This window comes from Mytilus trossulus, chromosome 11 (genome assembly GCF_036588685.1).
Source record: "Mytilus trossulus isolate FHL-02 chromosome 11, PNRI_Mtr1.1.1.hap1, whole genome shotgun sequence".
In the NCBI taxonomy this organism is placed as follows: Eukaryota; Metazoa; Mollusca; class Bivalvia; order Mytilida; family Mytilidae; genus Mytilus; species Mytilus trossulus.
This window is the reverse complement of record NC_086383.1, coordinates 61,698,766-61,758,709: the sequence shown is the minus strand read 5'-3', so window position 1 is coordinate 61,758,709 and position 59,944 is coordinate 61,698,766. Positions and strand designations below refer to the sequence as shown.

General features: G+C 32.4%; 2 protein-coding genes and 1 long non-coding RNA gene across 3 annotated transcripts; all 3 read left to right on the top strand.

Annotated features, from left to right (window-relative positions):
* Positions 1–6,980: 6,980 nt before the first annotated feature.
* LOC134690529 (uncharacterized) lies at positions 6,981–29,005 on the top strand. Its single transcript, XM_063550495.1, has 6 exons — positions 6,981–7,117; positions 12,977–13,029; positions 13,978–14,014; positions 14,811–14,905; positions 16,646–16,679; positions 28,864–29,005. Exons 1-6 carry the CDS (start codon positions 7,091–7,093, stop codon positions 28,993–28,995), a joined length of 378 nt encoding a protein of 125 aa, XP_063406565.1. The 5' UTR covers positions 6,981–7,090; the 3' UTR covers positions 28,996–29,005.
* A 2,904-nt stretch (positions 29,006–31,909) lies between these two features.
* On the top strand, positions 31,910–35,175 carry LOC134691152 (uncharacterized). Its single transcript, XR_010102101.1, has 3 exons — positions 31,910–31,945; positions 33,917–34,024; positions 35,052–35,175. It is a non-coding gene; the product is annotated as an uncharacterized LOC134691152 (long non-coding RNA).
* An 806-nt stretch (positions 35,176–35,981) lies between these two features.
* Positions 35,982–45,948, top strand: LOC134690528 (uncharacterized). The gene is made up of 6 exons (XM_063550494.1): positions 35,982–36,128; positions 38,363–38,508; positions 41,216–41,348; positions 43,146–43,256; positions 44,411–44,464; positions 45,730–45,948. Exons 1-6 carry the CDS (start codon positions 36,011–36,013, stop codon positions 45,798–45,800), a joined length of 633 nt encoding a protein of 210 aa, XP_063406564.1. The 5' UTR covers positions 35,982–36,010; the 3' UTR covers positions 45,801–45,948.
* Positions 45,949–59,944: the final 13,996 nt, after the last annotated feature.

The window sequence follows — 59,944 nt, the reverse complement described above, 5'->3', positions numbered from 1 at the left end:
CAATATCAGAGACGGACATTAGTACTGACACAAACACTGAAACTGATGGTGAATTGAACTGAAAGGTCATTATTCAGCAGACAACAATGCACCAACAACTGAGTTAGAAATAGAAACAATGGTTATTAAATGAAATGATGCTAACATGGTTAATGAGGAAGCATCAGCATGATATCTACTAGTATACATCCTCGAAAGAGAGCGCCTTCTGGATGTGATATTACTGCTGTCAATACCAGTGAGGGTTTGTCTGAAATTTCAAATGTTGGCATTAAGCGTGCAAGAAAGAGGGCCCTTTCTGGGCAGCAGGTACAAGCTGAGGTCTTGACAAAAAACTAAAAAAAACTAGATTAACTGTTATCTCCCAAGGTCATAACGTTATCATTCCTATTTCAATTACAAACAAATTGTTTCCAAAATGCATGAAAATGAGGTATTTTATGCATAGTGTAAATCATACACCTTTTTTTGCATATTATTATTGTTCTATATTATTTGAAAAATTACAATTTTGAATGTATATTCTGCTTTATTATTTTTAATTTTTGTACAGATTAACACCATTTTTTTAGCAATATTTTGTAATGTTGAAACATGTACGAGGTACTTTTATAACAAGTACAATATTTTTGTACATGTTATAACCTGTACAAAATGACAACTTGTACACGACATATATACATTCTTTCTATAAAAGGGACATACTAATACAAATTTGTAATGTGATACAGCACTAGGTACCCGAGGTACAAAACTATTCTAACTGGTCACACTTTTCAAACTTCAAACTAACAGGTAACTGCTAGAACACCTCTCAATGTGACATTTTCAAAATTCGAAACGGAAATCCAAAATCTAATGGCAAAATCTTAAGCTCAAACACATCAAACGAACGAATAACAACTGTCAGATTCATGACTTTGTACACGGATTTTAGTATGTAGAAAATGGTGGATTGAACATGGTAAAAGCACATACCTATCTTTGATGTATAACAAATATGCAGCCAAAATTAAAGTTAAAATAAAGACTTGAACTATGAACAATGTCAACTTTTGTTTTAAGTTTACATTGATATCATTTAATAAGGTCAGTTATTACAAAAGATGCATTAAATGAAGAATAAAACCACACTTTACCTTAAGTTTAAAATTGAAGATGTGATATGATTGCAAATGAGACCATCCTCCACAAGAGATAAAATGCCATAGACCTAAACAACTATAGGTCACCGTACGGCTGTCAACAATGAGTAATGCCCATACTGCATAATCATGTACAAAAGGCACCGAAATGACAATGTAAAACAATTCAAATGAGAAAAAAATCTTCATGAAAGCGTAACAACAATGCTAAATTTTGAATGCGGATCGTTGTCATCTAAATGCTTACGCTATTTTCACCCTTCTTGATAAAATTTTAATTGGTTATGTTATTGTGATTACAAATCAAAGGAAAACTCATATTGACATGGTACCAACATAAAAAAAACACACTTCTTTTAGTTTAATTGTTATTTATGAAAGCATTACTTCCTACATGAAAATATCATGTATCGGTGTCATTTTAAAAACATTGTATGAACCAATAGTAGAAGTAGATGCTTCAAGTCCTTGATATTTGAAAATCGGGCTTATCAAACTAAAATGGACATAAAGTGCAAAAAAATTTGTACAGTTGAAATCAAACCTTGAGGGAGACACTTTCCTAAATCTAAATTACAATTTTCAACAGCAAGTTTGAGTCAAGCAGTATCTTAATTTAAATGTTAGTATCGATGTTTTGACTATTTGGCTAACTATATCGTTGGAGACTGACAGTCTTCCTGGAGACGTAGTATAAACGTTAACAGCACAAAATACCCGGCTAGTTACTTATGTATTTGCATAGTTCAAGTATCACTCTAATTGCTTAACAACAATGTTAATTTGAAAACGGAGATAGTTTGTTTTCGTCGGCATTGTAGTTTGAATATGTGGATGAACATGATGAAGAGCACTTATTATAAAGTATTGTACATGTATTGAAGAAATTATAATACCCATATACATATATCATCCGGAAGGTAACTTCGCAATCGGAAATGTAAAAACACTGTAATCAAATCAATTGTCAGATAGGTTTAAACTCTTTGGTTTTTACAAATTTCTTTTCAAAATCATTTATCATAAATCATAACATGATTAAGGTTACAGTTGTTTGCCAATGTTCTTATTTGTGATTTGGTTTGATTTTTGATTTAAGAATACATTGACTATTATCAAAGAATACAAGAAGGTTCAAATTCAAAATCTAAAATACATGTAGGAAGAAATATAACTTGATACGATTCAATTCTAAAACAGATAAATGCATAAAAAAGCGCGAGTTGATATACACAAGAAATATTTTGACGTTTATGCTTCTTTCAAGATATGTTTTTTTCAAATTGAATTTATTTTTTCATCTCATTTTTTATAATGATGGAAAAAGGAAGTAATTCACATTAACACAGCTTATCACGTGTCTTCGACTTTTGAAAAATCTATAAAATGTTGATGTCTTGTAATGTTATGGTTGTTTTAACACGAACACTTGGATTTATTTTTATTTCTTTTGTTAATAGACACAAACGTTCAGGTAGAGACATTGTTGATTTTACAAGGGACCAAAGGAAACTAGTGTATCAATAAAATTTGAATATCAATTATTCTTTGATGAAACTCTTCACATTTGTTTGAATGCAGCAACAATTAATAATTGAGTTACGTTTCTTTACACAGTTTTATTTCATAGATACGCATGGGATTGAAATAAGGAAAAAAAAGCACTTGTCGGAAAACAGTCATGTGTGCAAGAAAGCTTAACTCGTTATGTATAAATCATATCAGAAAGAAATCAAGCAATATCCGCGAGTGATGTGTTTTCGTACAATTTTCACTGCTTATGGTTTTCATTGTTAAGTTTTTATTCGCGTGTGAAATCGATTTTTATAAAGAATGTTCAGTACAACATGTACATGGTTTATAGGTATCTACGATTTTTTACTGTTTCCGATTATTTTGCGATTTTTGTATGTGAACAAAAAAACGCCTGTATATGTTTACATATGAAGACAAAACTGTATCAGTTTACGAACAGGAAATGACTATTAAATCCAGAAATAAGTATTGTCTTATGTCGTGGTTCTGGTAATTCTGGTAACGTTTGTGACGCCAAAACAAAGCATGTACAAAATTCATCTGCCGGCGAATTATAATGTACCAGAAAATTTGATGTGGTAAAATTGAACATGCTGTCAATAAGCTTAAATCCAAAGTATGATCAGATGAGAAACACTGTCAACAAACACATCATCTCCCAATTTGAAATCCAGCAACCACAATCATTTGAGGTTATCAATATGACACACACCAACACCGACATTCGTTCTAGGAATAAAATTTAATGTTAGAACAGAAATGAGTGATGAATTGAAATGTTAAGTAGTGATTTGGTCTAGTTAGTAAATAGTTATCAAAGGTAACAGAATAATAATTTAGTAGGCCAGACGCATGTTTCGTCTACATAAGACTCATCAGTGACTAGATCTGAAGCTATCAAATCAAATTATAAACCCCCCTTAACAAATAAATGTCCACATTTTGAGTTAGACCTTGTAGATGGTAGCCATGAGTAGTTCAGCGCATTATACAAATCGTTTTTAGATGGAAAAAAATGAATTTATTGTTTTAAAACAACGAACTACGAAATAACAGTGTTGTCGTTATATTGATTAATTGATTTTTGCTTGAAACATGACAAAATAAAAGACTGAGCAACCCGAACCCCTTCAAAATTCAGGGACTCCAGAATAGTAATTAATCCTTCACCAAAGTTTGTGGTTATGCGAATTGGTACATTTGCGTTGGCATCTGTAAAACAGGTATTGAACCTCACCACTTGGATCCTTATAGTAATCATAAGTGAATATTCGTAAATATATTGAATGGTGAAATAAATAAATGGTAAATGTATCGTCGTCGGAAAAATCTGCTTCTGTGAAATGAAATATGCAAAATAAACCAAATTTAACCTAAATTTTCTAAAAGAATCTAGGTTGAAAAACTGAAGTTGTGGATTAGATCAATCAGAAAAATTTGATATTTATATTGATAAAAAAAACCATGGGGCTAAAATAAACTGACAACCCATGATTAAACAGGAAAAACAGAGATAGACACACAACAGAACACAAAACACAACAAAGAGAACCATAAACTGAGCAACACGAACGCTAACAAGCACTTGTTGAGATCCCAAAAGGAAAGGGTAAGTAGATCATGCAGTCTTTCCTGCTCCAGTGGGGCACTCGTCGTAGTGTTCGTGTAAGCACAAACTAGTTTAAAAATATAATTCAGTAGTCACATACGAAACATTTTCAATCGTTCTGCATTTGCTTTGAAAGCAACAATGAATTATATACTTCAGGGTAGAGACCATTCATTAATAACTTTAACAACTAGGCATTGAGTACCTCGACTTATCAGTGGTGACATTGGAAACCGAATTCAAAACGCACAAGTACACATGCCTCTTTATCTTCGTTTAACTGCATATTACACGTACTGTAAAAGAATACATGGATAACACCTTCATTGTATTCTGTGTGATTGTTTAATTGATTTTTTTCTTTTCTTTTATATGAATGATAATTTAGAACAAAATGAAATGAAAAAAACATAAAAATTGAGAATGGAAATGGAGAAGGGAGACAAGTTTAGTTCTTATACGAAATGAATTGATAATTATTCTGGATTTTCAGAATTGAAAGCAAAATGCATGTTCTTTTATTTTATTTTATCTAACAATGATGCAACGGTGTAAACTTTCACCGGCTTATGAGTTATACTGGTATATGGAATAAAAAAAGTTAAATGACAAAAATACTGAACCATAAAAAAAATCAAAACGGGACATCTTTATACAAAAAATGATAACATTAAACGCTCAAATAATTCAAACGAATAGAAAACAAATATTCATATTTGGCACAGGCATTTACTTTTGTAGACTATTTTCAATTCTCGATGGCAATGCTAAAGATACCGTTAAAATGACAACATTTCAAGATGGAAATTCAGTACAAATAAATGTAGGAACACTGAGTACAGAGCAATTCACCAATATATGATATAAAAGTTAATTACAACATATTATCCAAAGAATAACAAAAACTAAATAAAATTAATCTAGGTTTTACTTTTTAAATTGTTACTTGGATGGAGAGTTGTCTCATTGGCACTCACACCACATCTTCCTATATCTAAGTACACAAGAACAGCTTAATAAAATTACGAATAGTGTGTCTGTCACACGATAGCATCAACTCTACAAAAAGTAAGGTCACATGTACATTATGACAAATTGTATATAAGTCAAGATTATGTTTCTACATTTGTAATTTGATGCATCTAAAAAGAATTACAAGAATATTTATATAGAATAGGGACAGTAAGAGTGCAAAGCCTAACTGTGCAAAACAAATAAAACATATGCACATAGTTGCTTTAAACTTAAACCAACACATGAACTGGGTGATTGATTATCTTTACTTTTACATACGAATAATAAATATGTAAGACAAACATACACAAAATACCATAGCATAATGATACATCAGCAAGCTATATAAAAACCGAATTTTACCGAAAACGCCGCAAAGATTATAAATATACAAAAGCAAATCAACAGAACACCATAACACGAAATAAAGACGATAAAAACTTGATTTTTCAGAATCTATATATTAAGATCATCAGGCATTATTCTTGAAGCTGTTACGGAATTTATATGAACAAGTTCTTTTTATCTGCTAATGCTTTTTTTTTAAAGAAAATTGGATGACAAGTGTTTTTAACATAACCCTGTTTTTCATTAATATTCTGCTTAATCACAGTTAATATTATGAAGTCTGAGTAGCAGCTACAAGCTCTTGAATATCGATGAGTTGAAACATAGAACTTGTCCAGTTTTGTTTAAGATTCTGGCACTGAGATAACCAACTATGTCAAATTCGAGATACCAGTCTAAAAACCAGAACATAACTAATATATCTGAAAGTGAAATCAGTAATATGATAAGATCTTTAAATAGTTTGACTCTGTACAAAATGCAAGCACCGATATAACATATAGCACTATTGTCGCCCAAACACTATTCAAAATTGAATGTTTTTTTTGTCTATCTATTTTTCTACAAAATATCTTCTGAGCGCCGCATGTGACCGATGTTAGTTAAGAAAGCCAATTTAATTGAATCTAACTTTCAACATCAATTTCAATTCATCACAGTCAAACTGTGTCACTAAAGCAAACTTAATTTCATAAAAGCCATGTTAGACGAATGGATTACCACTGTCATATACCTGACGTAATATAGGCATTTTCTTATGACGAAAGTAGTGGCTTAAACCTAATTTCATAGCTATCTGATTAACCAATCAAATTTTGACCATTGTTTTGTTTACAAACTTTACATGCTGAAGTAATGAAGAAACCTCTTTTTTCTATATATTTAATAGAAACATAAAAAATACAACAACAAAAATGAATGGTGCTTTGAAATACTCAATATATATATATATATTTAGGACCTTTAAATGTTTATTCGCCAAAAAATGTATAAATATTTTCCTCATCTGTTAATTCAAGGGAAACGTTTAATCGGGTCCTGTGTGTTTGAAAGCGGGTGTGACGTACTATGAAAGTCGGTTAACAGGAACGAGACGGTGTATAATTATTTGAATCTACAAACGAACAAAAAACTTAAAATTCTAAAAAGATTTTCACATTTCTTTTTATAGCTGTTCGTTTACATGGTTTACAGGAAATCAAATTTAGAGATCCGATTTCAAATAAAATTTTAAATCCTTCAATTTGTTTACCTTGCTTCCTGTCAATAATTTAAACTATTATAATATAAGAAGAAGGTTATCATGTTATCAGCTAGGTGTTGTATTACTTCCGACTTCTAAATGTACACTTGAATTTATATGTATTATCAATGATATTTAAATGCATGTCATAACGCTTATCACTACCACACAATATCACTGACTATTAGGACTATAATGGAAGAAGATCTTCCTCTCAATTATGTAAGTAAAACTTACAAGTTAACTTATTTATTCAGGATACACATGATGTAATCCTGTCAAAAAGATAAAAAGTATACACATGGATACCTGTTTTCATTTCATTTTAAAAATTACACATTAATATGTCTACTGACACATGCATTTTTTCGCACCATTGCTTCTGTATAACATATTACCTTACACATGCATGTTGCAAGTCTAGCTTATTGGAAGAGAAGAGGAAATTCCTAAATTGTATCTTTTAAGAATATAGCAGACCTTCTTATCATGTTGTTTTAATTAAATTGTTTTCATTTCAAACAGTCAGCCATGAAAAAAATTGAGGATACCTTAGTCATCGAAAGGACGACGAGTATATATTTCAATGGATCGAGGGGAAAGTTTTAAACGAAATATTTACTTACTCATGTATATGCAAGTCTTGCTTATAGAGAAAGAAAAGTATATCTCTAAATGTAACATTTTAGAATATCAAAGACCTTTTTATTTTATTTTGAATGACACATGACTATGTGAAACACGTTTTGATGGATATTTAACGATTCTGATATATGATCAAGAATATAAAAATAACACATCATCGTTGGTGTCAGTCAAAAGAAAGTTGACACCACAACTTATTTTAAGCACATGTAGTTCTGATTCTATTGGGTTAAACAAATTAAGACTAACCATTATTACACATGTAATTTAACTATTACACAATACAGATGTTATCAAAATTATTCACTTCAATGAATACGTAACAAAGGATTTCAAAACACCTTTTTTTTTTTATTGATACACGAATAAATTTCACAAAATCATTCGCCTTCATAGGAAAATAAAAATAACATATTACAAGACACAAAATTCAATTGATTGAATTGGATTTTTGTAAATAAATAATGTCTTTTACATCTCATTGAGTGAAAAGATTATTGGAGCAGAATAAACAAACAATGACGTGTGTTTTTTTTATTTTGATGAACTTAATTGAATCTACTTAACCTTGTGGTTCCGATAATGTAAATCGTGTGTTCGTTATGTGGTTTAAGCTAAGCAGTTAAAAAAGTATAAATCCTTCCTAGAATAGATGCAAAATGGTTAACGGAATAACATTAATGTAAGCAGTTCCATATCCAGTTTAGTAGTAAGGTTGTGATTGCTTTAACTACTAACAAGATTTACCATCTTCCAATTATGGTTGTGTGTGTGTAGAGGGAAGGGAAAATACAACCCCTTTCGGTAGAGATAAGTAGCAGTGACATCTGTTTTTTTACCTTTTCCATATATTAAAAATATTTACAGAACAAAGTATATGAGATTTTGACTAAAATATAACTATCATGAAATTCAATATGATTTTTCTTATGGAGATAAATAGATTTAAGAAATATGGATATCTGATAAAAAAATTACAGTTAATCAACAACGAAATTATACGTTTTCATGTGAATTGTTTTCCATGTCCTTACTTTATATTATAAAACTAATAATATTTACAAATGCCAGAAACACCTACATACAACTCATTTCAAGTAAGAACCTCTCTTTCCCATGCCCCCACCCCATGGAACAATGTAAAACCTGGACAACACCATTTCTACAATTATAATTTATCATTGATTGTTAACATATGTCTATATGCAGTTTCCATAGAACTTCACGTGTTTTTATGCCCTATCTATGGGTGTCATGTTTTCTGGTATGTGCGTCCGTTCGTCCCTTTGTTCATTCGTTCGTTCGTCCAATCGTCCGTCCGTTAGTTCATTCGTTCGTTTGTCCGTTCGTCCGTTCGTCCGTTAGTTCATTCGTTTGTTTGTCAGTTTGTCCGTTTGTTCATTCGTTCGTTTGTCCGTTCGTCCGTCCGTCCGTCTGTCTCGATTCAGGTTAAAGTTTATGGTCGAGGTAGTTTTTGAAAATGTTGACGTCAAATCAACTTGAAACTAAGTACACATGTTCCCTATGATATGATCTTTCTAATTTTAATGTTATTGACCATAGCAAATGATAGTGCGGATGCAATTCTGAATATAATTTTTTTCCTCATAGAATGACAATAGCAGTGGTATATGGACCCAATGAGGACAAACCAGTTTTTTTTTATGAAATACTCCAAAGAGATATTGAACATTTTGGTAATACTTTAGTAAAAGTGGGGGATGATTGGAATTTACCACAAAGTTATGATATGGATACTTTAAATTATTTGCATAAAAATAATCCTATAGCTCAAAAAAGGTTAATGCAATGATGTCAGAAATATATCTGGTTGATGTTTAAAGGAAATTATACCCAGAGAAAAAAAGGTTTTCCTGGGGAGGACCAAACAGGAAGCAGGCAAAACTGGACTTCTTCCTTGTCTCATCTGATTTTCAACCACTGATAACCTCGTGTGATATTGGTGTTGCATATAGGTCTGATCACTCACATATATCTCTCTCCATTCAATTTAATACAAATGAAAAAGGCAAAGGGACGTGGAAATTTAACAATGCTTTATCGTACGACAAAAAAATTATTGCTAATACTAAAACTTGTATTGCTGATTGTATGATCAATATCAAATAGTTGATTCTAAAAATAGGGAAGAAATAGAATTTTCCATTTCAGACCAACTGTTTTGGGAAACATTAAAACTGATGATACGAGGAAAAACAATTTCTTATTCATCTTTAAAAAAGAAAGAACGCAGTAGGGAAAAACAAGAACTAGAAAGTCAATTGAACCATTTGAACAATAATGAAAATATCAATGATAAAAGGGAAGAAATTACACGTATTGATCGTCAGTTAAGGTCGTTAAGAGAATCTAGAATAAAAGAGCAATAATGCGATCAAAAGCAAAATGGCAAATTGAAGGGGAGAGAAGTACAAAAAATTTCTGTAATCTAGAGAAAAGAAATTATATTGACAAAGTAATACAAAAATTAACTTTAGATAATGGTGAAACTATCACTGATCAATCAAAAATTCGTGCGGAACAAAAGTTATATTATGAGAATCTATATTCATCCAAGAAAACACTTATAAATAATACACACAGAGCTAATTTCTTTTCTCTGAAAAACCCGTTATCAACATTCTCTCTGATGAACAAAATGTTAATTTAGATGGGGAACTTAAAAGCTCACAAATTCATAATGCATTAAAAAATATGAAAAATGGAAAATCTCCTGGTCTGAATGGATTTAGACCTGATTTTTATAAAAAAAATTTGACATGACATTAATCCTTTCCTACTGCGTTCTTTCAAAGAAGCATTTGAAGAAGGTAAATTATCAATTTCACAAACACAAGGTGTTATCACCTGTCTACCCAAAGATGGTAAACCTAAACATTTTCTAAAAAAATGGCGGCCTATTTCACTACTTAATGTAGACTATAAAATAGTATCAACATGTATTGCAAATAGAATTAAAAAAGTCCTTGATCAGCTGATGGGGCATCCGTGTACTATAGACAAATTCTTATTTAAATGATTAATTTGAGTGATTTCAACATTGATAAACAAAATCTCTTGAAGCAGTTTCCACACATTTCATTTTTGGTGTACATTTCACAAACATAGATTTTTCTTGCATGGATATGTGGCTGAGTCTTGGTGGAATATTGGAAAGATCTCCGAAATGGTTAAGGGGTGTAAAAATATTCTTTTTCTAAAACTTGATCCAAAAAATATTTTCATTACAAAATTTCAGACAAAAGGTTGGGGGTTATTCGTTATCGGCCCTTTAAGCAGTTTATGAGCTTCATAACCATGTTGAAAATAAGTGTTTACCTTCTGACGTAAATATATATATATAGTCATATTTTAAAGAAGAAAGGAAGGATAGACATTGCGCATGTAAAGTTATGAAGTACCACAATTTTAAGTCTCAGATTTTAAATTCTCATATGATTATACTTGAATATGTATACTGTGAATTTTGTTCAGGAGGACACATTTGCTGTCAAAACTGATCCAACAAAAATGTATTTATATATAATATATAAACCATTATCTGTATCTACGTAACTACATATTCATGTAGCTTGCAGATACTATAGATTTCCTACAAAGTTTGTTTTACAACTAAAACATTGCCGTACCTGGATTAACCTTAAATTCCACAAAGTAGTATCATCCCTTCGGATCGGAGTAGGTTCGGTAAGGGCCATGTTTTGTTCCAATTATAAAGTTCAATGTTACAAGACAAATCGACATTTTAATAAGTTGAAAAGAACTATTTGTGTCAACGTTTCACGGATTTGGCTATACCTTTGGGACCTTTTGGATTATAGCTCTTCATCTTTTATATAAGCTTTGGACTTCAAATATGTTGGTCACGAGCATCACTGAAGAGACATGTATTGTCGAAATGCGCATCTGGTGCAAGAAAATTGGTACAGTTAATGTTATTATTCTTAAGCGTTGATGTTTTACATCCTAAATAGATCAAGATTAGAAATGTTGGCGATATTTGAAAAAAAAATGGACGGATTTCAACAAAGTTTAGGACCAGATAACATAGAAAGCATGAAAAATTATCTTAGCAAAAGGCTTATTGGAACAAAAAAATAACCCCAAAGTAACGTGTATTTCGCATATGTATAAACTTTTTTGAATGTTTTAAAGAACAAACAGGCTCATATAATTTGTAAGACATTACTTTTGATATCAATTTACCTTAGGAAATGATCTTTTAACTTAAAAAGGGAGGTGATTATAATTTTTCTGATCTCGAATTTTATGAGAAAAATATATATTGTTAAAGGCAGATGACTAAACAATGTTCTTATTTCTGCTTTCACAATTATGTAAATGATCGTGCTAATTTTGAAAAATATATTTATTTTGATGATATCATGATTATAACTTTTAAAAACTAACTTATGTTCCTATTTCTCGTTTGAAGGTAAATGGTCGGTTAATAAATGTATTTTTGACTTCAATATAAGGACATGAGTAGTATTCCATACAATATCATGAATATTAAAAGTTAAGAAATGCTGGTACCAACGATAACAATTAAATAAAGAATACAGGCTATTTATATACAAATATGCCGCACATCTTAAAGACAATTATACAACTTATATCACCAATTTTGATTGGTAAGCTGTGACACGTGTTTAATCCCGGTCAACACTATTATAGAAAAAAACACCAATAAGCATGAGAAATAAAAAAAAGTCCAAAAGATATTAAGGAAAATATAACAAGACAAAATCTTTATTTTTGTAACATTTCATTCGCCAATGAAATAGGAATTGGTGACCTGACTGTTCGCTCAAAACAAATATCCCGCAACGGTTGTTACCGGGCTGTTTTTCGTTACCTTTGTTTTTTTTCTGACTTTACAACAATATATTTAAAAAAAAATAGAAGGTCGGAAAAAACTGTAAACTTCCTCTTTTTTTTAAAAAAGGAGTTACTTTTGCATTTAGAAGAGGTGCAAACATTGAACAGATTGCTTGAATCGTATTAGCTCCAAAAAGAGCGAAACTGGTTGAGTTTACACATAAGCCGTCCCATCCATTACATGCGTCATTTGTGAATTCACATTCAGTAAAATATCAAAGTTACAGATTTAAAAGAAAAAGAAAATACGGTAATTTGTCGTTTCTAATAAGTGGAATTAGACTTTAACATTTTACTTTCGCTTTATAGAATGCATTTTTATAACACATGCTAAACATCGAGCATCGTACACAGCTAAATTTAAGCTTAATTTTGTTAAAGGTATGACTGTTACAAAGTATGCTTAATTTGGGAGTTGATGTTTCGTTCGAAAACACTCATCTGTCACAAATATATATATATATAGATATATAAATCTTTCTTACATGGAAAACATCCATATTTTTATTAACAAATTAATTTCCATTCTTACAGGGTGAAAACCATAGATCTGATGGAGGCAGACAACTAACTGTTCCTTCTTCAACGTAAGTCGATTGATACTTTATGTCATTTTAGAGGCATCAGGACAGTGAACTATGTTCATGTATGAAGGATGAATAAATGCTTAAGAAGGCAGATACTAGAATTGACACGGGTTTATTCGTGGATTTAGTTGTACTAAATTTTAATGATGTGAACCATTTAATGATCTGATTTTCTAAACTGGTATTTTGTTCGTTTATTTGTGAACTTTCTATTTGTATGTATCAACATTCCAGCAGTGTTGTCGTGACTACAATCTCATCTCCTTTCTTTCGAATATAACTGTCAAATTAGACATAACACCGTGTTTGTACTAACATGAGCAGCATGAGAGATGCGATATGATGACCAGGATCTCCTTACCCTTCAGGAGCATCTGAGATGACCCCAGTGTTGTTAGTTTCTTTCGACTTATATTTTCAATTTTCTCTGCAATCCTCCGTTTGTCTAATTTCATATATTTCAAAAAAAATTATAGTGTTACAAAATATTAAACATCAAATCTGGGAAGACTATACACTAAGTTTTTGTCTGTTTTTCGTTTTTTGTTTTGTCATAAAAAAGGCCAGGATTATTGTTTTTGTGCATTGTTGCACATTTTGTTATGTTGTGTCATTTATACGACAGGGGATTTTAATCATTAACCATTAACTGATAAAAAACAAATTACTCGGATATTCATCTCATTGACAAATGCTTACATTGAACGTCATAAACGCCATTCATGTTAATTTTTTTTTTATCACAGATGCTCAAATTAATACGTTGAAAGGCAAAGATCTCTTAACATTTGAAGAACTTTTAAATCCAAAACTAAACGGTAAATAACCGTCTGAGTCCAACGTATCTAAAGGCTATATTTATTTGAGCATCGCTTCTTATCATTTTTGTATACGTGTTGTGCATATACAAATTCCCATATAGTTATTTTGTTGAAATTTCATTTCCAGCTATTCAGAAGACAGTGAGTATGTTGCTGCTGAGGAAGTAAGTCATCAAATACTAATTCATTTCAGTTAAAGTGGTTGCTTAGCTTTTCAAGATTTTAGAATAGGTCCGGTTATAGAATTGTCAACATTTCTGATTCCTGGTAAAACATCTTATATATTGAACATCGTAGGTTTTTGTATTTAATAAACTCAACATAGATACCAGGACTAAATTTTGCATATACGCCAGACGCGCGTTTCGTCTACAAAAGACTCATCAGTGACGCTCGAATCCCGAAAAGTTTAAAAAGCCAAATAAAGTACAAAGTGAAAGAGCATTGCGATCCAAAATTCCTAAAAGTGTTGCCAAATACTGCTAAGTTAATCTATGCCTGAGGTAGAAAAGCCTTATTATTTCAAAAAAATCACAATTTTGTATACAGCTAATTTACATATTTAACAATATCAATGATAATTCATGTCAGCACAAAAAGGGCTGACTACTGGGTTTGTGATACCCTCGGGGAAATAAATCTCCACCAGCAGTGGCATTAACCCAGTGGTTGAAAATAAACTCATCATAGATACCAGGACTTAGTTTTGTATATACGCCAGACGCGCGTTTCGTCTACAAAAAACTCATCAGTGACGCTTACGTTTGCTTTCTTTTAGATAGTCTTTAAAACTAAAGATTTAAAAAAAAAATAATTGTTTAAAATTTAAGATTGTACCTAACACTATAGAGAGATAACTATGAAAATCAGCTAAACTTTTTAATTACATGATAGAAAAATAGATCAGACATGTAATGCATAATTATTGCAATTAATCAAAATTTAAATATCTGATTACAGCAACTGACGGTATTCATAAGTGGGGAGGAAACGATGTCTGAACTGAAGAAACGTCTTCATATAGAACAGAACCAGACTGTTGTTTTTGTAAACAGGTATATTGAGGACTTTTTATATACACAGGCAAAATTTGCTCACATGAATTTCACATGAATCTCACATGAAAATCACATGACAAATTTCACGTGAGTTTCACCTCAATCGAGCTTATTCATGAATTTCACGTGAAATTTACATAAATATTTTTTGATATTTTTCATGATTTTGATTAAATTTAAAATTAAGATATTATGTTAAATACTCTATTTTGAAAATTCATGTGAATTTCAAATGAAAAACATTAACGTGATTTTCATGTGAAATTCACATGAGTTTCACCTTTTGAGGTGAAATTCATGTGAATGACATCTCATTTCACAGGAATGAGATTTTGGGCTAATCATAAGTCCTTCACGACTTCAATTAACATTACATTGAAGAACATATTGGAAGACTTATCTTGTTTGTATTAGATACCTAACTTTAGCAAAATCCTGGTACCTTTGATAACTATTTACACTGTTTATTTATATAAAAAAAACTAAGTTTAACTTGTTAATTTTCTTATCGATTTTTTTTTAACAAATACCTAATAAATGTGCTGTTAGAATTGATTTTTCAAATAAACCATATCACGGGAAATAACTTTTTAAGTACAAAATTTACACTAGATCTACAGAGAATTTTTCATTCTTTAATTGTAGCAAGAAAACAAGTTCGGTGACACAATTTTTGTCTTTTTATTCTCTTAAGATATATGATAAAACCTATCTTCTCATATTCTACTTACAAATTCTGTCTCAAAGTTTTATATGTATTTTATGTGTATTTTTAATAATAATCTAAGCAAATTTTGGTACTTTTGAACGACTCATACCTTGAACAAAAGCGCTGTGACCCATACTTTTGATATTTTATTTGAAATAAGCATGGTGAATTCTTCATTTTGGCAAAGTATAAGAAAATTCTGTTATTTTATTCTATACCCATGAACTACCTGAAGATTATAAAACAGTTTTGACTGCTGTACCATTTTTTGACACTTTTACCTATTGTGTCTGTTTTGTTTCACATCTTTATAAAATATAATGGAATTTGATTCTACTGTCATGCAAGTGAGAGATTTACCTAGATTTGAAATAAGTTTTTCATAAACCTAGCTAGGAATATGACAGGTGTTATCCATTCGTTTGATATGTTTGAGCTTTTTATTTTTTCATTTGATTTGGGAATTACCGTTTTGAATTTTCCTCGGGGTTCAGTATTTTTGTGTATTAAATTGTTAGATACCTTAAAATGCTGTATACATACCATCTGAAATTTTGCAAGAACGTTTGTATTCACTAGAATATAAGATGATTTTATATTCTAATGACTGCTTACACTTATCAACATATAGTTATCAAATCCAAAGGGTGCTTGGTAGAGATTGTTGATGGCGTATACGGAAGTCACAAGAGACTAGCAATGTTAGACAAAGTATCAAGTACAATAAACTCATCATAGATACTAGGAATAAATTTTATATATACGCCAGACGCGCGTTTCGTCTACAAAAGACTCACCAGTGACGCCCGAATCCAAACAATTAAAAAAAGCCAAATAAAGTACGAAGTTGAAGAGCATTGAGATCCAAAACTCCTAAAAGTGTTGCCAAATACAGCTAAGGTAATTATATATAATATTTAAAGTTTTGACAAAATTGGTGTTGATTGAGTGTTGAAAAGATATTTGATAGGAAAAATTCTCATGCGCTTGTATTTTACCATCCTGATTTCAAATGTTGTTTTTTTCAGCAATGATCTAGAGGAAAATGAAATAGCTAGAGAGGTTCGTTTTTTAGCTCACCTGGCCCAAAGGTCCAAGTGAGCTTTTCGCGTCATTTGGCCTCCGTCGTCCGTCGTCGTTAACTTTTACAAAAATCTTCTCCTTTGAAACTACTAGGCCAAATTTAACCGAACTTGGTCACAATCATTATTAGGGTATCTAGTTTAAAAAATGTGTCCAGTGACCCGGCCAACAAACCAAGATGGCCCCCATGGCTAAAAATAGAACATAGGGGTAAAATGTAGATTTTGGCTTAAATCTCTGAAACCAGCAAATTTTCAGATGAATCGGAGAACCTGTTGTTGGGTTGCTGTGCCTAAATTGGTAATTTTAAGAAAATTTTGCCGTTTTTGTTTGTTATCTTGAATATTATCATAGATAGAGATTAACTGCAAACATTAATAGTGTTCAGAAAAGTTTGATCTACAAATCAGATAACATGACCAAAATGGTCAGTTGACCCCTTAAGGAGTAATTGCTCTTTAAAGCCAATTTTTAACAATTTTTTGTAAATTTTTGTTATCTTCTAAAAAAGTCTTCTCCTCTGAAATTACTAAGACAAATTTATCCAAACTTTTCCACAATCATCATTAGGGTATCTAGTTTATAAAATTTGTCTGATGATTCCGCCTGCGAACCAAGATGGCCGACATGGCTACAAATAGTGCATAGGGTAAAATGCAGTTTTTGGCTTATATCTTGAAACTAAACCAATTAGAGCAAATCTGCTGTGGATAGAATTGTTCCTTAAGTTTGGATTTATCTGCCCTAAAATTTTCTGATCAAGCGGGCAACTTGTTCTTGGATTGCTGCCCCTTATTTGGTAATTTTAAGAAGATTTTGCAGCTTTTGGTTATTATCTTGAATATTGTTATAGATATAGATAAACTGTAAACAGCAATAATGTACAGCAAAGTAAGAGCTACAAATAAGTCAACATAACTAAAGTGGTCAAACGACCCCATAAGGAGTAATTGCCATTTACAGTAATTTTTATACAATTTTCATAAATTTTGTAATTTTTGTAAATTTTTACAAAATATTTTCCATTCACATTCTGGGCCAATTTCATTATTGATAGAGATAATTGTAAGCAGCAAGATTGTTCAATGAAGTAAGATCTACAAACACATCACCAACACTAAAACACAATTTTGTCAGGAATCCATCTGTGTCCTTTGTATAATATGCACATAAACCAAGGTGAGCGACACAGCTTCTTTAGAGCCTCTAGTTTTAAATGTATAAACATGATAAATAAGGTTGCAAAACATCATTGAAATGAAATCAAGAATGATGTCAAAGAGACAGTAACTTGACCAAAGAACAGATTAAAGCCGAATTCAACCAATTGATATTTAGCGCAGAGAAAAAAAATGCGCACCCGGAGGTGGTCCTGAGCATGTCACCTGAATACAACTGTGTACCAGTGCAGTGACAATTGAGATTTGAACAAAACAATTTTATCATGTAATTGTCCGGTTTGTCATTCAAAATGTTTACTTTTAGTGATGAATGTTGACCTGAAATGTAATCGCGTCGTTATATTTGCTCTTTATTAAATTATAAATATTTATATATGGCCTTCCAAATACCGTTTCGATCCCTAACGTCACTGAAGAGACATTATTGTCGAAATCCGGATCTGGTGTACTAAAAAAATATTGACACCGTATGTTTGTGGCATAACATCGTGGCCACAAGTTAAAACATGTTTTTCTGTAAGGGTTAGGGTTAGGGTTAGTATAAAATGTATATTAAGATCCATTTTGTTACATCTTGTGATCAATTTTATTTGGCAATCGCCACTGGCAGTCAGCAGGGTTAAAGAACTTCAGTTGTTCGACCTGTTAGTCAAATGCGTTTTGTTTAAATACACTTTTTCACTTTTTTGGTCTTTTGGAAAATGTTGTTTGTGCTGGTTTTAGACACTCCTACAACGAAATTTGTTTTACATGCACAAGTATAAAATTTGCGGTTTTTATCCAACGCAATCATAGGTTTGAACGTAGTTTTCAATTTAGACTCGTATATATATATATCCGATGGATACATTTGTTGTAGGGTTGTCACTGACTCAGACGTACTTATGAATATAATTATTTTCTGTGACTGTATATTACATTAATTCAGTACGCCGCTAGATTAAAACTGACATGGAAAGGTAACACATGCCCACCGGAAGCTCTTTTATTTGAGAGCCCAGGTGGTCGTGTGGTCTAACGGGACGGCTGTAGTGCAGGCGATTTGGTGTCACAATATCACAGTAGCATGGGTTCGAATCCCGGCGAGGGAAGAACCAAAAATTTGCAAAAGCAAATTTACAGATCTAACATTGTTGGGTTGATGTTTAGACGAGTTGTATATATATATTATATATATACAACTCGTCACGACCACCTGGGCTCTCATAAAAAGAGCTTTCGGTGGGCATGTGTTACTGTAGTACGCCGCTAGATTAAAACTCTACAACAGATGTATCCATCGGATCGCCATCAATGATGGTGATACATGGCTGTGTATATAATGTATATATAAACTCGCATATACATTATGTACACAGCCATGTATCACCATCATTGATGGCGATTCGATGGATACATCTGTTGTAGGGTTGTCACTGACTCAGACGTACTTATGAATATAATTATTTTCTGTGACTGTATCTTACATTAATTTGTAGGATCCTTTACTATAGATAATTTAGCTGATCTGTAACAATAACATCTTCATGCCTTATATATCATGTACTGTAGTACGCCGCTAGATTAAAACTGACGTGGAAAGGTAACATATGGCCACCGAAAGCTCTTTTTTTGAGAGCCCAGGTGGTCGTGTGGTCTAGCGGGACGGCTGCAGTGCAGGCGATTTGGTGTCACGATATCACAGTAGCATGGGTTCGAATCCCGGCGAGGGAAGAACCAAAAATTTGCAAAAGCAAATTTACAGATCTAACATTGTTGGGTTGATGTTTAGACGAGTTGTATATACATTATGTACACAGCCATGTATCACCATCATTGATGGCGATCCGATGGATACATCTGTTGTAGGGTTGTCACTGACTCAGACGTACTTATATATATAGTGGCACAACATCCTGTCCACAAGTTAACAATTTTTTTTTTCTGTGACGTATTAAATTTATATTAGGATCCATTTTGTTACATCTTGTGATCAATTTTATTTGGCAATCGTCAATGGCAGTCAGTAGGGTTAAAGAACATCAGTTGTTCGACCTGTTAGTCAAATGCGTTTTGTTTAAATATACTTTTTCACTCTTTTGGTCTTTTGGAAAATGTTGTTTGTGCTGTTTATAGACCCTTCTACAACGAAATTTGTTTGACATGCACACGTATAAAAATTGCGGTTTTTATCCAACGCAGTCATAGGTTTGAACGTAGTTACAGATCAGCTAAATTATCTATAGTAAAGGATCCTACAAATTAATGTAAGATACAGTCACAGAAAATAATAAACAGATCAGCTAAATTATCTATATATATATATATATATAACTCGTCTAAACATCAACCTAACAATGTTAGATCTGTAAATTTGCTTTCGCAAATTTTTGGTTCTTCCCTCGCCGGGATTCGAACCCATGCTACTGTGATATCGTGACACCAAATCGCCTGCACTGCAGCCGTCCCGCTAGACCACACCACCACCTGGGCTCTCAAAAAAAGAGCTTTCGGTGGCCATATGTTACCTTTCCACGTCAGTTTTAATCTAGCGGCGTACTACAGTACATGATATATTAGGCATGAAGATGTTATTGTTACAGATCAGCTAAATTATCTATAGTAAAGGATCCTACAAATTAATGTAAGATACAGTCACAGAAAATAATTATATTCATAAGTACGTCTGAGTCAGTGACAAAATATATAAAACGTCTGAATAATAGTCAACGATTTTCCCCACGAGGGCGCTGGATCGTTACAAGTAACGATACATGTACACAATAAAATAAATTATATAAACGTCTAAAAAGTGTACATAACAACACCAATAACACAAAAAAAAAACTATAAATGTAATTATTTATAAATATTTCGGATAACAGATATCCTTCATCAGTATATATGATTGTGATGTTGAATGAATCAATTATCAGTCTACTTAGATTAAGCTGTTACAATCTTGAAGTTTATACAATTAAAAAGGTCAAACCGAACATCAGGTAAGACGCTTGCACAGTTCTAAAAATGTGTTAAACACGACATAGGTTATATGACTATTTACATCAGAGAGTTCAAATATATGCTTTAAATAATAAAAAATAATGTGCAATATGAACTAGCACAACTCCAAAGCTTTAACGGTATCTATAATTATAATGTTACACGAAAGATTGCGTCAGTAAGAATTCCAAATAAACAGCACTGAACGGTCTAAATTTGTCAATATTTCAGATTTGACAACGGTAGTATAGTTACATTAGAGTCTGATATGTTTAACACCAACGGCCGTTAAAATATAATAATAAAATTTGACTAAAGTAAACTAGTTGAACGTGGCTTGGTACTTATACATCCCTCAAAAATTTAAGCAATCTAAATTGTTATATTCAACAGATTTATTTTAGAGATGAGAAAGGTAAAGAAATAGAAACAGAGACTGTAATAATAAGTAGTATAACCCAGATGTGAAGCACTGCATGATGTCGAACTACATCTTTTCATTTATCCCATTTTGTGCCAAAGTTGTTAATTTTCTTATCCAGAATCTTTCCCGAGTAAGTCTATCCTCCCTAGACCAAGCAGAGTTGTGGGCAATGATAGTAATGGTCAGTCGATTGAGATCTGCCTTAGTGTGGCCAGGGGATCTCAAATGTCGACTAAGAGGGAGGTCTGGCTTGCATTGGTAGTCGCTACGATGACCGTTGGTTCGTTTGTGAAACGGCTGTTCTGACTCGCCAACATACTGTTTACCACATTTACACTGTAGGAGATACACAACATTTGTAGTCTTGCAATTAACATTGCAAAATATGGTGTATTCTGTACCAGTGGAGTGACTGTTAAAAGTCTGGGTAATCAGTATTTGTTTGCAAGTCAGACATCGTTGGTTTCCACAACCCTTACAAGAGCCCACTGACGAAGAGCCTGCTGGAGAGGATAACTCAGCTCTCACCAGAAAGTCTTTAAGGCTTTTGGGTCTACGGAAAGCCAGTATAGGTGGCTCGGGAAAGATCTTGGATAGTTTAGGATGTTTTTCGATTTCTTTCCAACTTTCGGTAAAAACACAAAAGGCACCCTCCTGTTGACCTTTTTGACTTTATATTGTAAAAGTTCGTCTCGGCTGATGTTGCTAGCACGAGAAAAACCTTTATCAATGTCTTTCCTTTTGTAGCCCCTATGTTTTAGGTGACCGCGAAGTTCTTGTAGTCGTTTTTTGGCAACATCGTTGGTGGAGCAAATTCTTTTTATTCGTATGGCCTGGCTGTAGGGAATGCTCTTAGTGCAATGTTTAGGGTGACAACTTAAAGGATACAGATATTGATGTTTGTCTGTGGGCTTGCAATACAAATCTGTAAATATGTTTCCATCCCTCAATTGCGTTGTAGTGTCAAGAAATGTGATCTTAGAGTCAGAGATTTCATATGTGGATTTTATTGAGGGATGGGCATCGTTGGCATGTTGAATAAACAAATTTAGTTCTTGTTCAGTATTATCCCACTTCATGTCAATATCGTCAATAAATCGGAACCAAGAGAGGGGTTGATAAAGAAAAGAATTGAAAATTTTCTGTTCTAATTTCCCCATAAAAATATTGGCATAAGACGGGGCCATCTTTGTTCCCATTGCTGTTCCATTATCTTGGAGAAAGTGTTCACCATTGAATGTGAAGTTATTGCATTTTAATACCAAAGTGAGGAGCTGGATGAGACATTCAGTTGGTGGATGTAAGGTGTTACGAGAGTTCCAGACTTCCCGACAGGCCTCAATACCATCGTCATGGGGGATGTTAGTATAGAGGGAGGTAACATCAAGCGAGACAAGGATCGTTTCAGGTGGGAGAGGGTTCAAAGATTCCATTTTTTTTAATATAATATGTTGTGTCTTGTATATATGATGGTAAATTTTCTACATGTGGTCTGAGATGAAAGTCAATAAATTCTGATATTTTCTCTGTAGGGTGGTCATTGGCGGAAACAATTGGTCTACCTGGATTATTGACTTTATGTATTTTGGGCAGAAGATAGAAGCGCCCCGGCTTTGATTTTTCAGGTTTTAAATATTTAAATGTGTTTTCATCAATATGTCCCTGTTCACACATGTTTTTCAGGTTTGTGGTGATATCTTTGTTAAATTGAGGGGTGGGGTCAGAGTCTAATTTCTTATAAAATCTCTCATCAGAGAGTTGACGTTCTGCCTCTTGAATGTAGTCACATCTGTCCATGACGACAACAGCGCTCCCTTTATCTGCTGGTTTTATTATAATGTCGTCTCTGTTTTTAAGTAACCGCACAGCTTCGTTTTTTTCCTGAATCTGGGAATTTAAAGTAGCACATTTACTGGGTTTAGGAATCCATGAACTTTTTTTCCTGAATCTGGGAATTCCAGAATCAGGAAAAAAAGTTCATGGATTCCTAAACCCAGTAAATGTGCTACTTTAGAACATATTATTGACAAAATTAAATCCGACGTAACACATCTGTCCACTGCTACTTCCCAAACATTCAACAATTTATCTTCTGAAGAAAACGAAGCTATGCGGTTACTTAAAAACAGAGACGACATTATAATAAAACCAGCAGATAAAGGGAGCGCTGTTGTCGTCATGGACAGATGTGACTACATTCAAGAGGCAGAACGTCAACTCTCTGATGAGAGATTTTATAAGAAATTAGACTCTGACCCCACCCCTCAATTTAACAAAGATATCACCACAAACCTGAAAAACATGTGTGAACAGGGACATATTGATGAAAACACATTTAAATATCTAAAACCTGAAAAATCAAAGCCGGGGCGCTTCTATCTTCTGCCCAAAATACATAAAGTCAATAATCCAGGTAGACCAATTGTTTCCGCCAATGACCACCCTACATAGAAAATATCAGAATTTATTGACTTTCATCTCAGACCACATGTAGAAAATTTACCATCATATATACAAGACAAAACACATTATATTAAAAAAATGGAATCTTTGAACCCTCTCCCACCTGAAACGATCCTTGTCTCGCTTGATGTTACCTCTTCTATACTAACATCCCCCATGACGATGGTATTGAGGCCTGTAGGGAAGTCTGGAACTCTCGTAACACCTTACATCCACCAACTGAATGTCTCATCCAGCTCCTCACTTTGGTATTAAAATGCAATAACTTCACATTCAATGGTGAACACTTTCTCCAAGTTAATGGAACAGCAATGGGAACAAAGATGGCCCCGTCTTATGCCAATATTTTTATGGGGAAATTAGAACAGAAAATTTTCAATTCTTTTCTTTATCAACCACTTTCTTGGTTCCGATTTATTGACGATATTGACATGAAGTGGGATAATACTGAACAAGAACTAAATTTGTTTATTCAACATGCCAACGATGCCCATCCCTCAATAAAATTCACATATGAAATCTCTGACTCTAAGATCACATTTCTTGACACTACAACGCAATTGAGGGATGGAAACATATTTACAGATTTGTATTGCAAGCCCACAGACAAACATCAATATCTGTCTCCTTTAAGTTGTCACCCTAAACATTGCACCAAGAGCATTCCCTACAGCCAGGCCATACGAATAAAAAGAATTTGCTCCACCAACGATGTTGCCAAAAAACGACTACAAGAACTTCGCGGTCACCTAAAACATCGGGGCTACAAAAGGAAAGACATTGATAAAGGTTTTTCTCGTGCTAGCAACATCAGCCGAGACGAACTTTTACAATATAAAGTCAAAAAGGTCAACAGGAGGGTGCCGTTTGTGTTGACTTACCATCCAAAATTTGATAACTTATCTCACCTTATCCGCGAAAGTTGGAAAGATATCAAAAAACATCCTAAACTATCCAAGATCTTTCCCGAGCCACCTGTACTGGCTTTCCGTAGACCCAAAAGCCTTTTATATATATACATCTGTAGAAGGGTTGTCACTGACTCAGACGTACTTATGAATATAATTATTTTCTGTGACTGTATCTTACATTAATTTGTAGGATCCTTTACTATAGATAATTTAGCTGATCTGTAACAATAACATCTTCATGCCTTATATATCATGTACTGTAGTACGCCGCTAGATTAAAACTGACGTGGAAAGGTAACACATGGCCAGCGTAGCTCTTTTTTTTGAGAGCCCAGGTGGTCGTGTGGTCTAGCGGGACGGCCGCAGTGCAGGCGATATTACAGTAGCATGGGTTCGAATCCCGGCGAGGGAAGAACCAAAGCAAATTTACAGATCTAACATTGTTGGGTTGATGTTTAGACGAGTTGTATATATATATATATATACGAGTCTAAATTGAAAACCACGTTCAAACCTATGACTGCGTTGGATAAAAACCGCAGTTTTTATACGTGTGCATGTCAAACAAATTTCGTTGTAGAAGGGTCTAAAAACAGCACAAACAACATTTTCCAAAAGACCAAAAGAGTGAAAAAGTATATTTAAACAAAACGCATTTGACTAACAGGTCGAACAACTGATGTTCTTTAACCCTGCTGACTGCCATAGACGATTGCCAAATAATATTGATCACAAGATGTAACAAAATGGATCCTAATATAAATATATTACGTCACAGAAAAAAAAAATTGTTAACTTGTGGGCAGGATGTTGTGCCACAAACATTCGGTGTCAATATTTCTTTAGTACACCATATCCGGATTTCGACAATAAATGTCTCTTCAGTGATGTTAGGGATCGAAACGGTATTTGGAAGGCCATATAAAAAGTACCCTCATTTTTAGAGAAAGTACCCTCATTTTTAGATTAACTCTTGAATTTTAAGAGTCAATATATAGGATGAACGGATCATATAAACCGGAGGGAAAATATGATACATGCCCAAACAAAAAATATAAACGAGTCTAAATTGAAAACCACGTTCAAACCTATGACTGCGTTGGATAAAAACCGCAGTTTTTATACGTGTGCATGTCAAACAAATTTCGTTGTAGAAGGGTCTAAAAACAGCACAAACAACATTTTCCAAAAGACCAAAAGAGTGAAAAAGTATATTTAAACAAAACGCATTTGACTAACAGGTCGAACAACTGATGTTCTTTAACCCTGCTGACTGCCATTGACGATTGCCAAATAAAATTGATCACAAGATGTAACAAAATGGATCCTAATATAAATTTAATACGTCACAGAAAAAAAATAATTGTTAACTTGTGGACAGGATGTTGTGCCACAAACATTCGGTGTCAATATTTCTTTAGTACACCATATCCGGATTTCGACAATAAATGTCTCTTCAGTGATGTTAGGGATCGAAACGGTATTTGGAAGGCCATATAAAAAGTACCCTCATTTTTAGAGAAAGTACCCTCATTTTTAGATTAACTCTTGAATTTTAAGAGTCAATATATAGGATGAACGGATCATATAAACCGGAGGGAAAATATGATACATGCCCAAACAAAAAATATAAACGAGTCTAAATTGAAAACCACGTTCAAACCTATGACTGCGTTGGATAAAAACCGCAGTTTTTATACGTGTGCATGTCAAACAAATTTCGTTGTAGAAGGGTCTAAAAACAGCACAAACAACATTTTCCAAAAGACCAAAAGAGTGAAAAAGTATATTTAAACAAAACGCATTTGACTAACAGGTCGAACAACTGATGTTCTTTAACCCTGCTGACTGCCATTGAGGATTGCCAAATAAAATTGATCACAAGATGTAACAAAATGGATCCTAATATAAATTTAATACGTCACAGAAAGAAAAAAAATTGTTAACTTGTGGACAGGATGTTGTGCCACAAACATTCGGTGTCAATATTTCTTTAGTACACCATATCCGGATTTCGACAATAAATGTCTCTTCAGTGATGTTAGGGATCGAAACGGTATTTGGAAGGCCATATAAAAAGTACCCTCATTTTTAGAGAAAGTACCCTCATTTTTAGATTAACTCTTGAATTTTAAGAGTCAACATATAGGATGAACGGATCATATAAACCGGAGGGAAAATATGATACATGCCCAAACAAAAAATATAAACGGGTCTAATTTGAAAACCACGTTCAAACCTATGACTGCGTTGGATAAAAACCGCAGTTTTTATACGTGTGCATGTCAAACAAATTTCGTTGTAGAAGGGTCTAAAAACAGCACAAACAACATTTTCCAAAAGACCAAAAGAGTGAAAAAGTATATTTAAACAAAACGCATTTGACTAACAGGTCGAACAACTGATGTTCTTTAACCCTGCTGACTGCCATTGACGATTGCCAAATAAAATTGATCACAAGATGTAACAAAATGGATCCTAATATAAATTTAATACGTCACAGAAAAAAAAAATTGTTAACTTGTGGACAGGATGTTGTGCCACAAACATTCGGTGTCAATATTTCTTTAGTACACCATATCCGGATTTCGACAATAAATGTCTCTTCAGTGATGTTAGGGATCGAAACGGTATTTGGAAGGCCATATAAAAAGTACCCTCATTTTTAGAGAAAGTACCCTCATTTTTAGATTAACTCTTGAATTTTAAGAGTCAATATATAGGATGAACGGATCATATAAACCGGAGGGAAAATATGATACATGCCCAAACAAAAAATATAAACGAGTCTTAATTGAAAACCACGTTCAAACCTATGACTGCGTTGGATAAAAACCGCAGTTTTTATACGTGTGCATGTCAAACAAATTTCGTTGTAGAAGGGTCTAAAAACAGCACAAACAACATTTTCCAAAAGACCAAAAGAGTGAAAAAGTATATTTAAACAAAACGCATTTGACTAACAGGTCGAACAACTGATGTTCTTTAACCCTGCTGACTGCCATTGACGATTGCCAAATAAAATTGATCACAAGATGTAACAAAATGGATCCTAATATAAATTTAATACGTCACAGAAAAAAAAAAATTGTTAACTTGTGGACAGGATGTTGTGCCATAAACATTCGGTGTCAATATTTCTTTGATACACCATATCCGGATTTCGACAATGTCTCTTCAGTGATGTTAGGGATCGAAACGGTATTTGGAAGGCCATATAAAAAGTACCCTCATTTTTAGAGAAAGTACCTTCATTTTTAGATTAACTCTTGAATTTTAAGAGTCAATATATAGGATGAACGGATCATATAAACCGGAGGGAAAATATGATACATGCCCAAACAAAAAATATAAACGAGTCTAAATTGAAAACCACGTTCAAACCTATGACTGCGTTGGATAAAAACCGCAGTTTTTATACGTGTGCATGTCAAACAAATTTCGTTGTAGAAGGGTCTAAAAACAGCACAAACAACATTTTCCAAAAGACCAAAAGAGTGAAAAAGTATATTTAAACAAAACGCATTTGACTAACAGGTCGAACAACTGATGTTCTTTAACCCTGCTGACTGCCATTGACGATTGCCAAATAAAATTTATATTTATATATACAACTCTTCTAAACATCAACCAAATAATGTTAGATCTGTCAAAATTTTTGTTCTTCCCTCGCCGGGATTCGAACCCATGCTACTGAGATATCGTGACACCACATCGCATGCACTTTAACTGTCCCGCTAGACCACACGACCACCTGGGCTTCATAAAAATATAGCTCCCGGTGGCCGGGTGTTTCCTTTCCGCGACAGTTTTAATCTAGCGTCGTACTGCAGTACATGATATATAAGGCATGGATATGTTATTTTTACAGATCAGCTAAATTAACGTTAGTAAAGGATCCTTCAAATTAATGTAAGATACAGTCACAGAAAATAATTATATTTATAAGTACGTCTGAGCCAGTGACACTCTACAGGAGATTTATCCATCGGATCACCAGCAGTGATGGTGATACATAACTGTGTACATTATGTATATACAACTCGTCTAAACATCAATATATTTATATGTATATATATAAACATTATAATGGACATCATGTCAGAAAATTAATGTTTTGCATCGATAAGAAATAACTTTATATATTGCAAACTATTTTCATATGTTTAATTCCAATGTCAAGTAAAAATGGACTTTTTTAGGAAAAAAAGTTTCAAGTAGCATTCACATTTGCAAGAGTTGAATTTAAAGACATGTTAAATCCGGAAGTTACAGTAAAAGGTTATATAGCAGTTCAGTCGGACATCGATATGAAAAGGTACGTACAGTACTAAATTAAATGTATTGACACACACACATTTAAAAGAAAAGGAATGTTAATAAATTTAATTGAACTATGTAAAATTAGAAACTGAAATAAAAAAATACCTTGTTTGATAATGTTTTCAATCTCTACGGAAAACCATTGTTAAAGTTATAAACTTTGCGATATACAATCAGAGAGCATGACTGTATATCACTTATGCATATTGGTTCAATGCAATTTGACTGCGCAAATAGCACAGCTGCAATATATAAATACTTTCTGTTTCTCCTGCACTTTCATTTATCTTCATATGAAATGAGACATTTTTATATTTATTTGAAAAGGAATGTTAACGCATGATTTCCAGAAGACTAGAACCTCATCAAGTACTTTATAATAACCAAGTAAACAAGGACGTCCTAATTTTACTGTTGTAATACTTTGTTTGCCTTGTTTAATAGCTTTTGAATTATTGTTTGATAATGCTTAAAAAGTTTTTTTTATAATGTTTACATTAACATATATCGTTAACATACACTAAACATTTTAATTTAGTGTCATTTGATGATCAACTTTCTAAAACCTCAGAATTTAACCATTGACATATTTAAAAAAAACCTTTGTCTATACGTTTTCGTCATTACTTTTTCAGTTTGCCAATATATAACCATAGTTTGAATATAAACATTTGATATGCTATTGCAAATTTTTATGTTTAAACTATGACCAATTTTTTTCATATTCAAGAGAAAAGTTTGTTTTGTCATTTGTGTTTAGCAAAATAGATGCCGCCGCAACCTGTCGTTCTATCACATAAAGTTGTTCAAATATTGTAGCAATATCAATAACAAATACTAATTTCTGAAGAAAAAAAAAATAAATTTCCCTTTCCGAAGTACAGTTTCTATACTATATACGGTGCAGGAAATGCTTACCTTTCCGGAGCACCAGGTTTCACTCCCGGTTTTTAGTGGAGTTCCTGTTGTTTCTTAATTATTATCTATAACTGTTAATGTAAATGTCCTTTGGTTTTGTGAGTCTTTTTTACTTCTTGGTTTTGATTGTTATTGTCTACTCATATGTATTAAATATAGTGATTTGATATAAAGCACTTTTCTAGAATTTATTAACTTTTGTATTCTTGTCTCGCTTTTGCTAAAATGCTTTTTCTGTATGCCTTTTTGTGTTTCTTGGTTACATATGACGTGGCTCTATACTTATACATCCCGCTATTGTGTTTTAATGTGTCATAATAAATGTGTATTTGTATATCAGTTTGAATTTATAGTGATTAAGATAATAACACAACGTTGACTGTTGTACTCCTATTTTTGACATTCATACCTATTAAGTCTGTTTGTTTTGTTCACGCATCGTTGTCAAAATAATGGAATTTTATACGACTATCATAAAAGTGAGAGTTTGGATAGCTATAAAACAAGGTTTAATTCACCATTTTTCATATTCCACATGAAAAAATGCCTATACAGAAATATGACAGTTTTTGTCCATTCGTATGATGTGTTTGAGTTTTTGATTTTGGCATTTGATCAGTGTCATTCCGTTTCGAATTTTTCCCCGGAGTTCATTTGTTTCGTGATATAACTTTTTGCTAACTGTAGAGATCATTTAAATTATACATGTGTACCCTTCGAACCAAGTTTGCATTTCGTTAATTTTATTGAAATTAAATCTCCGCACTCGCTTATTTTGTTATTCTATTTCCGCAACCACCAAGCATAAAAATGCATTTTCGTATGTTCAAATATAGATTGTATAAGTGGAAAATCTCATTTCCGTGATTTACACTATTAGACATTATCTAAATGGGAAAATGACACCCACACAATTTTACAATAACGTACGTATACGTTTTTCTTTAATTTACAAGTTAAATGGACAAAGGGAAATAGATATGTTAAAAAGTTATAAAAGATACAAGGAGTATAATTTAATACGTTAGACGCGCATTTCGTCTACATGAGATTCATCAGTGACGCTCAAATTAAAAAAGTTATAAGGCCAAACAAGAAGAGCATTAAAGTACGTCTACAAAATAAAGTTTTCAAAACGTGTTTTAAAATCCTACCGCATTTTGATTTCGGAGATTAGTGTGACGTCCATTTTAGATGATATAGTAAATATGTGTGTTTGACGGGCCAGATGACGCCCGACTTCGAATTCGAAATGTTCTCGCTGTATTAAAGACTCATTGCTGGACATAAAAGAGGAACGAAAGATACCAGAGGGACAGTCAAACTCATAAATCGAAAATAAACTGACAACGTCATGGCTAAAAATTAAAAGGACACACAGACAAACAATAGTACACATAACACAACATAGAAAACTAAAGAATAATCAACACGAACCCCACCAAAAACTGGGGCTGATCTCAGATGTTCCGGAAGTGTAAGCAGATGCTGCTCTACATGTGGCAACCGTCGTGTTGCCCATGTTATAACAAATCCGGTTAATAGTCTACTTCGGTAGGCCACATTCATGAAAGGGAAGGGGACTGAAGTTACGACGTCAGGAACATATCCTATATCATATGTGAAACAGTTATTCCATAACGGTCAACCAATTCGTGATGGCTCTTTGGGCTCTTTGAAATCTTTCCCATTTCCATTGTCGATTCTATTCTATTGTGCTATATATAAAGTCTGCGTTACATGAAAATTTAAATTATTTCTTGACAGAAACGTGGAGATAATCTCAAACATGTATGTCCATATTCATAACAATTAAAATAATATGACTTCCTATTAGTATTGCTTTGTATTTCAGAATACATCAATTAAAAATGTACAATTATCTCTCCTTAAAAAGAACTTTGAATAGGTTATATTTGCTATCAAAAAGAACTTTTTCTGATTTTTATTGTACTTAAATTAGATATTGAACTATATAATTGTTTATTAATTCATTTATTTAACTTTAGTGGGGAACTTTTTATTGATAAGAAAGAAACAGAGGTGAGTCAACTTTTTAATTGTATAAATATGTTTCTTTTGTGTTACATTATTTCTACATCAGATGAATACTTGGGGTGATCTAGTTTATATAACCTTAGCCGTATTTGGCACAATTTTGTTTTACAATTTTGGGTCATCAATGCTCTTGTTTGGCTTTCAAAAGATTTTGATCAGAGCTTCACTGAAGAGTCCTATTCGATTTTGATCTGAGCTTCACTGATGAAACGCGCGTCTGGCGTATTAAATTTAAGCCGGGTACCTTTGATAACTAATTATATAGCTCTCAATGTTTGTGATTATTTCTGTAAGAAGGACAATCAATTATTACTAAATCATAAAAAACCTTATTCGAATCTTGACTATGCTCCTGCTCAATAAAACACATCCGATACCCGGACATCAATTATTATTAAACAGATATATAAATTATTATTTTCTTTGATAGACATTGGTAAATTTGCCTTAGCCGTAATTGGCACAACTTTTTGGACCTTTTAGGTCCTCAATGCTCTTCAACTTTGTACTTGTTTAGCTTGATAACCATTTTGATCTGAGCGTCACTGATGAGTTTTATGCGTCTGGTGTATTGAATTATAATCCTGGTACCTTTGATAACTGTTCTATTAGTCGAAAAGGTCAAGTTGTCCCACTTTTACTTTTCTACCTAGATCTAAGAAGATTTGGTTTGTGTGTCAATGAGACAAATCTCCAACTAAGTCACAATGTGTAAAAGTTTGGGCTATTTCACGTTTAGATTCTTTATTGCACTTAATGCTATTTAACCATTTAAAATGTACAATATTCCATCAAGTATAAATGTTAAGTTAACCACTGAATATTCGGGGAGAGTATTCAGTAAGTTTCTATAAATATTAAACATTTGTATACATAAACTATATGAAAAAATGACAGGTTTGACTGCTGCAAAATTTGTATATTAATTGTATTTAAACAAATATCTATCTTACATGGTAACAATAAAAAACCAAGCTTGGAAATGGAACACATTTTGCAGTTGATGGATTTTTAGTCTTTTGTCTATTAAAACAACACCATTTGTATCCTAATGTCTATGATGAGTTTATATAAAATATAAGAAAAAAGATGTGGTATGATTGCCTATGAAACAACTCTTCACAAAAGACCAACATTACATAGAAACTAACAACTATAGGTCACCGTACAGCCTTCAACAATGAGCAAAGCCAATACTGTAGAGTCAACTATGAAAAGCCCCAAAATAACAATGTAAAACAATTCAAACGAGAAAACTAACGGCCTTATTTATGTAAATAAAAAAAATAAAATGTAACACATAAACAAACGACAACCACTGAATGACAGGCTGCGGACTTGGGACAGACACATACATACAGACTATGTCGGGGTTAAACATGTTAGCATTATCATAACCCTTTCCTAACCGTGTATATTTTATAGTTTATATTGTTAATGAGCTGAGCTTGGGGCCTATTAATTGAAACATTGGCAAATCAGGAATATTAAGTCTTTTAGTAGATTTCTTTGTTGATAATAATGGACACTTTTTCGAATTATTCGTTACTGCAATGTTTGATTTCAACATAAAATACAATTAAAAAAGGGGAAACAAGGTCACAAGACAGAGATTAACGCTTAAAAACCCACTAGTGTGTAAATTATCGACCCTTTAATAATAACGAAGCTTGTCGTACAATAAATCTTTTTAAAGTCGTAAACAGTACTTATTCACAAATATATTATAACTAAAATGGTCTATTTTCAATGATTACAATACGTTATTCTAACTATAAAATTATTCAAATTCATATCGTCTTATTTCATCCTTTATCCATCCAATGGGTTGATTCGGGTATAATAATATGGTAAGACCGGCAGTAACATTATTTTTCAAATAATGCCTTGTCATGACTGAAATAATTATAAAGATTATATATATAAAAGCAAGAATGTGAAACATTTTAATTTCAGGTTTCGATTGCAGAGATGGTGTGTACAGAAAAATCTTGGAAAGGATCGAACTCCAAATGTGTTGTGTTCAAACATGACAAAACTGGAAAGAAAATAGCTTGTAAATGTGTACGTAACAAAATCTTGAAATTTCATTATTATCACTCAAAAAGTAATGTTGGCATCGTTTATCTACGTATATCTTAGTTTATATCTTTAATCACAATGAGATCATCCATTTTAACGTGTATTATTGCAAATTTGTAGTTGACAGAGAGTTGAAATTGATGTATATCAATAACAGTATCGGTTTATATATATGTTTGTGAATAAATTTGAATTAGAATGTATGATTAGTCAACTTATATTGCCCAGTCACATATGCTTAATAATAAATTAAAACGTATGTATAGGAGGTGATATTTAAAAAAAACAATATTCAGTCACACTTTCACCATTAGTCGACTGCCTATTATCTCTTGACAGAAATCGCAGTCGCGACAAATGACAACAAATACATTTATTTAAAAGGAAACGTTTTGTGTTTGTACACATTCGAGTCGGTGACAAATTTGTCATTTTTGTTGTTAATTGGAGATGCAAAAAGTATCATATACTTTCAATTTGTTCCAAATCTGTATTAAACGTCGAAATTTTCACATTTTGATTTGTTTACTTTTTTTATTTGATGCGAGATAAAGGCAACAGTAGTATACTGCTGTTCGAAATTCATAAATCGAGTAAGAAAAAACAGATCCGGGTTACCAACTTAAACTGAGGGAAACACATCAAATATAAGAGGAGAACAACAACACTACAGAAATACTAAAATGCAACATACACAGAAACGAACTATTTCCATTCTCAATTTTATAATATAACAATGACCATTATCCTGACTTGGTGCAGGATATTTTAAGAAAAATGTAGTGGGTTGAACCTGGTATTGTGGCTAGCTAAACCTCCCACTTTTTAAGAATGTTAAATATAACATTAAAATGACAACATGACTGGATTACAATACAAATAATTTGGAGAACATACAAGACAGGGCAACACACAAACAATAGCTATTAAAAAGGTAAATCACTAAAAGGTATCAGGTACTAAATGGGTAATGATTTTTGTAAATACAACTTTTCTCTTATAATTGCAGATTAAAAAACGCGTCTCTGTAAACGAGGTTATAGCTTGTCTCGATGTTCAGGATACTAACACATCTCCAAAAATATATTGTATTAAAGAAGAAGAAAACATTGAGATTTTTATGGAACTTATCGTCCCCAGTAAGTTTTTAATCAGGATTACAAAATCAATACGTTTTAAATATAATAAATTGAACAATTATTGTGAAATTGAGATGGACTGTTATGATGAGAAATCATGCTACACATTTTGATGAAAAGCTGGTAAAAATAAATAGATTCTTGTGAGCTTGTTAGTGCTATTTTCTACTGTTTGTAGTCAATTTATAGTACAATAGTGATGTATTCTTGACAAATAAATTCGTCTCGTTAACGTTTCCCACGAACAATATTATTTTCATTAAGATCTCGAGGATAACCATATTTAAGCATATGTACACATACAGGTAAAATTAATGATATTGATGTACCTTAAAATATTTATTTTTGATAGTTATTGTCTCATTTTGATTTTTTTTTCTTGGAATGCACTGTTTAGAAACTTTATATCTGAACAGACCATTTTGTAACGATATTTCAAAAATTAATATATAAAGTAGATATGTAATGGTTAGATTGTCCTTCAGTTATTGTTAAACGTATAATAAGTACTGACTACATTTATGTTTAATCTGTTCAGCTGTTATCCCGTATGTTGTTTGATTATAATATGAATGTATATAAAAAAAAGTAAACAAACTAAGGTCGAAGCATAGAAAGTTGATACGGAATGGGTAATAAATTGTTTTATTTAGGGCCATTTGTTACGGATGTTCCAGAACTTTTCTAGGATTGTTTACCTAACTTAAACTTAATATCAAAATATTCAATAAAGTTGTGTCACAAGGATGGAAAAAGAGTTTGGATTTAAGGTAGTAATGATTACACTTTCTTTTCAGAAGTAAGCCTAAACTATGTTATCAATAAGCACATGCCCTGGATACTAGAAAAGGGATTAGCCAAAAGTTTTGTATATTATATTATTAATATCCTGTTGATAGCCGTCAACGAAGTTCACTCAAAGGGCTGGAGTCATTGCGACTTACATGGTTTGTAAACATTTGTCTATAACTGTCATTTTATTAGCTGCATACTCCTTATTCAGAAATCTGAGAATTGCACATAAAATAATGTAATATACAGGATATATTTTTGGACCCTAAATTTTGCTATTAAGCTGTTTATGTTTATGTGTTTTGTATTTATATTTATTTGTTTCTCTACTATACTACTGATTTCTAAAAGATATCTGGAATTATAAATTGTACATATGATACGCTTCGGACATTGACCCTCTCGGATGAGACGAACAGATTTATATCTAAACGTAGTGTTATTCTTTGCAACTCATGGCATTTGTAACCAAACTGATATCGACAAACCAATTTGTTCGAATTGTTCGGTTTATCCTTACTGATTGACATGACGAAGAGGTTTTTTTGACATGTGATTGAAGTTATCTGCAATAATTCACTGTTTCATCTTAACGTTATGCTGGTGTCAGGCATACATTAAAGCCACACGCTCTTGATCTACATTTAAAAATCTTTGATTGTGCTTGTTTCTGCTCTAAAACCAAGTAAGGGTTTTTAGAAATTATCTTTTGAATTTTTGAATGTTTAACTGTAATGTTAAGAGAAATAGACGTTCAAACTGGTACATAACAAATATCTAAGGGTCTTTAACAAATAGATGGCAGGCATTTGACTTTGAATCAAGAAAATTGCTACTCAGACCCGGTAAAACTTCACCAGTGTCTGAGCAGAAAGTTGAATGAAAGAATGAATATATTTTATTGCAGAAGCATACATAATGCTATAGCAAAATAACATAATATACAATTACAATAATGACAGTGAGCAGACAGAGAACAACACAATATGGTCATAATCAGCACATAATTACAACTGCTATGCAATGATTACTTGTGATCTAACTTCCACGCCGCATTAAGAAATTAACACAATTATTTAGTTAGACTCTAAAAGTTGATTAACCAGGGGTATTTCAACGAATGTCTCGTCCTGTATATATAAAAAAAGGTTATCGGAAGAAACCAATACCTCGTTAATAAATATTCAGTATCAACTTCACAAATAGTATACGATAATCTTTAAGTATAGATTCAAGGTACTGACATTGTTTGTCATCTAAATAACGTATTATAATATGATTTTAAATTTGTCTCTGTGAAGTATTACTTTAACTATTAAGTCTTTTTGTTTTATAAAATCCATTTGACATGGCTCGGTACTTATACATCATTGTGTAATTGTGCTTTGGTTAATTTTTGTATTCTTGTCTTTTGTTTTTGCTAATATGTTTTGTTTATATGCCTCATTGTTTTACTTTGTTAGTTGTTCTAATTTATATATAGTGATTAAGACTATAACACAATGGTGACTGATGTACTCCTACTTTTTACATGTGAACCTATTATTTCTGTTTGCTTTGTTCCTTCGTCGTTATCATAATAAATTGATTTTATGCGACTGTCATACTATTGAGAGGTCTAGCTAGCTATTAAACAAGGTTCAATGCACCATTTATATGTCTGTTTCAAGTCAGGAATATGACAGTTGTTATACATTCGTTTGATGAATTTCTGCTTTTGATTTTGTCATTTGAATAGGAACCATCCATATATAATTTTCCCATGAGTTCAGTCTTTTTTTATGATTATACTTTTTGTTGATGTGTAATATATTTTTTGTGATCTTTATTAAGTACATAAATTAGGCAGCTAGTTTTCTCGTTTGAACTAATTTACATTTGCCTTATTGAGGTCTTTTTTGAAGAGTTGTCTCATTGGCAGTCGTAGAACAACGTTTAAATGTTATATGAATAAGTTTACATGCCTACCTATTGTAATCTTTATTTCAATCAATATATCAATAAGTGTCAGTGTTATCCCATACATCTCAGAGCAGCTGCCCAGTACTGCCAATAGATGTGGACTATGCTAAATGAACATTTAAAAACTAATAAGTCAAAGAGAAACTTACATCCGTTGGTAAAATATGAAAATCAACAAATATATTATTGAGTGTACAAAATATAACATACTAGATATTTGAGACTAACCATGCCTATCCCAACAAAGACGAAAAATATTGTTGAATTATGATGCTCGGAAAAAAAAACATTTTCTTCCGTATTGCTGATAATACTATTTCAGTGATCAGTTTCATTCGATAATGTCATAATCAAGGAAAACACGCAAATTGGACCATATCCGTTGTCACTTGTTACATCTTTGCAGAATTTAACATATTTTTTGCAGGTGCGAACATTCTGTTGCAGAAAGATAATGATAGAATTATAGTTCGTATAATAGATTTTGGCTCAGCAAAAGAAATTACTGACAATAGGAGGGGACATCAGAATAAGAAAGATGACCTTCGAACGATGTCAGAAAGAATCACAAGTGTAAGCATTTATTAAAAAACTTATTATCATTCGTACACACATGTATATTTTTACATTTCCTTTTGTCATACATACACAAATTAATATGTGTCAATAAAACTGTAATGCTGTTAAATTAACTAAACCCTAAAACAAAACTTTATGAAAGTTTTAACAATTGTGGTGTTTTATAAATATAGTCATTCGACACAGGAGGTATATATACAATGGTACAACCTAATATATTGTAAGGTTTTAGGATTCGACAACTTGAATTTGTAAAACGTTTTTATTTAAAAGTGAGTTCTAGAACACCTGATTGTATTGTATCCAAAAAAGTATCAGTTAGCAGTCATGTTATCTTAAAACATTGTTAAAACAAATATGTAGACATTTTTTTGTAAGAAACATAAACATTTTAAGAGGGTGGTAAAGGGTTATTTTCGTGCAACGTTTTCGGCCTTTTTATTTCACGTGTTTTCGTGTTTTGGTGATTTATTTCTCCATTTCTCGTGTTTGGTTCGATGTGCGTGCTTCGTATTTCCCCTTTTTTATTTTCCGTGTTTCATGTCGGTGCTCTTAATTTCTCGTTCTTGCATTGTTCCACATTTGATTAAAAGTAAATTGGAACTAACTCAAAGTCAGTGAGTTATAGTACCTTTTGAAACTTGTGTAATATGATAGAAATTGATGTATATTGTTACCATTCTACTTTCTATTGTATATGTATGGTATACATGTAATAAAGTCCATAATACTAATATTTTTATCAAATCAGATGCAAGTAGCATACGCTAAAAGGTGACCACAAGGTCTTGATGTCCATTAACAATGTCTACATGATCTCCAAGAATGACTGAGTAATAACTTCTGGTACCTTTTTTTCTTAAAATTTACAATTTTATTTCTCGTGCTTCGATTTCCCGATTTTTATTTTTCGTGCTACGTTTTTGCGATGTTTATTTCACGTTTTTCCGTGTTCAGTACTCCCCTTTTCCACCCCCTTTTAAACGTATTGTAATACACTTTTACTTGTATCATTTGGCAACTGTTCATTTTGAAATAATTCATGTTATTTATCATATTTTTACCTTATGTTTCACATATTTGTGTGAGCGTTGCTTAATCAGAAATCTTATATTGCTACTATTTTATTATTTGTGAATGAGAGAAATTACATCATTTTTTTCACATTTTCTATCAACAAACACTGTATCATTACAAGAATGTAATATAAGTGACATCTATTGTCTGGAAAAATTGTAAACATTTTCAGAACAAAATATAATGCACTGAGAGTAGCTAGGTTGCAGTACGATTCACTTACCAAATTGGACATTTAATCTTAAGCAGGCAACCTTATTTTCAAAATGTGGTGGATGAAACCAAATCGTCAAGTGAAAAGTTATTTCCTTCTTTAAACTTAAAATAGAATATCTTTTTAAATGACGAAAGTGAGTGTATAACCCCCCGGGTTTTTAAAAAAAGTTCAAAGGCAAAACTGTTGGTCTTTTAAAATCAAATGCAGTGTCTTTTACTTTTTTGCTATTTTGTAATGCGTTTTTTAGCTCACCTGGCCCAGGGTGTGAGCTTTTTTCATCACTTGGCGTCCATCGTCTGTCGTCCGTCGTCCGTCGTCGTTAACTTTTACAAATATCTTTTCCTCTGACACTTCTGGGCCAAATTAAACCAAACTTGGCCACAATCATCAATGGGGTATCTAGTTCAAAAATTGTGTCCGGTGACCCGGCCAACTAACCGAGATCGCCGCCATGGCTAAAAATAGAAAATAGGGGTAACATGTAGATTTTGTCTTATATCTCTGAAACCAAAGCATTTAGAGCAAATTTCACATGTAGTAAAAAATTTTAAGGTCAAAATCTAACTGCTCTGAAATTTTCAGATGGATCAGAGAACCCGTTGTTGGGTTGCTGATCCTAAATTGGTAATTTCAAGGAATATCTTTTACAAAAATCTTCTCCTCTGAAACTACTAAGACAAATATAACCAAACTTGTCCACAATCATCATTAGGGTATCTAGTTTAACAAATGTGTCCGATGACCCCGCCCTCGAACCAAGATGGCCGACATGGCTAAAATTAGTACATAGGGTAAAATGCAGTTTCTGGCTCATATCTCTAAAACCAAAGCATCTAGAGCAAGTCTGCTGTTAATAAAATTCTTCATAGGTGAAGATCTATCGGCAACTTGTTATTGGGTTGCCGCCCCTAAATTGAAAGAAAAAGAAAAATTTTCAGCTTTTGGGTATTATCTTGAATATTATTATAGAAAGAGATAAACTGTAAACAGCAATAATGTAAAGGAAAGTAAGAGCAACAAATAACTCAACATGACCAAAGTAGTCAATTGACTCCTTAAGGAGTTACTGCCCTTTATAGTCAATTTTGAACAATTTTCATAAATCTTATAAATTTTGTAAATTTTTACAAAATATTTTTCAATATCACTTCTGGGCAAAGTGTATTATAGGTAGAGATATCTGTAAGCAGCAAGATTGTCCAGTAAAGTAAGATATACAAACACATCATCAACTAAAAAACACAATGTTGTCATGAATCCTTCTGTGTCCTTTGTTTAATATGCAATAGACCAAGATGAGCGACACAGGCTCTTTAGAATCTCTAGTTTTGAAACATAAGATTTGTTTTCCTTCTGTTGTGTTCATTTCAAAATTTTCAATCAATTGCATGCCTTGCTGTATTTTAGCTCTCCAGGAGATGTAAAGGGATAGAAGACGAGCTTTTGAATAGATTTAGAGGAGATGATCCGAAAACAATAAGTTCTACAGAAGAAGCAGAAATGGTTATAGAAGAAACCTCTGCACGTGCCAAAAAATTTGGTAATTATAGAGGAAGTATATGAATTGTCGTTTTCAGATGCTTTTCGTCGTTTCCTATCTTGAGTTCATGGATGATTAAATATGATCTCATTTTCACTCAAATGTTCTTTTCAAACATTGAATAATAGTTTTACGCTTTTGTTTTGTAGTTCACTCTTCCTAAAATAAACACAAATAGTTATGCTCAATTTCTTGTTAAATATTGCAAAATTTTCAATGTCACTACGCGTTGATTTCTTCACTCAATATTATTATGTTCGTCACTTTGTGGTGCATTAAGGATATTAACACTGGAGAAGATACGCTACCTTTTCGGCTAATTTGCTTAGCTGATCTGCTAAAAGGCCTCGCCCCTAATTTATGCACACCACATGACGTGATTCAAAAAAGTATACATAATGATACATTTTGCCAGTTACACCAACTATTTGCCCGGGATAGTATCACACTGTGTCTTTAATGCATTAATTCTATACATATCTGAAATCTTAAGTCTATACAAACTGATTTATCGTATTAAAAATGATAATGATAACAATCAGTTCTGATTATAAATAAATGAATATAGGAAATAGTGGTATGAGTGCCAATGAAACAACTATCCTACCAAGTCACAATTTATTAATAAAAGTAAACCATTACAGGTCAAGGTACGGTCTTCAACACAGAGCATAGGCTCACACCGAACAGCAAGCTTTAAAAGAACATTTAAAGAAAAAAATGACCGTTTTAATTTTTCAGGGAATATTTCTATACTGATAAAGTAAGTAGTAAGTAGGTCATTCTGCATAGTGACATGTGTAGCATAAATAATATTACATAAAAAAACAACAAGTTATTCTTATCACACTCGGCCCGTTGGACCTATAAGTCACTTTGAACTTAAGGTTCATACTTTCAATTAACGAAGTGAGATTGTTACTAGTAAATAAGTTCATTAATTTTACAGAAAAACAAATTAAACCATTTCGCAGTTTGTCTTTGATGAAGTGTTTTCAAAAAAGCAAATGTTCTATTATGAATACAATTACTATCAAGGTTCACTGATTCACATAACAAGTATCTTAAATTATTGTAAGCTTTACAGTACAGCAAGAAATGTTTATCATTTTCGACAGATCCTACACCGCACAAGGTACAACAGCGCTCGCCAGAAGTCTCATTTTTAAACCTGCCAGTTTAAATGCTTAAATGTAGTATACCTCATCGATATCGTGCCATATCTGATCGTTCTTTTTTCTTGACGTTTCTGTTCCTTTTCTTGAGTCTATAATTGTCCAATTTGACAAGGCGATATCATCTTATTGACAGACAAATCCAACGTCTTAAAGTAAGCTGGAACCAAAATAGTTTACAGTTCAGAAGAAACAATATGTGTAATTCCAACAGTATGTAACAGCACAGTGTTGTACAGCTTCAATTTATGAAATGGTATGTCTAATATCCCAAAACACCTGCGAAATAGTCAATGACTGGTACAACAAACGACTCGAAAAGGGTTTCAAATGTATGAAATGCAACATACCTACAAATATAAATCTTTCCTCTTTTCCTCCTTCCTCTTAGTGACCGTCTTCCAGCTTTACCTAACATAACATGATGCTTAACATAATAAATCTTGCCATCACGTTTCTTTTTCAATAGTTAGAATGGATTATAACATAGTGTATATAATGCAACATTCCTAGAAATATAAGTCTTTGATATCCTTCCTCATAGTGCCCGTCTTCAAGCTTTATCTAACATAACATGATGCTGAACATAATAAAACTTGCCATCACTTTTGTTTTTCTATAGTTAGAACGGATGATAACATAGTGGTAATGGAGCGTATATTCACTATGGTTGGTACAACAAGGCCTATATCAGACTCTGACATATCAGAAGAAATGGAAACGATGAATAGCAGTAAGTTTTGATGAAAGAATTCATATTGACATGTATACTGCAGAAAAAAACAGGTTGGCATGTTATTTCAACCGTCGAATCTTAACCAACTATTTGTTGTTTTACTTTTCTATCTAGCATTAAATGATTAGAAAGTAAATGGAAAACTTGTAAACAATAATTTCTGATGTCAAAAACATAGGACTGCTAGCAGTCTTATGTACCACGCATTTGATACATTCTGCAGGATATACTATCATTTTCGAATTAATAAGTAAAACTGGTGCAATCTATTGTGATCGTTTTGTCATTATGTGTTGTGGCCAGAATGAAATTTATTGCATTTATACTTTAATTGTCCTCGTTTAAACTATTCATCGCTGGACCTACAGTAATTCTTATTATTAGAGTTTTCTAAATTTCTGCACCGTAACACAGCTTGATCTAAACATTGAGCGTGAAAATGAAAGTTAGTTTGCATCGTTTAGACCACACCTCTTTATAGTAAGTTTTTGAAGTATGTTGCCATTGTAGTTATGTTGTAATGACACAGCAACCAAGCATTACAAAAAAAAAACCAAGTATCTAGGGGTGTTTAATAGGGTAATAAGTTAACAGATAAACGACACAGCTGCCTTCAGAGCTTGAAAATAAATATACATGTGTGTAGTTTTACTTGTGCCGTTGAATGCTTAATCAGGTCCAGTAACCGCTTGACTCCATAAGTCCGAACGATAAAAAAGTAGTTTTATTTACCTCTTTGAAAATGTTTGATAATATATTTAGTCTGCAGCTTTAAAATATTGTGCTGTCCATGTTTACACATCCTATTTGACGATGTTACATTATTGTTCAACTATCATTTTCGTCCAAATTGTTGTCTGTTCCTATCGAGTAAGATATACTAAAAGGTCAATAGATTCCTAATGATGATTTGTAGCGAGTAAGCCAAATTTTACATCTCTTATGTAGCCATTTACTGTGTGTCGGTAGTTTAATATCATTGAACAAGGAACCTTTTCATCAATAATTTCAAGGCATAAATCTTTATTTGTTATTTCTTGACATTAAACTTGTTCACTCTCACATATCTTTTATCGTGGGAAACAAAAAAAAAATATTTGAAATTATATGAATATATTATTGGTGTATGTTTGTTTTTGTTAATATTTTAGAGAGTTCCCCTCCATCTTCATCAGACGACTATCCTTATGGGTCAAGTTCAGAAGGTACATAAATACACATGAACACCAGCTAATGGAGAATTTCTTGCGTCTGTTTTACCCTCCCTTGCAAACAAGAGGTGGGAGATACCGAGCAGATATCTAAAACACATACGTTGAAAAACAAATCGACTAAAGACAAGAAAAAACCAAACCAAATCCACAAAAAACTGCTAAGAAAACAGTCAACAGAAAAAACCCCAGCCACAGCTTTTAATCTTAAATACTCTGCAAGGGTCAGCATCGCAGATCTTGCTCTACGTGTGGCACCCGTCATTACGGATGAATTATTTGTAAAAGAAATATGCCTCTGATATCATATGCACAATTGCTCTCATGTAACAATTTATGCCCGATTTTTATGAAATTTATATCATAGGTTTATATCATCAAATGTCTTTGACACTTTCAACTTTGCTGCACAAATATTGTAATTAGTAATGCCCCATGGAAATGTTATTCATATAAAAAAGACATTGAATTTCTTCTGAAGTATTAATTTTTGTCTAAGATATTTGTGAGGAATTGAAAGAACATGTTTGAAATGCTTATATTACAACGGTGTAAAAAAAGTGAGTGTCATTCAATCAGGTTTCCTATTCTGGTAACCATTTCTATGAATTTCTTTATTATCCAATTAATTTGAGTGACACTCGAATATAACAACAAAGATGTGGTATGATTGCCAATGAGACAACTGTGCACAGGAGACCAAAATGACACAGACATTAACAACTATAGGTCACCGTACGGCCTTCAACAATGAGCAAATTCTATACCGCATAGGCAACTATAAAAGGCTCATATATGACAATGTTAAACAATTCAAACGAGTAAAACTTTTTTTTAAAGATCTTGTATATATAACAAAAATGAACGAAATTGAAGACGTTTCATAATTTTAACCACAAAGATAGCTTACCACAAGCGGATCAAAATACCGACAGTGTTATGATTAAATTGTAAAAAATATTTCAACACATGAAACATGTAAAAATAATTTAAAAACAAAACATACATGATTTTATAAGTGGATAAATCGAAACAATTCTATTAAATGGCTATCGTAAACATATTACTTACTGACTATATCCTGATACTAAACCTACAAAAATTTATAGAATGCAAATATTTGATTGGATGTAGAAAGGTCCCCGTATATGACCTCTATCGGAATACTTTTATATTTATACACTAACGAACAGCAGTAAAGGGAAATATCAGATTGCAATCATGTCCGAATCCAATCTTAGATTTTGTTTATGTTTCAGAAAAATCGAAAGAAATATCACCAAATCCGTCCACCGAGGAAGCAATGGAGTATACGACTGTTGGAATATAGTAACGTTAGTTGATCAATCGATTGTACAGTCAGGGAAAAGTTACATTTAAGATCTCCGGAACTTTATGTCATTATTAAAAAAATAAGCTAGATATTATCATTTATATATATATATATATTATTTTTTTTTACACATCGAGTTCGAAAACTGACAAGAACATCCTTACGAAAAAAAAAGGTGCTGGAATGGAGTAATTTTGAATAGACACGACTATTTGATGTAAAGCAATTGCAAGTCTAGTAATACTAGTATCATGTGATCAATATTTTGTAATACCGTATAGCGGGTTATTTTCGCGGGTGTAAAATTTCGCGATTTTCATTGAATAAGGTATACGAAAAATTTTGGCGGTTATTATTTTGGCGGATTCAACATTTTTTACATTACCTTTGCATGTACACTTTTAAATTGGCGGAATTTATTTTGGCGATTTTGTTCTATCCGCGAAATTACAATAAAGTTCGTATAGTATGTATATGGAGTCTTCCGAATAATATTGTTTGCTATTGGAATTCGGATTGATTTTGGAATACCTGGATGTTAGGTGTCATTTTTATTCAAAATCAACAGCATTGTCCTGTACTAGTTATAAACAAAGTTGAATTCTTCGATTTGCCGTTTTTATGTCATATCGGCTGACAAATTGGAAATTGTACCTACCCTTTATTTTTCAGTCTAAATATTTAGTATTCGTATTGTCAATTTATATGTCATGCTGATTAAAATACAACAAAAGGAAACAATATGACAATGATTGCATTTAGTGGTGTCAACCCTTTGAGTATGACCTGTGTTTATAGAAAATCCTAAATACACCGTCTGGTTGTGCACGTGCAGACAGATGCCTGACGTTAAGATAAGGTAATAGGTAACATGTGAAATATAACGACATTATTTAAAGGAAATCGCATCGGATAGTTCCGGAACTGAAAATTTGTCTAATTGTTTATTGTTTGAAATACTAGTGGCCCACCTGATCAGCACGAAAAAACGACACATATGACTTTTGTTCACATTTTCTTATAAAACAAAATTTACAAACTAATCACTCAGAATATATTTTTATCATCCTCTCTCAATATTGAATCAGAAAGGATAAGTGAAACGAAAAACAATCCTTTCATAGTATGTTTTGATTGACTGTGGTTGGTCGCTCAATGTTGAGTAGCAAATAGTTCATACACGAGCACTGCGAAAGGAATGAATGACGGACCCCATTTGATAACACAGTCAAACACAGGTTATCATAATGGTGTGCTTACGGAAAAACGGAAAAACCGACTTTCTGTTGATTTAAATGGGAAGTTATTTTACTTACAATTATCCCGGTACGACTAATAGTCACTTCGGTGTTGACATGAATATCAATAATGTCGTTATTTTTATAAATTTCCTGTTTACAAAACTTTGAATTTTTCAAAAATATAAGGATTTTCTTAATTCTGGATCCTAAATGCTCTTCAACTTTGTACTTGTTTTGGATTTATAAATATTTTGCTTTGAGTGTCACTGATGAGACTTATGGAGACGAAACGCGCGTCTGGCGTACTAAATTATAATCCTAGTACCTTTGATATCTATATTATAGCCGTGTAGTATAAGAGTTGCTGATTTTTTTTTCCATAATGAAGTAATCAAACTATGAGTCTTAAACGAACCTGCATTATACCGAATCACACTCAGACTATACCTGTGGCAAATGCATCGACTTTAGTTTTTAGATTGTGAACTTTCTACAGTTATGAAGTCACCATCTTGCATTATCTGCATATGAATTATGAACCGATATTCCAAAATTTGTGCTTTGACTTACAGGATTTGATATAAAATATTGCTGCTTACAAATAAGCTTCTAAATCTAAGGTAAAGTTGGTGTCCTTCTTGAGCGTTTTTTTATTTTATACTTGTGTGGCTTTAAAATTGTATGGGCAATGTTTTGTTATCTTTATATATCCTTGGCCATTTTGTTGTTTATCTTCAGTGTATGATGTTATTGTATTGTTGGAGTTCATGCTAATACGAGTTGACCTGTGTAGAAAATCAGCCATCCTGCTGGACCTCCCATTAAGTCATAGGGTCAAGTGAAGATAGTGCAGGAATGTATTTCTTTCATGGACAAATGCAAGCGAGGCAATTGTAATCAAGCCAAAAGTAGTTTAGTCCAACATACGAGGAGTTAACTTTCATTTTCGCTATACAATAATTTTAGTATATAAATGTGAACTAAATAACAACATGGCGCACAGTTATGTCGAAGAAAACGATTTCTTGTGCCCGATATTAGATGAGATCAAGAAATTCGTGTATCATTTGTACATTTTTCAACACAAAACCATCCACCATACCAACATAACTGTAAAATGAGCGAATATATCATACTTTAAAGAAGTCAAGAGTACGTCAACTATGGTAGCAAAACTAATTTCTTATTCAAAGATTTCATTTTGCAATCTTATTTGAACTTCTCATTACACAGGCAATGCAAGCTTAATAACTTAATATTAAGAAAAAAAGACAAATAACTTTGAAGGTTAGTTACTTTATTACGCAAATGCAGCATTGTAATGACTTGAATATGTTACTCTAGTATTTTGCTAAAATAAAATTTAGTTTCAGTGGACAGCTATCAATCAGTCCGCTGACGGGAACTATCATTCAAATCTTTGCCATTTGTTCATGGTATTTAAAGCTTTAGTTTTCTATGTTGTGTCATGTGTTCTATTGTTTGTCTGATTATTTTTTTCATTTTTAGCTAGGCGCTGTCAGTTTATTTTCGATTTATGAGTCCCTTTGGTATCTTTCGTCCCTATTTTTCAAACCTGGTTTGAGTATTATTCAGTGTTAAGTCTGTACAGAGACCTTCAGTTGCTGACTTCCACCTTCCTGAATCTCTGGAGAAAACCTTGTCTCATTGACAAACACATCTCTAATATCAATAAAGCAGTTACCAATTCGGCTACCTGCTTTTAGAACGAATGTCCAGAGTTTGATAAAAAAGTATATATTTGGCATTATTTTTTTAATATAAAATGAATGAGTACACTACATTTGATAAAAACAAGAAAAAGAAAGCTATAATTATAATATACAATAAATATTAAAAAAAAAAAAAAATGCATTTACATATTTTATAATATGATATCAAATTAAAAAAATAAGCCATATTGACTGTCATAGTTTGTTAAGGTATGTATAATGACCATCAAACTTTTGATTGCGAGTGTGTGTTGAGGGTAAAAAAGGGGATGCACACATTATTTGATAGGCTTATTACTTCAATCGGAATTAACTTAAACAAATCTAGTTAATAAAAAAAATTGTTTTGAAACAAATATGTGCCTGTATAATAATCCAACCATATTCTGTTTAGACTGGAGCAAAATTTTTGTCTTGAATGGATTACGCCCACCATATATTCACAATATAAGGATGGCCATGTTTTGAGTCTCAATTTGGGTATTGTTATTTGATTATTTAAACAAATTGCATCGTTCACATGAATTGCATGCCATACTATTAGAGTATAAGATGCTTGCGCATGTATTGACAGATCTTCAGTTCTGACTCAATTTTTAAAGAATTGAAGTTCTTATATTGTGTTAAGGCGGGAATCACTGTGATGGAATTGAAAATAATTTGAAGTAATGGCCAAGAGGTAAGTTCTAGTAAAAATGAAATGCATACACCGGAAGCATAGCATGTTAGCAATATGTATAGATATATACAAACGCCTAAAAAAGTGTTCACAACAACTCCAAATACAAAAAAAGGTAACTAGAAATGTAATTATTTAGAAATATTTTGGATAACAGATATCCTTTGTCAGTCAGATTCTGATGTTAAATGAATCATCTTTAATTATTCTTAGATTAAACTTTTACAAAATCTTGAAATTAAAAAAGTAAAACCGTACATCAGTTAAGACATGACTACTATTCAGACGTTTTATATATACAGTCCGCCAAAAGTTAAGCACCACCGAAATATAACTGGCAATATTTTTATAACTACTGCAAAAAAAATATTATTGATTGGTGTTATGAATTATCTTCAACATACCCTAAGAAAATCCATTACGACCAAAAAGATTAAACTCCGATAAAGCAGTCAAGCAACCTCTTATCAAAGGTCATCTGCGCGTTCACAAATACACTGTTTCTAGGTGGTCGTGTTAGTGTTCTTACATTGGTCAGTCGACTTCTCAGATGCAACCGAAGAGCAAGTCTTGGTGTATAGAGGACTGTACTTACAGGTAGGCACTCTACCGTGAGGTTTTAATTGGATAATGACTATCTGTGCTTGAACGTAAGAAGCTGAGAAAACACTCATTGTTCAGATGGTAGTCAGTTTATTTTACTGCCAGTAGACGCCTTAATACGAATTTCGCGGGGAAACAAACCGGCCTATGACCAAAAACAATGTTTGCACAAAGACTGCATTCAGTGCTGGTGGTGTTCCAGTACGGGGTTGCTTCTTATACCCTTATAAGCTAGGTATGCATATTCTGCAGGGTAACATAAACGAACAGAGATACAGATATTTGGTGCCTTAAAACATTGTAGTCCCTCATTTTAATAATTCCCCACTTGCGTCTACATTGCCAAGTCCCCTGTACATGGACGACAACGCTAGAACACATAGGGCAAGGATTTTAACCGAGTCCAATGAGCAACAAGCCATTCACACTGTTTTTTAGCCGTCCATGTCCCCATACATAAACCCTATCAAACATGTCTGAGATGCCATTGGCGGAAATCTCAATCACAGAAATCCACCTTCACAATATTTTGTCGATTTAAAAGTGGTATTTGTTGTTTATTGCAACAGATTTTCCTAAACTAATGCATGAAGGTTTCCACCGAGAAGGATACGTCGTGTTTTGAAACTGTACCGGAAGTGAGGTTGTTACACATGCTATTGACTCAAATATTGACATTAAATTTGCCGAACATACCAAAGCTTGTGTGTAGAAAATTTTAATAATATTGGGTGATCAATTGTTGTAAAAAAATAAAATCACAGTGAAACTTAAATTCTGTTTCTGAATTGTGTAATTTACACTATTTCTATGAACGGAAAACCTGCATGCATAGAACCTTCATAAGTGACTAAAATTTCAATTCTGGTTTGTTTATGGTATACATTAGCAAAATTGCTATATGATTGTTTGCTTTTTTTCGTGGAATAATTGATTTTTTAGATTTGAAAAAAAATCTATGCAATAAAAATAGGTGGTGCTTAACTTTTGGCGGACTGTATATATATATATACATAAATATGGCATGATTGAGTAAAAGATCAAACTAATATTGTGTCACAGGGAATGTACAATAAACAAGTCGTGTAGAAACTGACTTATATCTGGACAATAACCTGGATTTTCCATTTATGCGCAGCTCTATAAGGTACTCGGTGAAAAATTTGTATTTTTGCACTTATCAAGAGCTTATTTGAAAAAAAAAATCAATTTTGATAACGATGGTAGTTTAAAATTTCCAACAAAATACATTGATAAGTAGAATGCATTTGATTTTGACTGAATAATGTGTCGGCAGTCCATATAGTGCATGTAAGTATCGCGAAACAGTTTGCAAGATGACAAGAAGGTAAAACATTCAATGCAAATAAAAAAAAACACTGATATAAATACTATCTATATACAAAATGTTAATACAAACAGAGCGGTGTATTTGAGTCCAATATAATGGGCTAAGAAGTAATTGAAATAAACTATTAAACATAAGAACATTAATATAAATTAAGAATGACTAAAAAAACCCGTCACATGCAAAAGAGAGAATTTTACAAACGTTTCTGTTACTGGAGTCGTAATTACTTTAGAAATTGCAAAAGTTAGTGATTTGTATCCTCTTTTCAGTCAGATATTTTTGGAATGTCCATATTGTTTAGTTACAAGCATACTGCAGTTTACCCTTTTTTAAAGCATTTTATATACTAGTATAAAAGATTTGATTACAACGTGTATTAACTTCTAGAGATATGGTGCATGAACTTTTGATTCAAATTGTATGTTAACCTATATATGTCTTTTTCGTCTGGCTCTCTATCTCACAGCAACCAATCTTAGTAAACGTCTGAAAAATGGATACTGATGGTAAATCAGTGGCGGATGCAGGAATTTTCGAAAGGGGGGGGTGCTAGCCCAGGGCAAAGGGGGGGGGGTGCAAAACATATGTCCCGATTCAAATGCATTGATCGGCCAAAATAAAGGGGGGTGTGCACCCCCGGAACCCCCCCTCTGGATCCGCCACTGTACATGCGTATTTGACAGTATTGAAATTCAAAAACATATTCAGAAGTACATAAAAAAACACCAACCAGCTGTTGAAAATAACCTGGCACCAACAATCATCCTACAATAACGATTTATTGAATTTTAATGAAATGTCAATTAAATGTCAATAAAAGAGAAAAACTAACTTGAAAGTAATGCATGATTTTTTCACTCAAAAGAAGTAATCAACTCAAGACAATCACTTAACAATTAAGCATATCAAAATTATATATATTTAAGCCTATGTATACAAACATTCATGCACTCAACAATATATTAATAATTAATAGATAGTTTGATTTAACGTCTATTAGCAAACATTAAAAAACATGTCAATTAATAAAAGTTTGTATTAGACAGATCATATCACTACCATATTTAAGCCTCAAAATCTTTCCAAATCGAAACAGTTCTATTAAAACATTTCTAGATTCAATCAGTTTTTTCGGCTTCTTAAGCTTATGGTTGTGGAAATATAGTGTCTAACATTAGAGACCTCTATATAAACATTTATGAATGAACTGTCCAGTAGCTAATATGACATAGATTTTTTACTCTTAAACTCTATATATATATATATATATACGCCTAAAAAAGTGTACACAACAACTCCAAATACAAAAAAGGTAACTATAAATGTAATTATTTATAAATATTTCGGATAACAGATATCCTTCGTCAGTCAGATTCTGATGTGAAATGAATCATCTTTGAGTCTCGTTAGAGAAACTTTTACTAAATCTTGAATTTTATACAATAAAAAAAGTCAAACCGAACATCAGTAAAGACGCTTGCACCATTCTAAAAAAATGTTAACATGACATAGGTTATATGGTTTATTACAACAGAGAGCTCATATATATGCTTTAAATACAAATAATAATGTGCGATTTGAACTAGCACAATTCTAAAACTGTATCGGGAACGACAATTATGATGGTATAACATGTATACGCATGATAACATTTGTAAAATTACCAAATAGACAGCACTGAACGATCTAAATATTTGAAATTGAGAGTAAAGTAGTTACAACAGAGTCTGAATATTTAAACATCGTGAACAAACGGCCGTAAAAATGTAATATACAACTCGTCTTAACATCAACCCAACAATGTTAGATCTGTAAATTTGCTTTTGCAAATTTTTGGTTCTTCCCTCGCCGGGATTCGAACCCATGCTACTGTGATATCGTGACACCAAATCGCCCGCACTGCAGCCGTCCCGCTAGACCACACGACCACCTGGGCTCTCATTAAAAAGAGCTCTCGGTGGGCATGTGTTACCTTTCACGTCAGTTTTAATCTAGCGGCGTACTACAGTACATGAAATATAAGGCATGAAGAGGATATATATATATATACAAGTCTTAATTGAAAAATGCGTTCAAACCTATGATTGCGTTGGATAAAAACCGCAATTTTTATACTTGTGCATGTACAAACAAATATATATAACAATATATAAAAAGTATGATTTTTTCGAAATATTAAGGATTATCTTATCTCAGACATAGATTACATAAGCCGTATTTTGGTCAACTTTTTGTGATGTTGGGTCGTCAATGCTTTTCAACTGTGTACTTGTTTGGCTTTATAATCATTTGGACCTGAACATCACAGATGAGTCTTATGCAGACGAAACGCGCGTCTGGTGTATTTAATTATAAGCTTGATACCTAAGATAACTATATATCTTGATTTAAGATAGTATGCATTTTGAGATTTATGATGTAATCATCCAATTGTTCCACCAATGCATTTTTAATAACTGATTAACATATGTATTGGGTAATAAATAAAGTGGTAGACAGGCAATACATCCCACTTGTTGAAGGACGAAACGCCAACAAAAGCCAACTACCATATAAACATAACGGAAGAAAAATGGCTAACATTCAGCAGAAAAAACTAACAAAAGTGCATCATTATAATACTCACTCCCAAAACATAATCAGCTTTCCTGTACCAAGTCAGGAATATGACAGTCGTTTTCCATTCGTTTGATGTGTTTTATCCTTTGATTTTGCCATTTTATTTGGGATTTCCGTTTTGAATTTTCCTCGGTGTGTATTTTTGTAATTTTACTTTTTTTTATAACTATATTTAAAATGCTTGAGAATAGCTTTCAAAGGGGTGATAATACATCCATCTGTAGGATCTGATGCAATAGCCATTCCAATGCACCAAAATTTTCCATCGGCCGGATTTCGTACGTAAATGCACATTCCCGAATCTCCAGGTAAGCATTGAATCTTTTGCATTGCTATCTGATCTAAAAACTGAACATTTGTAGGATTTACTGATTTTCTATTTGAAACATTTTCAATCGCTTTGACAGCAAAATGAATACCATCTGCCATATTAGCTGGTTTAATATTATTGTATTCATTTTCAAATGCATGAGCCAGTGGCTCTTTGTCCACAGATGTTTCATCAATTGGCTTTACGGTATATTCGGTCTTTTGATATGGAGACACTGAACCCATTGCATGTACTTCGATAGTCCTATTTTCTATTCCAAGTTCTCTCCAGTCAAGACAGCATTGGTGTAAATATTTTGACTTCAACTCTACAAGTAGATAAATTTGATGATGAACATTAGCTTTATTAACTAGAAATGTGTACTTCGTTTGTAAGGAATTATGTGGTACATACTTAAACACTCGTCAAATATAGTTAATTATTAACACGAACTGTAAGAAGATGTCAAATAATGTATATGCATCTTTCGGCTTCTTAAGCTTATTGTTGTGGAATAAGAGTGTTTAAAGTTAGAGGCTTTATAATTTGGCGTTGCTAGTTTATAAACTAAGATACTCGACCAATAATAAAACTATCTGTAAAAATCACAAATTTACTTAGCAGGGTGTAAAAAATCCCTGATTCAGTTTCGGTTTATGAAGCTTAACATTTTCAGTGGTGCTTTTGTCATATATTTTTGCATAACCTTGTAAACATAAATTAAAAACAATTCTACTGGATAACACGTTTAAATGTGACATTGCATAATTCCGGTTATTTTCATTAAGATATAAGGAAGGACGAATAACCCTACGCATTTACACTCAGCGAGGAATAACCCTCGTATTCACCGGAGATTCATCTGTGTAATTCTTGACATCATCACGAGTTATCTCCAATCAAAATGACTTCACAGACGTATGTAAATAAAATGACAACGTTCGCGTTAGAATATAAGAAAGATGATGTGGTATGATTGCCGATGAAACACCTCTCCACAAGAGACAATATGAAAAAGGAAATTGACAGCTATTGGTCACGGTACGGCATTCAACAATGAACGAAGCCCATACCTCATAGTCAGCTATAAAAGGTCACGAAATGACAAATGTAAAACAATTCAAACGGGGTAACTAACGGCCTTATATATGTACACACATTTGTTGATGTACAGAAGCCCCAAAAAAGTCTTCTTTTGTTTTACATACTGGAAATTCTAAGACATTAACTAATTTTATATTGGCAATAATTGTATAATGTTTCATAATATCTTAAATGTCATTTTTTATGGGACGTAATTGCATAATTAAGAAATAATTCATGGGGGCTTGAATATATCGTGATTTTACCACGGGTTGGCCCTTTAGGACAAATATTTTACCTCAAGCGATAGCGAGGGGTAAACTATCGGCATAAAGGGACAACCCGTGGTAAAATCTAGATATATTCAAGCCCCAATGAATTATTTCGATTCTAATAGAACAAATACGGCAATTATTTTGGATCGAAGCGCTCTAGGTGGAGGAAAAAATTTAAAGTAAGTTCAACAGGATAAATTTCTTTAGTATACATACTGAAATCGTCCTTATTGAGAGCCAAAATATCATCCAAATATCTTAAAGTATTACTAAATTTGTTTATCAGATGTTACTTCGATTGGTCTTTGCTTATTTTTGTCATAATTTGTAACTCATAGCAATACAAAAGCAGGTCCGCAATAAGTGGTGCACAATTAGTCCCCATTGGAATTCCGATAACGTGTGACGATATACGGAATCTCCAAAGCGAACAAAAATGTTATTTAGTAGTTTTTTTAGTAAAAATTCAAGGGCAGATAGTATCAAAGCATGTCTTATTGACATAGTGTTTTTGTTTATTGCTACTTATAAATGACCTAAAAGAGTTTGGACATATATATTCACATTCTGACTTTTTCAATGCCCATTTAATTCGGTGTGTGATTTTTTTCTTAATTAGAATGTGAGGCAATGTGGTATACAGGGCAGAAAAAAATCAAAACTTTGAACAGATTCAAAATCACCAATATAAGCATGCAATTTATCAAGTACCTCCAACGAGTTCTTGACACTCCAAAGGCCTTATTTGAACAATTTATTATCAGGTTTTTGATAGTAACAAGTGTGCTGGTAAGAAGAATAGACAATTTAGTAGTTGAACAATGGCTTGAAGACGAAATAAATCTATATTTGTAAGGTGTTTTGTGTAGTTTCGGAAGCCAATACATGTTTGGACTTTCATTGTATTTGGTTCTGCTTGTAAAGCGGTAGCTAAAAGTTTATATTTGTTACAGATGTCGTTTACTGAAAATGGAGTCAGTTGGAATGTTGATGAACTGGTGATTTCTTTTTTCAGAACCTCAATATAAAATTTACGTCAAACAATAATAATATTAATAGCAGCTTTATCGGCCGGGACAAAAACAAATTCCTTGGCTAGTTCTTTTAGTTTATGTTTGATATGAGAAATAGGTTAATTGTGGTTATTGTTCATCGTAAAATGTTCTTTAAAATGTTGAATACGTAATATATCAACTATCTTCATTACTGAGTTAAAAAAAAAGAGTAGACTATTTGTTTAAGTCATCAACAACAATTGATTGCTAGTATTCATTTGAGTAAAAATGAAATTAAGATTTAAGATTTATAAACTTTCTTAAATTGAGGAGACAAAACGCATTCATATGTTTTTTCCTATGACATTAATTACATACCGTTTTCCTCATTTCCATCTATGTAGCTTCTTGCAACAGTTGAATCTATCTTTACAATAGCCGCATCGATACTAATTCCAATGCTTTGATTTGGAGGAAAAGCCAAACCAGCTAATTGGCCACACTGAAACATTTTTCCTGAAGAGATAACAGAGGGGCAAAATACTTTTACGAGATTGTCATGAATATCTATTTCCGAAGAACCCTGTACAAGAGACTCCCAATCACATATCACATGAGCGCAAGTTAAAAACGCATCATCACCATGATATTTGAGGAAACCTCCAATTGTTCCACCTCGTGTAGAAGGCGGTATGATTTCTTCGGTATTTTGGACAGGAAGTTGATGACTTGGTCTGTTTTGTTGGTTTGCTTGGTCTGTTGGTACTATTATTGGAGCGCCTATTCTGATATCTGACGTAGCATTTAGTTGGGGGTATCCTTCTAAAATATCAGTCTGAATAGAACTTATCTGCTCTGGAAAATTGGTTTCTCCAACCGGTATTAACCCTTTGGCTCTGCAGAATAACTGAATGCAAGGAACGCACTCAAATGTCTGCTGATTGTGACCAAATCCTTTTGATTTTAAGTGAGATTTTGAAATCATACTCAGTTTACTGTGTTTTGCAAAATATTTCTTTGCATCGTCAGAGCTAACTCCTTTAATAGTGCACAAAGGTGTGTTAGCAACTTCTAAACCATCTACTTGCTGCACAATACACATTGCCTCCTTTGATAAACCGTTAACCTCTTTATATATAATGTGGATCCCATGGAAAGAATTGATTCTAGATAACACCATTGCACTTGTGTTCATCTCGGCAACGAGTACAACATTAGACATGTTAGCAGACCAGGAAACATCTACTAATTTTGTTTTTGTTTTACAGACACATTGGAATGCTGGCCAAATATCGTGATACTGTGTGATCAATAATGTACTGCAAAAACGCCTTGTTATCTCCCATGCGACCGCTTTTGTACAGTTTGTGTTTTTTAATCTGATTGTATGGATTAATACCTGATGTAAGTCATCAACATTAACACGAAGATTTTTACTATAACCTAGGATAAATCGAAATGCCAAATTTTGATCTGTATGGACTGCAGTTTGGTGCATTTTTGTAATTAAATCTTCCGTCTTGTCATGTTTTACGACCTCCTTCAGTGAAAGTAATTTTTCAAGTGCAGTAGAAGATTTGATTTCTTCTTTACCTGAAATGACGCAAGTTATGTGAAGAAAGAATATTTGTTAGTTAGCAAAAAAAAGTATTCGGTCAAGAACTTTAAATAAGAAGTTTAAGTAGAGATTACGACACACGAAACAGAAAGAGGCTGTTACATGAAGATTCAAATATAATAGTTTACTCTTGAAAAAACATGATGCGATTGTGAATACTAAAATACCAAGTTGGGACAATTGTTTTTTTTTGTCTCGCACTATGTTTTTGAAAGATATCTAGTTTTCATTATGATCAGACTACAAAGAAATATTCAGAGGCAACCCCTCCCTCCCCCCGCTAAAAAAAAAAAAAAAATTACGGAGGTGGCGTTAATATTATTTGTTATGTTTTGAATATTAAGGATGTTTGCAACTGTTTCAAAATAACAAGATTTTTAAAAGACTTATAAATTGGTACTTTTGAAATAAAGGAACGAAAAAAAATCAGAAAAAAACGAAGGGCCCGTGTGCTTGTTTTCCAGATATAAGCCATTGGAAATTTGACTGGATGATTCTCTCTAGACTTTTCATACATTTAACATTGGCACCTTTTTGTTCAAAAACTATGAAAAAATAACAAGTAGTTTATAGGATTTTCAAATATGGCTTTTTAAACTATATGTAATTAAATTAAGAAAAGAAAAGTAGGGGTAAGCAGGGATTTTTTTTTAATTGTACTACTTGACAAAACCAGAGGATTCTTCATATCTGATAATAATCATATTTATAGGAGTAGCAAACATCCTTAAGGATAATTGTGTAATTAGTGGAGAAAATACATGTTTTAATACGACAGTAGAAAGATGCAGATTGTATACACCATAACGGATTTTTATTTTACAATTCAACATCCATTTTTTGAACGGAGGTAAGAAAATTAGGGTAATACCAGAACAAAATAACTCCCGCCTCAGATCTGGTGTATTGAAAGTGGAATTGTAATTTCCTGCAATTAATCACAACCTTAAGAGAAATTAATAGTAGTTTGTAATGGAGTTTTAATGTAATTGATCGGTTGTTACGTTTTTATACAAATATGAATCACTTTTATATTCAATGTAATATTATCTGAATAAGTCTAAAACAATTCAGGATTATCTGATGACGTTTTTAGAGTTTCATTTAGTATTTACTTGTTCCTTTGCAGTTGCTTGTTTATAAATTATTACGTTTAAGAAAATTAATGCAAAGTATAGCTGAATATTGCAAATATTACGAACACGTTAAACGATTTTCATTTTCATTTTGATCTATTTATTATTTTTTTCATATTAACAAAAGTTTCCAGATTTAAAAATAAAAATGTATTCACATTCAGTCTTTTTAAACAGGTAAAAAACAATCCCTTTATTGTTATGTAACAGGTATTTAGTGCATATGGACAAAATAAATGAACTGTGATTAATTACGTTGGCATGTAATTGACCCAAAGACCGGCGTACGCACATAACATATAATGCGAGTATTTTAAATGAAATAAAGTTTAATTATATACCTGTAGCAAGGCAGAAACAGGCGAACGCAGAAAAGATTAAAAAGTAATAAAATAATAAAAATTAGAATTTAAGTATCTTCAATAAAAACAATAAATTCAAAATGGCTATACAGATATACTATGGCAACTAAATCATTCAAAGATATGTTGAAGTTGT

What these genes read in the sequence shown, in the direction of transcription:
- LOC134690529 (XM_063550495.1), top strand. Translation starts at nt 7,091, where the DNA reads ATGGAAGAAGATCTTCCTCTCAATTAT. An exon ending in AAGATCTTCCTCTCAATTAT is followed by an intron (nt 7,118 to 12,976) that starts GTAAGTAAAACT and finishes CCATTCTTACAG; the next exon opens with GGTGAAAACCATAGATCTGA. An exon ending in CTAACTGTTCCTTCTTCAAC is followed by an intron (nt 13,030 to 13,977) that starts GTAAGTCGATTG and finishes TTTCATTTCCAG; the next exon opens with CTATTCAGAAGACAGTGAGT.
- LOC134690528 (XM_063550494.1), top strand. Translation starts at nt 36,011, where the DNA reads ATGCCCTGGATACTAGAAAAGGGATTAGCCAAAAGTTTTGTATATTAT. An exon ending in GAGTCATTGCGACTTACATG is followed by an intron (nt 36,129 to 38,362) that starts GTTTGTAAACAT and finishes TATTTTTTGCAG; the next exon opens with GTGCGAACATTCTGTTGCAG. An exon ending in TGCACGTGCCAAAAAATTTG is followed by an intron (nt 41,349 to 43,145) that starts GTAATTATAGAG and finishes GTTTTTCTATAG; the next exon opens with TTAGAACGGATGATAACATA.